General features: G+C 40.7%; 1 protein-coding gene across 1 annotated transcript; it reads right to left on the bottom strand.

The window, feature by feature from the left end:
• Window positions 1–15,414: 15,414 nt before the first annotated feature.
• LOC114659537 (chemerin-like receptor 2) lies at window positions 15,415–69,784 on the bottom strand. The gene is made up of 3 exons (XM_028812085.2): window positions 69,718–69,784; window positions 63,884–63,982; window positions 15,415–16,622 (listed from the first exon to the last, which is right to left on the bottom strand). Exon 3 carries the CDS (start codon window positions 16,620–16,622, stop codon window positions 15,540–15,542), a length of 1,083 nt encoding a protein of 360 aa, XP_028667918.1. The 5' UTR covers window positions 63,884–63,982; window positions 69,718–69,784; the 3' UTR covers window positions 15,415–15,539.
• Window positions 69,785–72,089: the final 2,305 nt, after the last annotated feature.

Genomic DNA, 72,089 nt, shown 5'->3' with positions numbered 1-72,089 from the left:
GACGGATCTGATTATTTCTTCACTCCAGACATCAGCTATACTCTTTGGCTGCTGTTAAACACTCCATTGGTTTGTTCAGAGTGAGACTTTCCTTCCGATTCTGAACCCCTCTAATTAAGTTTGCCCATTTTAATTGAATCAACATTATAGATCCACTACTACTTTCCACTATACTTTTTTTCTGTTCTTGTTTATTTTTAACGTTTTTTTTCTTCTAGGCATTTAAGTCCTCTTCATGATTTATGAAAACGGCACAGATTACATTTTAAAAAATAACTTTCATCACAGACACTCTAGCAATGGTGAATGGGGGCCACTTTGGGAAATTTCCGTCTGTCTCGTTGTAGAATGCGTATGCTATGTTTCATGGGATTTTCCCACGGAATTGTCTTTGTAATGCGTACCCATATAAATAGATGCCCTGAAGTGCTGACGGTTCACCTTGTGAGAGACAGCCATCGGTATCCTCCATTTGCAGTAAATCCAGTGCTCTCTTCCTGGAAGAGCTTCAAGGCAATCCCAGCAGCTCTCACCACAAACTCTCTCGAAAGAACTTGTCCAGGTTCCAAATATGCATGGGTGTGGTTGACAGATTGAGATGTTTGTCATAATAAGTGATCGCTGCAAAAAATGAAGCAAAAATATAAATTAATAACCACCAAACAACGGAATTAGAAAAAATTCCCAACTTCACAATAAGCAAGAAATAAAACCAATCCTTTGCACTTAAACCAGAAGTGCCAGTCCTGGTCCTGGAGGGTCACAATGGCTGAAGCTCCAACCAACGTCTTAATGGAATTATAGTTTCAGTATTGAATGAATGTGCAAGAGAGTTTATCATTAAATGGCTACTTGTAATGGTGTACTTGTCCTAGTTTGCCTAGAAACTTTTAGTTTGGTGTGGCAGACGACTGGGGAGCTTACCCCACCATGATGCCCCTGTGATAAAGGACTGGGGGAGGCGACATATTGGGGACAATACCTCTCCCGGAATATGAGAGGGTGATTCCCCCTGGAGCACATCGGGACAACGGGCTTCAGCCCTGTTGGGGCCTGTGGTTAACCCCAGGGGGTGCCTGGTGTGATAAGTGGCTGGCCGTTCATCCCGGCCAATACCCCCAGGCCGCCAGGTGGAACCCTTTCTGCAGCATGGAGGTGCCCCCAATGCCAGCAGGGAATTCTGGACAATGCAGTTTTTGTCCCCAACCCTGCTGGATGCTGTGGGGGCCGCTAGGGGATGCTGCAGGGAGGAATAAGGATTATTTGCACTACGCCCCGGAAGTACATTCAAGTCACATGGACAGGAGGAATGACGTGCTTCCGGGGTGAAGAAGAAAGGATTTTTATCTGACTCACGTGGACAGAGAGGGCAAAACACTTTCGGGTCAAGGACTATAAAAAGGACTGTGAAAGACCAGAACATTGAGCAGAGCTGGGTGGAAGGGTGGCAACACATCTGGGAGTGGAGGGTAGTATTGATTGTTTATTATTGATTATTGATTTATTATATGAGTATTGTGGAGTGTAGGTGCTTTGTGCACTTTATTATTGTCCAAATAAATAATAATTGGACTTTTACCTGGTGTCTGAAGAGGGAGGTGTGGAATGTCGGGCTGCTCCGCCGGGTCGAGAGCATCGCAGTTTCGGGCAGCGTCCTCTCTTCTCGCACTGTTTGTGACACTTCAAGTGCCCCGTCGGCTCGTGGGAGAGTGGAAATCTTTGCGAATGAGTGTAATCGGCGCCATTGAAGCAGGACTGTGTTTGTTAATTGCCCTGCATGACTACTTAGTGTCCCTTAAGGTGAGTTTGGGTCACTAAAACCCCACAACATTCAAGGTTGCTTTTGTGATGAATTATTTTAAGAAGTAAATCACACGCATGTAGTGCAAGGTTGTCAGGCAGAAATTTGGATGATCACATAGAAAATGTAATTTCTATACCACAGCGGTCGTGTAGCGCCTTTCACAAGGGATCTACTACCGAGAAATGATCCAGATACATTTTAGCTGATGTTAGTACTTGTGGTATAGCGGGTCCACAGCTCTCAGCAAAGGCCAGTTTTTAGATGAATAAATAATCGCGCTCACGGCTTAGCGAGGGGGCATGGTAATTGTGGCTGAAGCGGGTCTCAGGGCAACCTGCGGTGTGGGTGTTTCTCACCAAAGTGCACAGGTGAGAGACTGCCCACATCCATGATTGTTCCTGGGGCTGCTAATTTGTCGCAGCTGCAGAGCCCTCTCAACATATATAGAAGCACAAGGCGGCTAGAAGGGGAGAAAAAAAATGAAAAAAGAGAAGAACAACAAAGGAAAGAGACGGAGGTTGCTGGAGAGCATGGAGCAGGAGAGAGAGAGAGAGAGACAGTCGGTGCAGGTGAGCGAGTGAGCGAATGTTCGCAGGCAGCTGTATGGAAGCCTCGGTGTTAGGCCGACACCCATGAGTTGTAGTAGCGGTCGCTCCCGCTGAGTGATCGAGTAGCGACTTGATGACCAGTGAAGGGTGACTGGCCTCGTAAGGCCGGGAAGGCAGCGGGAGTCAAGAGGCTTGGTATGAAGTCCTTGATGTGAGCGTCCTGGTCATCGAAGAATCCGAGACTCAAATCTGGGATGAGTGCGCGGCCGAAGCCAGGATCGGGAGGCCTCCAGACCGTTTTGAAAAGACAGCTGCAGAGAGAGCATCTCACCTGCTGCGGGGCCCAAACGGGTGAAGCAGGAGAGACGCTAGGGTAAAGAAGCACCGGGCTCTTAATTGTATTTTAAAGGACTGCTTCCAGCGTTGTTTTAACCTCGGCTTTTAAAGGATTTTTTTTTTCTATTGATTTTTAAACCTCCACGTTTCTTTTATGGATTATTTATTTAATGAAGACTTTTGGGGAAGCACTGCACTTATTTATTTATGGACACTTTGTTTTTGTTTTGATTGTTTGTAAATACAAGCACTTTGCACTTTTTCATCATCCCCTTGCCGTGTTGTTGCCTCACTGTCTAGCTCATCCGTAACATTACCAACGGTGACGGGTTCAAGGGCTCCCGAATAGCAGATGGGAGCATGGAGCTGAACCCGCATCGTCACAGTACTACTTACCTGTTGTGTTAGAGCGCCTTTAAAATGTAGTTTACCCGAAACCACTCCAGTAGTGCTCAATGTATCTTTACTTCTTAAATGTTAATGTTTTACTGTTCAATAACTTACAGACTACATTTTATTTTTTTTTTCCCTTGCACTCAGTGAGCGAAGCCACTGGGTAATCAGCTAGTTAGACATAAAAAAAAACTCCCCCCAAAAAAATTTTGTAGGGGAAAAAAAATGAAAGCAATCTTAGAGAGGGTAATTCAGAGTGAGAGAGACCCCTTTCCTTGTAGGTTGGGCAAGCAATGGGTGTCAAAAATGTGGTAAATAAGATGCACAAAACATAACACAAGTAGTACTTTTCACAGAACTGGATCGCCAGTCTATCATGGCCACCTCAGAATTGCAATCCAACAGTATAAACTACTTTGTTTCTTGCACCTAGGTGCTCCTCACCAAGTGTAGGCATAGAGCGACGTGACAACTCTGAAAGCAAAATGCAAGAATAGATTATACCAGTCACTAAATACCTGTACTGAACTATAACATATGAGGATACAGATTTGTAAAATAAATCAAAAACAAAGAAGAAACTAATTAAGAATAAATGAAAAACAGCAATATTTGTCAATCAGCCAGAAGAACCGTGATCAGATTGTTGAAAAGGAGTCAGACAAGCCAGACACAGTCAGAGTCCTGGAGACCTCAGCTAACAAGCCATCTCCCCACTATTGACCACTCTACAGCTGAGTCAGGGCTGGTGTCGGCCAATCTGATGAATGGACCCTTCTACCTGATGATTCCAGTACTCCTTTATTATCTGAGATGAATTTTCCATTGATGGCAAACAGCTTGGCAGACGTGCAGTTGCACCGAGTACACATGAGGATACTGAGAGGAGAAACAGAACAGGGGAGGGTTAGTAACAGTTTATAAATATTGTATTACTTATATTTTAGTAGTAAGGACTAACAGCAGAGATGCATTATGTACAGCTAATCAGCAGCTCTAGTCAGGGTATGCTAAACTGAAGTAGTGAGACTTCAGCCGGGATTTAAAAGCTGCGACTAAAGGGGCATCTCTTATAGTAGCAGGCAGACTATTCCACAGCTCCGGGGACATTTAAGTAAAAGCTCGACCTCCTACTCTTATTTTGTTAATCCTTGGAAATGTAAGAAGTCTTGAATCTTAATGTGCATTCTGGTTGTAAGTAATGATAAGTTCAGATAAGTAAGCAGGGCCTTGGCCATTTAAAGCTTTGTATGTTAAAAGGAAGATTTTGAAGCCGGCCCTAAACTTAACTGGAAGCCAGTGTAAGGACTTAAAAACTGGAGATATGTGTTTGCATTTCCATGTTCTTGTTATAATTCTTGCAGCAGCATTTTGAATTAACTGAAAGCTGCATAAAGACTGCATTGAACAGCCAGGGAACATACCGTATTGTAGTAGTTAATCCAACTAGAAATAATTTGAAATAAATGAATTATGTGGCCACCAGAGGGCACACCCTCTTACCAAACCTAACACAGACAGAAACCAGGCACAAGTCCAGTTACACACACGTCTTTATTTCAGTGGGAAACGCTTTTCCTTTTGTTTCTCACCAGCACCAAGCACAATACAAAGCAGAGCAACAAAACAGCACTTCTTGCCTTTCTTCCTGTGTCTTTGTCTTTATTCCTTCTGCGCCTCCACTCCTCCTTCAGCAAGCTTCGTCCGTCTTCCTCCCGACTCTGGCTCTCCAAATGAAGTGCAGGCAGCTCCTTTTATGTTGCACCAGGGAGTACTCCAGGTGGCTCGTTTTCGTTATCTGGAAGTATTCCCAGGTGTGGTGGAACACAAAGTAGGGCTCACAGAAGCCAACAGGGCTGTGCCAAACTCCAACTCCCTCGGAGCCCTGTGGGAATCCGAGGAACCACTGCAGCCCAGAGGGGCTGCCATCTAGCGCTCCGGGGGAGGCAGTGCCCTGTCCACATTGGCTTCCCTAATCCTCCCTTTATGACAGCCTTCCTGCAACTAAAGGGCCTTGGCTGTCTGTCACAATTCAGTAAATTCTAATTCAGTAAAACTAATGACAAATTCAGCTGAATAAGTAACGTTTTTGTTTTGTCTGCGTTCAAAGACATACTGTATAGAGGGTAGGATTCAAAAGTAATGAGCCTCATTTTGTTCTGACGCGAACGTACCTTGCCGCCAGCGACGGCGACGGTGGGTGTTGGCTTCACAACGCAACGGAGCTCCTACCGCTCCGAGCTTTTGGAGCGGTAGGATCGGCCTTGACGGGAACCCCTGTGCGGTAGTGCGTTACACGGCAGAATGGAAAGTTTGTTAGAGCAACGGTACGCGTTGAAGACGAAGACCATGCTCATTGCCTTCTTCGGAGTGAAGGGGATCATCCACTACGAGTTTGTCCCGCAAGGACAGACTGTGAATGCTGCTTACTACTTGGAAGTCCTGAAAAGGCTGAAAAGAAGCGTCGCGCGCAAGCAAAGGGATATCAAGGACAGCTGGAAACTTCACCACGATAACGCGCCCAGCCACACCGCCTTCATCGTGAGCGCCTACCTGGCCCAGGTGAACGTTCCGGTGGTCCCCCAGCCTCCCTACAGTCCGGACGTGTCGCCTTCTGACTTTTTCTTGTTTCCGCGCTTAAAATCAGCGCTGAAAGGAAAACGCTTCGACTCGATCGAGGACATCCTAGCAAATGTCAAGGCAGCCCTTGCAGCCACCCCGGAACAGGCCTACATGGACGCTTTCGAGTTATGGAAAAGCCGCCTACAAAAGTGTATTGATGCAGGAGGTGCCTATGTTGAAGACTATTAATTAGTTGTACCGATTTGCTCAATAAATTTGTCTTTTTGAACAAAGGCTCATTACTTTTGAATCCTACCCTGTAGTTCTCAGTCATCCACTCCTTTAAACTCACTAACACATCTATTTAAGGACATTACAGAAACATCCTTTGGTCTAAAAGAAAGGTACAACTGGGTGTCATCTGCGTGTGAGTGAAAATTAAAATTACATTTTTCTAATGATAGATCCCAGTGGAAGCAAAGTGAAATGATGAGCTCTGCGGGACACCATATTGAACTTTTACATATAATGATGATGAAACCAGTCCACTGGAATGGTGAAAGATCCATGAAACAGTATTTCCTAAAGTGGGCCTCCTGGTTAGAAGTTATTTAGCTCAGGAGGTAACATGTAAGAAAGTGTCAACCAAACCAGAGACAGTGAATAGATTGGTTAATATAGCAAAAAAGAACTGAGTGTAATATGAAATGATGTGTGTTACTTGAAAACTCTTAGAGGATACAGCTAGAGATTTATGGAGACCAGTAATGCAACCTTTGCACTGTTATATTTGCACTATTACATACATTGTTAATTTGATCTACTGTAAGTAACTGCAGTTATTTATTTGAAAACATTTTAGTTTTAGTTAAGGAAATTTTGTATGTTGTGACAGGAGACCAGGAAACAGATGAGACAATGCGAAAGTTTGGGGTACCAGCCTGGTAAGCTGATTTATTTCTGAACTCAAAAAAAGGTGAAAAATAGGAACACAAAGAGTGTTGGCTTTAAACAAAACTCAAAAGTAATCAAAGAATATCGGCTCAGATGCACATAATCACTCATCTGAGCTCCTCTCTCTTCTGTGGTCCTCTCACGACAACACCATCTACCTGGGGTTCTGATTTTTATGTTCCTGGAATTAGAAGAGGATGGGACTTTCTTCTGACCCCACTGCTGGGTTTGGTTGACCTCACTGGGGGTGTCTTCTGGGCTGTGGAAAAAGGAGAGGAGACCGTTAACGACAGTGTCCCCTCTCGTCAGTGAGTGGAAACTATTTACCTCAGCTGAGCTGGTTGGGGAGCCCTCTGGCATGCATACGTGGCAACGTGTATAGCTTGCATGTGTTCTTTGTTTGATAATAATAAATTATATTTTAAACTATAATGAGCATCTTATTTATTCAGTCCACTGTTTTAAGATACATACTCTATAAACACAGAAACGGTAATATAAATTTCTATATCGTGATAAATAGAGATTGCTCAATACAGTAAACATTATAATGATAATATTTTTGGTTACATCGCCCAGCTCTATAGTCATAACACAACTTTTAGCAGCCACTTCCATAATTGAGGTCTTGAATATGGTCCATTTGGAGTCAATGTCCCCAAACTTCACTCTGCACATGGGGCACGTGGGAGAAGTTCCTTCAGCAGTAGATGTTGATCTCATCACAAATGTAAGCCACAGTCAGGAACATTCAGGAACTGCCCAAGAACATCTGGAATCTGTAGCTGGAGACAGAGAAGCCTGGGATGACCAGTTAGGCCTGCTGCCACAGCGAAGCGATTTGAGAAGATGACATGAGATCTAGCTTAGAGATAGCTTCAAAGTTCCAGGAATTTGCTTTGTAAAACATTGCTTCTTGTTTATAATATCTTTTATTTGTCAGCTTCCCTTGTTTGTATTTTTTTCCTTCTCAGTGTGACATGGGAAACTCCAGCCCCTGACGGTAAGCTGTGGATTCGGGGGTTCCTGTTTCATAAAGAACTTGCTGAATGCTAGATAATGGATTCTCCCATTGGGAAAAAAAAACTGTTGTTTGCCTCCTTCACTTTGATTTGGAAGTAGGCAGGATTCATTGTTCTTCCTTTTTTTAATAGTCCTTAATTTTAGCAGTAGATTTCCTCCCAATACATAAGTTTCCTTTCACACCCTAAAAACATTTTAGATGCTGTGCACAGACAGTAGTACATGCAGGGTTGATTCCTGCCTTGTATCCAAAGTCATCAGAAAAAGCTCTGGATCCACATGATCTTTAAATGGACACATGACACAATATCATTTACTGATTGGCATGAAAGGCACTTTATAAGATAGAAGGATAGAAGAGAAAGACACTATATAATATACTGATTGGCAAAAAAGGCACTAAATAAGATAGATAGGCAGATGTGAATAACACTATATAATATACTGATTGGCATGAAATGCACTATATAAGATAGACAGATGTGAATGATGTTATATAATATACTGATTAGCATGAAAGGCACTATATAAGATAGACAGATATGAATGATGTTATATAATATACTGATTAGCATGAAATGCACTATATAAGATAGATACATAGACAGATGTCAACAACACTGTATAATACACTGATTGGCATGAAAGGCACTATATAAGATAGACATATGTGAATGATGTTATATAATATACTGATTGGCATGAAAGGCACTATATAAGATAGACAGATGTGAATGATGTTATATAATATACTGATAGGCATGAAAGGCACTATATAAGATAGACATATGTGAATGATGTTATATAATATACTGATAGGCATGAAAGGCACTATATAAGATAGATAAACAGATAGATGTGAACAACACTGTATAATACACTGATTGGCATGAAAGGCACTATATAAGATAGACATATGTGAATGATGTTATATAATATACTGATTGGTATGAAAAGGACTATATAAGATAGATAAACAGATTGACGTGAACAACATTGTATAATATACTGATTGGCATGAAAGGCACCATATAAGATAGACAGATGTGAACGACGCTTTATAATATACCAATTGGCATGAAAAGCACTATATAAGATAGATAAATAGTTATCACTTTAAATAGATAGATAGCACTTTATTTTTCCCAGGTGGGAAACCTGAAATTATGATTGATGCTGTTCTTTAAATGACGTGCATTCCACTAAAATATACTCTAATTTTGTATTGTAGGATTGTGGCATCAGAGAGGTGAAACAATAGTGCAATAAATCTTTATTTTATGGAGTATTAGTATTTCAGCAAAATAAGACAAAGTATTTAACAAAGTAATTTTGAGTAACATCATATAAGGTATACTTTACAAAAAAGACTTCATTGAATACCATATAAAAATAAAATGTGGATTAAATATAGACATTACAATAAAATAAAACAGTAATTAAAATAAAAAAGCCCAAAGATAAATATTTTGCAGAGATTTTTCAGAAAAGAATGACAAAAATATTTCCCATGTATAAACATCCTAGAAATATGAAGAGTCGAGTCACTTAGAGTTTTGCTTTGCCAATGTGCTAAGTTACAGGCCTGTCAGCACTAATGTGCTGGAGACCCAAGGCCAAAGCAGATCCTAGGGGGTTGCCCTCTCAATATTTCAAAATAATACTGATAATTAATTTTTATTTATACAAATCCTTTCCTATGCATCATATAGGTGGTGGGATGGTAACTCCCCCAGAGTTAATTATGAAAATGTATGTCAGCCTGGTACTCTATGTGACATTGCAAAGATACTGCACCCTAAACAACTCTGATAAATTACTCATTGAATGAATCAACTTTCCATCCACGTGTCCGACCATGGTGATGCCATTAAGACTATTTGTGCACTGGCATTTTCTGATCACAGTATCAACCTCTTTTAAAAAGCCGTCTCATAAATCTGAACTTGAAATGATCACTTGCTTTCAGTTTGAATTTTGTGGATTTCTAAGTTCTCATCTGTCTAAATGTGTGTGAATTGTGTCTGTCACCCAAGTGTCATTACACACTACTACCAAACCACACCGTGAAGTTGGAAACCAAACAGTTTGGATCGATGTAGACTTCCGACTGAATCAGAGCTCCTCCAGGTGAAGTTCTCTTTATGTTTAGTTGGACTGCTCTTAAGTGAAAGAATTTACAGCACCCATACAAAGTACTCATCTACTTGGAAGTTTTCATCTTTTTTGTTGAGCAACGTTCACTCAAAGTGGATTTAATTTGGCTTTTGTGACACAGAGAAAGACTCATTAATGCCAAAGTGGCAACAGATCTTTGTTAAGTGGTCTAAATGAATTAAAAATATAAAACACAAATTAATTGACCACATACCATAAGTGTACTATACCAATTGGCTTTACAATTGCAGCCAATTGGCTTTACAAGTCACAGCATTAGTTCAAAGGCGACCATATGCATCATATAGGTGGTGGGATGGTAACTCCCACCACCGGGGGTATTAAGTTGATTGCAGTCGTAATGCTGGAAGGCCCAACTTGCGACAACAGATCTCTGCAAAGCAGGCTAAATCAATCACAGAATTAAAACATCAAAAAGTCGATTACATAAGCATTCACCCCCTTCAGTCAGTATTTAGCATTTTTGATAGCCTTGTGTACAACTGCACAGGTCTTGGTCAGCTTTACACATCTCCACACTGCCGTTTTTCTCCATTCTTCTTTGCACAATTGCTCAGGTTCTGTCAGGTGTCATGGTGGTCATAAAAGTGAACAGCCTTGTTCAAGTCCAGCCACATATTCTGAGTTGGATTGACCTCTGGATTTACTCCACGACATTCACATTGTTGTTTTGAAGCCATTTCTGTGTAGCTTTGGCTTTATGCTGGGGGTCATCGCCTTACTGGAAAGTTAATCTTCTCCCAAGGAACAGGATTCTTGCACTGTGGTAGGTTTTCCTCCAGGATTTTGCTGCCTCCATTTTACTCTCACAAGCCTTCCAGGGCCTGCAGAAGAGCATCTCCATAGCCTGATGCTGCATCCACAATGATTTAGGATGGTGTGGCTTTGATGACCTGCAAATGGTATTTAGTCTGATGGTCAGAAAGCTCAACTTTAATCTAATCAGACCACAGAACCTCCAGATGACTTCAAGGTCTCCCATAGGACTTCTGCCAAACACTAGGTGAGGTGCCCTGTGTGTTTTTTTTTCTCTTTGCCACTCTCCCATAAAGCTGTGACACATGAAGCACCTGGACAGCAGTTGTTGTCTGCATGGTCTCTCCAATCTATCCTACAGTAGCTTGTTACTCCTTCAGAGGTCTTGGATGTCTGTTGGTGGTCTCCCTCACTTGTCTTCTCCTTGCATGATCCCTCAGTTTTTGTCGATGGCCTACTCTCGGCAGATTTCCAGCTGCTCCACACTCTTATCATTTCTTCATGATTGATGTAACTAGACATTCAATGACTTGTACATTTTCTTGTCTCCTTTTCAGAGTTGCTTGGAGTGTTCTCTTGTCTTCATCGTGTAGATTAGACCACCATACTGACTGCCTACAAGTTGGGCCTTCGATTCACAGGAGCATTTAGACTACAATCAAGTGAAACCCCAGACAGTTGACCTCCATTGAACTAATTCTTTGCCTTCTAAAGCCAATCTGCTGCTTCAGTGATTATTTAGGGGTGTCATATTCAAGGGGGTGAACAATTATTTTGCGTTTTATATTTGTAAATAATTTAGCCCACTTTGCAGAGAGCTTTAGTCACTTTGACATTAAAGAGCCTTTTTCTCTTGGTCAGTGTCACAAAAGCCAAATTAAATCCACTGTGATATGATGTTGTATAACAAGAACATGTGAAAACGTCCAAGGGGTGAACAGTTTTTATACGCACTGCATTGCATGCCAGTAATTATTCATACTGCAATAGTGTTGCAGTATTGTTGTCCATATGTTACACCATCGAAGACACAGCACAGCTTGGGACAACATGATTGCCGTGTTTTTCCATACAGTTCTGTAATTACTTTAGCGAAGTCAATCAAACTACCGCCGCATAGCACCACAAGTTTTTAAATTATGTCAAAAATGTGTCTTAGTTTCTCAAACGTGGATAAAAAGGTTAAAAAATAGAAAGGCTTGTAATTAGCTTAAAATAATTTGGCTAGATATCTCTCTATTATATACAAAAATCCTTCGACACGACAAGACTTTTTGGAGACGTGACTTTTTGGAAGAGAGTCCCACGAGACGAGACTTTTGCCTTGAGATTTTTTCAAGCAAGACCACAGTCCTCTAGCACCGAGAAACGAGGAAGTCAAACGAATTAACGGCAAAAATGGCAATCGGTTAAACAGCAAATTGGTTAAATGCGTAGACTATGCTGAATCAGTTGGTGGTGAAGATAAAAACATCAACTTACAATATCCCGAAGGATATCTACAACCATTAACACTGTCCGGTCACCACACGAATTACTGTTGAATGAAAGATGTATCCAAAGAAGGTAATGCAGTACATCTTCCACGGATAACGTTAGACAACAAAGGAGATCTTGATATGCCATTCGTATTAAAACGTTAACAGTTTCCTATTAGAATAGCTTTTGCAAAGACAATTAACATATCTCAGAGCCAAACATTCGTAAAAGTCATTTTATTTAGTAGAGAGAAAGAAATGAAATTTAATCACGGACAGTTATAAGTTGCGTTGATGCATATGTAACAATTCCCATGAAAATAAAAATCTGTTTAAATTGTACATCCGCATCCCCATACGCAAGCAGCAGAACCGCAAAGAGGCCAGTGCATAGTGTAGGCCAAGGGGGTTGGCGAGCAAAGTGAGTAGGGGGCAAAGCCCCCTAGTATCTTTAAATAACTTGCTTTTTTAAAAATCAGTTACACAATGGATGCCCAACACAATTAGACTTCTTCACAAAATTCGAAGTGACGCATTGACGGGTAAATCTTCTTCCTATTAGTTTGCCAGCAACAGACGGCGTGTATTCCGCTTCTTTGCTTCCACTTCTTTTGCAAGATTAAAAAGCACTAAGTCACCTAAGAGTGAAAACTGGAGCAAGACGGTAACATTTCAGTGGAGAAATTATTTTCTAATGACTATGCTATGTCTGTTGACTTTCTTACGCCAGTATGCTAACAGTTTCAGGTGACCATTGTTTTTTTTTTTATATATATTTAACTTGTTTAGCTTGCTTTGTTTGTTCTGTGACCCTTGCAATCGTGTGCACTAACGAAGAGCCTGGCTGGGTCCTCTGTGAGTATGGAGACCACTGTGGATTTTGCTTGGGCAGAACTCCCATAATTCTTCTTGGCTGTCAGAAGAAAAGGGCAGAGCTTGTGATACTTTGAAAATGTAAAAAAATTGTACTGGGAAGTTGTCATAGAGGTTTTTAATACCTTGCAACTTCTAGTCCTGTATTCTGACATTCTCTGGTGACAAGAAGAGCAACTGCAGTCGTCAAGGTTGGAAATCACAATCATCTTGCAAATATGAGTCTGTGAACTCACCTGGCTATCATATATGGACTCTGTTAATTAGCCTCATACATATGCAGTTAGGGTGCTGCAGAACTTCAGGCAGAAGTCGTGTTATGTGACAATAATGTGTACCAACAACACAGACATTTCTCTACAAATGTACACTACATCGTTCCACAAATGGTCAAATCATATTTAAAATCGAAACATTCTTCCTTAAACTACAGAAATAAAGAAATTATTGTTAGACCACCACACACATCTGTGTAAATAAGAGAGAGGTCAATGGAATGGTGAGGATGGAAGGAATAGAGTTGATGAAGGTGGATGAGTTTAAATACTTGGGATCAACAGTACAGAGTAATGGGGAAGGTGAAGAAGAGAATGCAGGCAGAGTGGAATGGGTGTAGAAGAGTGTCAGGAGTGATTTGTGACAGACGAGTATCAGCAAGAGTGAAAGGGAAGGTCTGCAGGACGGTAGTGAGACCAGATATGTTACATGGGTTGGAGACTGTGGCACTGACCAGAAAGTAGGAGACAGAGCTGGAGGTGGCAGAGTTAAAGATGTTAAGATTTGCATTCGGTGTGACGAAGATGGACAGGATTAGAAATGAGGACATTAGAGGGTCAGCTCAAGTTGGATAGTTGGGAGACAAAGTCAGAGAGGCGAGATTGTGTTGGTTTGGACATGTAAAGAGGAGAGATGCTGGGTATATTGGGAGAAGGGTGCTAAGGATAGAGCTAACAGGGAAGAGGAAAAGAGGAAGGCCTAAGGTGAAGGTTTATGGATGTGGTGAGAGAAGACATGCAGGTGATGGGTGTAACAGAGCAAGATGACGAGGACAGGAAGATGTGGAAGAAGATGATCCTCTGTGGCGACCCCTATTGGGAGCAGCCGAAAGAAGAAGAAGATTGTTAGACCACCCTGAATCAACCATATATGGACTATGCTAATAAGCCTCATAAATATGCAATTAGGGTGCTGCAGAAGTTCATGCAGAAGTCGTGTTATGTGAGATTAATGTTGACTTTCAGTGGTCAGCTCGGTATGACTTTTAATGAGTTTTACCCGTCCACTGATAATTCTTGCTTTGCAGCCACTGCTGTCAAGACCCAAAATGCCAAAAGTGATTGAATTAAACAGATGAATAAATATTAGTGCTTTAAGAAACGAGTCCTTTAACTTTATACACATTTAATGATTAATGACATTATCTTTGCAGTGCTAGTATGTAATCAGTAATATAGCAGTTGTAGATTATTACGCAACTTTCTTTATAGTTTGCTCCCTCTCACAGGCAGCTCATGTCTATGGAGGTAAAAATTTAGAATTTACGTGGTACGCAAGATTTGAAATAAAAATTTAAAACCAACATCACAGCCACCGTAACAAGAGTCAATACTCATTAAAGTCTAATAAATGCAATAAACTGATGAGATGGTAACACTGCTGCGGTGGGCTGGCGCCCTGCCCGGTGTTTGTTTCCTGCCTTGCACCCTGTGTGAGGCTGGGATTGGCACCAGCAGTGCCCCGTGACCCTGTGTTCGGATTCAGCGGGTTGGAAAATGGATGGATGGATGGTATCACTGAGTGCAACTTGATAGTTTCTTCCATTGCAATAAAATAGATGAGAATTTAAACAAGAAGATTTTTAGGCAAATACTGTGAATGTTGCTATACCCAATGGTTTTCATTTCAAAAATTATTCTGTAGTGCTAGGGTGTTGTGCCATGTTACGCATTATGGATGTAGTGAGAAGTCAAGCAAAATTACACCTTTTATTATTATTTCTAGTTAGCCAATAAAAGTGTCATTTTGCTTAACTTCTTACTACAAACACTTTTCTGAAAAATGAAAGTGGTCTCATAGACCGCAAATGTTTTCCCTACCATAAAGATAAAATGTTTTGAAACAACCAAAAAAAATATATATTATTAATAAATATATATATATATATATATATATATATATATATATATATTTGCATACATTTTTTTGACCTATCAAACTGAATTTCAGTTGAAACTTACCAAGAGAAGTGAAGCGATAGTGTCACTCCAATTAAAAATAGTAGAAAAAGAAACCAAAAACAAATGGCAATCCAATTCAGTACAGCAGAATTCGCCACACAGCATGTATCTTTCAAACCAGTAAGTTTCTTCCTTTTTAGGATTTTAATACCAATGTTAAATTTGATTGTGATTGGAATAACGTGTACCAACGACACTGAGATTTCTCTACAAACGTTCACCACATCATTCCACAAGTGGTCAAATCATATTTAAAATTGAAACACTCTTCCTTAAATGACAGAAATAAAGAAATTATTGTTAAGGACACTGCATTTTTTTATATTTCCTTGTCCAGCTAATATAGTGAAAGAATGAAATCACGTCATCTGGTTTGAATATGTCACTGGCTCTTTGGTCACTCGGATGATTTGCTCTGAGTTCCTGAAGATTTCATTAAACTGATGGATTCTCTGATAATACCTTTAGCTTCCTTTCCAACGAGAAAATATAATATAGGACTAATGCAGCTGTTCAGATGTTTGAAACTAGCGACTAGTGGCATCGCCAGCACAGTGGAGCCATACAACTTACTGTTGAGAGTGTATATGGAAGCCATATAGACCATGGCATTTAAATACAAGGGCGACATGGTGATGAAAAACACCGCCACAGAAGACACAAGAATTCTGTAGATCCTTGAGGATTTTTTAGTAAGAGACTCTTTCATTGAGATAAATATCATCAGGTTGCTGATGATGGTCATAATCAGGGGAAGAATGAATGAGAACACCGAGATGGTGGTGTAGACGGTGTAGACACGACTTGCCGTAGAGTTAAACTCCTGCAGATTCGGTGGATGGAGCATCTCCATAACTCTGTATTGTGTCTCATTGTTTGCTTGTTGACATTTCTCATTGAAAATTTTCAAATTAGAATTAACGTTGAGGCCACAAAAGGACTCGTAGATGCCGGGTTCAGTCTTGGGAGAGATGCACATGAAGAAAATGGGAATGCCGGCTAGAATGAATAAAATCCAAAGAATGAAGCAGCAGATCTTGGAACAGTTCTTTGGTCTGTGTTTCTGGACCCAGAAAGGATTTGTCAATGAGATACCCCTGTCAATGTTGATACCTAACAATGTGAAAGAACTGACACAGATATTGATGGTTGATACATACAAGGTCAGCTTGCAGAATGATACACCAAACGGCCAGTATTTTAGGACATAACTAACCGCCTGGAAGGTCTGAAAGAACAAAATCAGAAAGTCTGAGATTGCCAGGTTCAGAAACCATATATTGACGTGGGACCTCTTCATCTTGAAGATGATCAACCAAATCACAGCTCCATTGCCTAGAATGCCAAAAACCACAGCTAGGAAAGTCACAGCAGCACTGCCATTAAGGATTTTCTTCCAAGAATTTTCAAAGTCTTGTCTGGTGACTTCTCTTTCAATTTCATTTAAAAATGTATTCACCCTTCCCTCCATAGTCTCCATCTGAAAGAAATAATAAAACAATTAAATCTACAAGACCTGAATTAAAGACAGCATTCATATAAAAACCTATTTAGCTATAAAAAGCACATTAGACTTCAGAAGTGTTGTACTTTTATAGAATGTCTTTTCTAAAGTTCAATAGAGCAGACAAGAAGGATGAGTGCTTTCGCTGGTGAAACAGAACAACATCAATACTAAAAAGACCCCAGAAGCAGTAAAGTCGCTGTCAGACACGTGTGAATAGGAGGAAGCTGGATGGACCAAGTGAAGGTAATTCCATGCCAGGCCAGGGGGTAGCAGGGTGCACTAAACCCTCTTCTGTTGTCTCTACAGACCAAACACGGAAATACCTGATTCAACCTTGAAGACATCACTTCTGGTTCCGGCGCCCAGAAGCACGTCACTTCTGGTTCTGGCCCTTAAAGCCACCATGTTTGGTTATATGGCACAATGTGTGAAGTACAAGAGCAAGGAGGTTCTGCTCAAGCTTTTTAATGCACTGGTGAGGCCTCATCTGGACTGCTGTGTGCAATTTTGGTCTCCAGGTTAGCAGCACTTGAAAAAGTCAAGAGAAAAGTGACTAGGCTGATGCCAGGGCTATAGGGGATGAATTATGAGGAAAGATTTAAAGAGCTGAGCCTTTTCCGTTTAAGCAAAAGAAGGTTAAGAAGAGACATGATTGATGTATTTAAAATTATGAAGGGAATTCGTCCAGTGGATCGAGGCTGTGACTTTAACACGAGTTCATCGAGAACACAGGGATGGAGGTGAAAACATGTTAAGGATACATTTTGCACAAACATTAGGAAGTTTTTCTTCCTAGGTACAGGGATTAAGTTACCAAGTAATGTGGTAGACAGTAGGACTTTGGAGACTTTTAAAGCTAAACTTGATGTCTTTGTAGAAGAATTAAGTGGATAAGACTGGCGAGCTTTGCTGGGCTGAATGGCCTGCTCTCATCAAGATTTCTCTAATGTTCTAACGTTTTGAACAGTAAATCAGTTCAGTTTGGAACTCGACCCGTGCACATAAGTGCTCTTTAAAATACCCATTGCAGCCAGGGACAATATATGGGTGGCTGCCCCAAACCGTTTTTGTGTGTTGAGGCTGATTATTTTCACAGTGGCATAGTCGGCAGGATGATGGCCTCCTTTTGGAACTGGAAGTGACGTCTTCAAGGTTGAATCAGGTATTTCTGTGTTTGGTCTGTAGAGACAACAGAAGTGGGTTTAATGCACCCCGCCACCCCCTGGCCTGGTGTGGAATTACCCTCACTTGGTCCATCCAGCTGCCTCCTATTCGCATGTGTGTGTCCCTATCTATTCATGCGCCGTTCTAATTTCTTTTCTTTTTATTTAAAGAACAAAACACAAATAAAGCATACTACATACAGTGTTATGTCCCAAAGACCATCCATAAAACACAACTTCAACAATTTTTGTCATGTATACATAGCTGTAGCCAACATTTACACTATGTCAGTATGATCTGTAAAGTTTATTTCATTGTAGCTGATTTTACTCATATGAGCAGAAACGAGAGAGAGCAGACACCAGACACATTTAGGTAGGCCAGCTGGCAGAAAAGACGTGAGAGACAAGCTGGTCAACGAGGGGTGGGAAATTCATGACACAGACATCTAGAAGATGGCATGGCAGGATGGTTGCCCTATTTGGTGCGTGGCCAAGAGAATTCCATGAGGAGGATTTTTATTGATTAAAGCAGGCCTGACCCATTGCCTTGTAGTTTATTTTAAAGCCATGCAATTCAGTGAACAGAGGGAAACCGCCAGAGAAGATGGACAGAGGCATGTGAAAGACACACAGGCTGGCTGACATAAATCATAAATGGTGAGAACAGGTGAACCTAGACAGCCCTGTGGCAGTTGCCCCATATCTGACAAGAATTCTTTGTATGCATTCTGTGCCGCCAAACACTCCCGTCTCAGCATTTCCTCACCTGAAAAATTGGCTGTGATGACTGTACTGTTCCTTGGCTTCTCTCCAGCCTGGATATGCATGTATAAATTAATTATACATTGTATTTTTACAAGAATGGGAGTTATCTTTTAAAGGAAGTTAAATACATATATCTCTTTTTGTACCATATCTCCCTCATCTGATTATTTCCGCCATGGTCACAAAAGAGAGCATTTGGCTCCAGTTGGTTCTGCATCAATAAAGAGCATAATCCCAGTGAGCGAGCGCCCCCTGCTGGACACAATAGCACGATGAAAAAATTCTTGCTTTCTTGCTCAGAAGAGTTGACATAAATACCAATAAAAGACACACACAAGAGAAGTCAGTCAGTCAGTCATTGTCCATCCCGCTATATCCTAACTCAGGGTCATGGGGGTCTGCTGGACCCAATCCCAGCCAGCATAGGGTGCAAGGCAGGAACAAATCCCGGGCAGGGTGCCAACCCATCGCAGGACACACACAAACACCAAGCACACACTAGGGCCAATTTAGAATCGCCAATCCACCTAACCTGCATGTCTTTGGACTGTGGGAGGAAACCCACGCAGACACGGGGAGAACATGCAAACTCCACGGAGGGAGGACCCGGGAAGCAAACCCAGGTCTCCGTACTGCGAGGCAGCAGCGCTACCCACTGCCCAACCGTGCCACCCCCCCCCCCCACTGCACCACCATGCTGCCCCACAAGAGAAGTATAAAAAGCAATATATAAAGTGGGTTCAGAAAGTATTCAGACCACTTCACTTTCTGTATACTTTAGTGAGTTGTACAACTGATTTCATTTTTAAAGTACAAATGTACCTTTTTTTTTTACTTATCAGTCAAAATTCAATATACATTGTCCGAAATATTTGCAAATGTATTAAAAATCAAAATCCGAAATCCCTCATTGCTATACGTATGCAGACACTTTGCTGTGGCTGGTCAGGTGCATTCTGTCTGCTTGAATTCTCCTTCAGATGTTTCTAGAACTTGGCTTACGTCTGCCTGTGGCAAATTAAATTTATTGGACAGTTTAGAAGGCAACATACCTGTCTATTTCAGGACCCATGATTCACACTGCATGTCAGGACTAAAAACAAATCACAAAATCTACAAAACTGTCTGTAGACGTCCTCATCGATCAAATTGTGGTGAGGCATTGACCAAGGTGAGGAAGTCAAACCATTTCTAAAGTTTTGAGTGTTCCCAGAAGCACAGTGGCCTCAATAATTGTGAAATGGAAGAAGTTTGAAACTACGAAGTCTCTTGCTTGATTAGACCATCTGATCAAACTGAGTAAGCGATCAAGAAGGGCTTTGGTCAAGGAGATGACCAAAAACTCAATGGTCCTTATAACAAGAGCTTCAAAAGTCCTCTGCTCAGATGGGAGAACCTGAAGTAAGGATGACTAGCACTCCATGAATCAGCCATTTATGGTAGAGTTGCTAGACTCACTTGGAGTTTTCCAAATGACATTTAAAGAAAGTGTGTAGAAAAAGATTCTGATGAGACAATAATTGAACAATTTCGGCAGAACTCTATACCCTACTATGTCTGTTGACGATGAGCTACTGCTCATCACCTGCTTAATGCCAATTCATACAGTGAGGCATGATGGTGTCAGACTGTACAGACACAACAAATGTTGCTCGGGTGCTTCACCAGTCACAGGTTTATGGGAGAATGGCAAAGCAAAAAAAAAAAAACACATACCTGACATTTTGGCTAGAGTTTGTAAAAAAGGCACATGGGAGGTTCTGAAGTTAGCTGGTAGAAGGTTCTGTAGTCTGACGAGATCAAAACTGGAGCTTTTTTGGCCATCAGACAAAGTAAAAAATAACATCTTGTTTGAAAACTGCACATTACCCAAACCAGACCATCCTCACTGTTAAATATGGTGGTGGCAGCATTATGTTATGGGGATTCTTCCACCCAGCAGGTCCTGATGCTGAAAAACAACCAAACGGCATGATGATGGCACCACCATGTTCAGGCCAAACAATTCAATCTTCATTTCAATTAGACCAAGAATGTTTCTCATAGTCTGAATATCTTTCAGGTTCCTTTATACAAACTCTAAGAAGGCTTTCATGTCTTGTCTGGCCATTAGTCCATTAAGCTCATATTAGTGGAGTGATGCAGTGGTGATTGTCCTTCTGGTTGTTTTGCCCACCTTCACTCAGCTTCTCTTGAGCTCAGTTCAAGTGGCCTTTGGGTTCTTGGTCACCTCTCTTTCAAGGGCCCATCTTATTGGATTGCACAGTTTAAGTAGTCAGTCAACTCTAGGAAGAGTCATGGTTGTTCCAAACGTATCTATTTAAGTATTACGAAGGCCACTATGATCTTGGGAATCTCCACTGGTGCAGGAATGTTTATTACCTTCCCCAGATCTGTGTTTTGATACAGTCCTGCATCGAAGCTCTGCAGGCCATCCCTTGATCCTTATTGATTGGTTTTTGCTCAACTGTGGGACCTTCCAAAGTTGCCCACTAGAGGGGGTAAATATCATCCAAAAACCCAAACTAGAAACCCAAAAGAGCAGATAGAGAGATCTTGATCTTTGAGAGACAGAGAGACGCTTTCACTTTCCGTGAGACGGAAAAGTCACGTCATGCTTACAAGCTTTGGAAGCAAGTCCCGTGATATATATGCAGAGCAAGTTAGAGATAATGGAAGTAGGAAAATTCGAAAGTCTCAAGAAAATGAGAGTACAGCTCATATTAGCACAAACAAATGTAAAATATAACTTGGTGAAATAACGGAACAGCAAAAAGAGATCAAATAGTGTTTGAGGATGTCTGGGGGAGAAGAGAGACAAGGCATTGACTTTAAAATGTTTAAAGTGCCGCATGAAATGCAGATCACACCACACAGGAGCAGCAGCAAGCCAGCAGCTGATTGAGCAAAGAGGAGGTAAAAAAAACAACTGTTGATTGCTTCCCATTGTATCACCTTGGCGAGTGAAGTGGAGATCACGCGGCATGGCAGAACCAGCAAGCCAGCAGCTGATCGAGCAAACAGGAGGTAAACAGGAGGTATTACCATTTAAGAGGGGTTTCTGAGGAGCGACCGCGTCTCCTTGGGGTGCGTTCGGCCTCCCTTTTCACAATGGCGCGTAGCGTTTGGCCATGGGGGGCAAAGCCCCCTAGTCTTTAAAAATTAAAAGTTTTAATCAAAAAGGCTCTGCAATACAAAGCTCCAAAGAGCACAAAGAATTGCGTAAAATGGCAAGGCAATCCACAGTGAACAAAGTCCCAATACAGAATCCAGAGCAGAGGTTCAAAAAGAGGTTCTCTACATCCTGCCTGAAGAAGGGGCTTGGGTTGCCATGAAAGCCTGCATATTGCAGTCTTCGTAGTTAGCCAATAAAAGGTGTCATTTTGCTTTGCTTGACTTCTCCTTACATCCATAATGGCTAACACCGCACAACACCCTAGTGCTATTACAAAGAAGGTAAAAAAACATCATCTCACCGAGATAAAAGCAAATCTTACATAATTAAACTCAGTGGTGGTCATAGATTATTATTATTATTATTAATTATGTTTCTGGACTTCTCTAGAGCCTTCAACACAATCCAACCTCTGCTCCTTAGGGACAAGCTGACAGAGATGGGAGTAGATTCATACCTGGTGGCATGGATCGTGGACTATCTTACAGACAGACCTCAATATGTGCGTCTCGGGAACTGCAGGTCTGACATTGTGGTCAGCAACACAGGAGCGCCACAGGGGACTGCACTTTCTCCGGTCCTGTTCAGCCTATATACATCAGACTTCCAATACAACTCGGAGTCCTGCCACGTGAAAAAGTTCGCTGACGACACTGCTATCGTGGGCTGCATCAGGAATGGGCTGGCTGAGAAAATTGTTCCTCCCCCAAACTATGCGATTCTTCAATTCCACCTGGGGGGGTAAACGTTAATATTATATAAAGTTATTGTCTGTTTTTTACCTGCATTATTATCAATCTTTAATTTAATATTGTTTTTTGTATCAGTAAGGTGCTGCTGGAGTATGTGAATTTCCCCTTGGGATTAATAAAGTATCTATCTATCTATCTATCTATCTATCTATCTATCTATCTATCTATCTATCTATCTATCTATCTATCTATCTATCTATCTATCTATCTATCTATCTATCTATCTATCTATCTATCTATCTATCTATCTATCTAGATGGCTTGAAAAAAAAAAGGTAAGTTAAAGAAACTTGGATTCAGTTTTGAATAAATTTCTATAGTTTGAACTTTCTGGTAATGTCTTCCTAAACTATCCATTCCCATTTTTTAGTTTTATTTCTCATACTTGTCGACAAAGAGACATTTGACTAAACAATTAAAAAATATTCAAAGCCGCTCACTGCAAGTGCAAATTTAAGAGGCAAGTTGAGGCAAAGACTTGCTGACATGGAGGTATAGGGACTGGAAGAGAGAGAAGGAGAGAGAAGGAGAGAGGCAAACAAATTGGGGTGGAGAGATTTAGGAGGAGGATGAGGGAGTGCATTTGGTGCACTTTCTTAGGTTGGAGTGACTTGTTTACTCACACACTTCCAGTGCGGTGCCAACAAAGCCACTGAAGGTAGAGGATTGTGACTGCAGAATTCTACTACCCATTTGCCATTTTACATTTTTTCAAGTTTGATCACTTCCTTGTGTTTTCTACCAATACAGCCTTATATTTTTGATTTAACTTCTTCATTATTCTGTATCTGAAAAACATCTAGGTGGCACTGCCAATTTTTTTATTTTTTGACTCAGAATACTGAAATTTGTGCTATTGTGGGAAGTAAAAACTATTTAGTGACCTTGCTGAAAGTTAAACAGACTGGCTAATCTTTCAGTTCAGACCCAAAACACACCAAAGCCCTTTGATTTGCTCATAAATGAAATACGGTGGCACAAGGCTAACATTTGATAGTGTGGTATGAAGCACCCAACGGCCACACTTAAGCAAAAGTGGAAACAGCTTTCTAGAAAAGCAAGTCAAGTTAAAGTAAAATCTGTCCATCCGCAAACTACTCCACTATAAGTTTTAAAATGATTCACGATTGTATCCTAATTCAGTTAGGTAGGCACTAATAAGAGAGGTGCACATTATCCCACCACAGTTTAAGTTCACATTTATGTGAATTTCCCCTTGGGATTAATAAAGTATCTATCTATCTATCTATCTATCTATCTATCTATCTATCTATCTATCTATCTATCTATCTATCTATCTATCTATCTATCTATCTATCTATCTATCTATCTAATCAATTTCTGAAATCCCCATTATAAAGACTAGCTGCCTCGCAAGGAACGTGCACCATTTCTGAAAGAATTTAAAATTTAAAAAATGCATTTTTTGTGACTTACAATTGTCAAAAAGCTTGACATTTTGTTCATCTGAAGGCTTTGTGATTTTTAGCAAAATGTCCTAAGGAGAACATGATGGGCCACATGGTATTCTGTCTAGTTGGTGACAGGTCTAAATCAGTCTTGAAATGGTTTAATATAATCATATATAAAACGTCTGCATGTGAAAGTGTGAGTATGTCTGGCATGGAAGTGAGAGGTGGAGTCGGGGTAAGGGCTCCACCTCCGACGAAACAGAAACTCACTTAGCCGCTAATAACACCAGCGGGGCAAGCTTGTTAGCAAAACAAAACCTCAGAAGAAAGACAAAGCCACTTAGCCGCTAATACAGAAGCGAAACGAGCACACTGGCAAAAGGAAACCTCCAAAGAAAGACAGTCGCTTAGCTGCTATTACGAAGCGTGGCGAGCACATCAGCAAAATGGTATCCCTTTTACTATTCCTCCCGCTGCTAATACACAAGCGAGGCAAGCATGTCGGAAAAACGAATCCTCCAAAGAAAGACAAAGTCGCTTAGCCACTAATACAGAAGCGAGGCCAGCACGTCGGCAAAACGAAACCTCTGAAGAGAGAGTCACTCGCTTAGTGGCTAATACAGAAGTGAAGCAAGCACATCGGCAAAACGGTATCCCTTTTACTTTTCCTCCCACCACTAATACACAAGCGAGGTGAGCACCCCCGAGGAAACAGAAACTTGCTTATCCGCTACTAACATCAGCGGGGCAAGCATGTCAGTAAAGCGAAACCACCAAAGAAAGACAGTCACTTAGCTACTAATACACAAGTGATGTGAGCACGTCGGCAAAATGAAACCTCCTAGGAGAGAGATGCCCAGAGTTGTTCCTTTCAAGTACCTGACATCTCTACATTTCAGCTTTTTTTCTGATGATTTCCATAGTTTCTAGGACCCCAGGCTTTTTATAGCATGGGCTTACACAGCTAATATAATATAATATAATATAATATAATATAATATAATATAATATAATATAATATAATATAATATGGGCCATACAGTGGCACAGTGGTAGCACTGCTGTGTTGCAGTAAAGAGACCAAGGTTCACTCCTGCGTGGAGTTTGCATGTTCTCTCCATGTCTTTATGGATCTCCTCTCTCAGTCCAAAGATATGCAGGTTAGGTGAACTGGTGCTGCTAAACTGGACTGAGTAAACGTGTGTGTGTGTGTGTGCATGTGTGTGTCTGTGTCTTTGTGCGTTGCATGTTCACCCTATAACGGTCTGGCTCCCTGCCCAGCCAGGTGTTGACCCTGCCTTGCGCCCAATGATTGCTGGGATACGCTCCATCTGCCCTGTGACCCTGCACATGGGTGGAGTCTAACATTTAGGCTTGGGGGAGCTAAGCGAACCTTAAAAAAATTGCATTTATTTTGGAATCACAACTGTAATTCTATATATTTACATCATATCCCAAGTCACTTATCACAAATAGTTCATAATATAAAGTTACAGTATAACCCAAATCTCTCTTAAATTAACAACTTTAAAACTTTGAAATTCTCAAAAGTGGACAAGTTCCAGTACCGGTATTGAAATGACAGAAGACTTTTATTTTGTCTGCTTTTTATACATACTTGATTTTAATCAAGTTAGAAAATGCATGTATGGCACTGAGTGTTCAGAGATTAGGTTAAATATTTTGAAAATCATTCAGTTTAGGTGGGCTGTCAGATCAGGTCGGGTTGGAGAGCATCCAATGATACAGCGCGTTGCCACACCCACCACACAACAAAACAGCTTGAGATCCCGGTTGGCAACCCCCCCTGGCAGACAAGTGGTCCAGTCCTTCCCTTCAGAAATGACTCTATCTGCCGCAGCCAGGTGTTGCGTGGGCGTCCCCTTGGCCTGGTCCAGCCGCTCAGGTCCTCAACAATGAGGATCCTGCGAGCCGCATCACCCTCCGGGAATCGCACCACATGGTAACCGACGCTCCCTCTCAATGCAGGTCATGTGCCTCATTCGGGACTCCATGAGCAACATAAAGTCAAAGCAGCGGTACCCAAGGATTTTCTGGAGAGACACAGTACCAAAGGAGTCCAGACTTCATGTCAGGTCACTGAATAACATCCATGTCTTGCAACCATATAGCAAAACAGGGAGCACCAGGACTCTAAAGACTTGGACCTTCATCCTTTTGTTGAGATATCGGGAGCACCACATACCCCTTTCCAGTGACCTCATGACCCTCATGTTATCCCAATCCATCTACTGACTTCATAGGAAGAGTCACCAGAGACATGAACGTAAGTAAACATCTTTTAGGTGGACTGGCAATGTTAATTATGCTCTTGATGTGTGTGTGAGTGTTCATGCTGTGATGGGCTGTTGTCCCGCCCAGGAATTGTTCCTTCCCGATGAGCTTCCCTCCTTGCTCTGGAAAAGTGCATTTAGAAAATGGATGGATTGATGCAAAGTTGAAGCCCTTTCAATATTCTTTTACTTCATCAAAGAAACATTTTGGTTTATTAAATATTTTGTCAAGGTGGTTTGTTCAGATCGCCGCCCCGCTGTTTGCAGAGGCAGAACATTCAAACATAAGATGGAGACACACAGACACATGGCATGCACATTATTTTGCAGCCATTTAAATAGCAGCTTGAGGGTCTGTTTTGCTGACAGGAGCGGCTATGTGACAAGTAAAAGAGGAAATCTCTGAATACCAAATATACCAGTTGAAGAGACCTTTCTCAAGGTGAATTTGAAACAGCAAAGTAATCCTTAATTTATGTTAAGAACGCTGATTGGTTTGGCGAAGTGCAAGTGAAAATTAATTAGGTAGGATTGATTTATTTGTCATATTTGTTGATTATCAACATATTACATTACCTGTAATCCATCAAGGAAAAAAATCACTTCTTTATTGGAGATTTATTGTAGTAATTTAGTGCATCTGTTGTGGGGTTTTGGGGTATGCCCACCTATCTCTCCAGTTCAGTTCAATTAGATGGCTGCCGAGCATGGACAGCCTGCTTCAAATCATTCCATAGATTTTTGATGATAATCAAGTCAGGGGACTGTGACGGTCATTCCAGAACATTGTACTTCTCCCTCTGCATGAATGCCTTTGTAGATTTCGAACTGTGTTTTGGGTCATTGTCTTGTTGGAATATCCAACCCCTGCGTAATTTCAACTTTGTGACTGATGCTTGAACATTCTCCTAAAGAATTTGTTGATATTGGGTTAAATTCATCTGATGCTCAACTTTAACAAGGGCCCCAGTCCCTGAACTAGCCATACAGTCCCACAGCATGATGGAACCTCCACCAAATTTGACAGTAGGTAGCAGGTGTTTTTCTTGGAATGCGGTGTTCTTCTTCCGCCATGCAAAGCGGTTTTTGTTATGACCAAATAACTCAATTTGTGTTTCATCAGTCCAAAGCACTTTGTTCCATAATGAATCTGGCTTGTCTAAATGAGCATTTGCATACAACAAGCGACTCTGTTTGTGGCCTGAGTGCAGAAAGGGCTTCTTTCTCATCACCTTGCCAAACAAATGTCCTTTGTGCAAATTCTGCTGAATTGTAGAACGATGTACGGATACACCATCTGCAGTAAGATGTTCTTGCAGGTCTTTGGAGGTGATCTGTGGGTTGTCTGTAACCATTCTCACAATCCTGCGCATATGCCATTCCTGTATTTTTCTTGGCCTGCCAGACCTGCTGGGTTTAACAGCAACTGTGCCTGTGGCCTTCCATTTCCTGATTCCATTCCTTACAGTTGAAACTGACAGTTTAAACCTCTGAGAAAGCTTTTTGTAGCCTTCCACTAAACCAGGAGACTCAACAATCTTTGTTTTCAGATCTTTTGACAGTTGCTTTGAGGATCCCATGCTGTCACTCTTCAGAGGAGAGTCAAAGTGAAGGAAGCACAACTTGCAATTGACCACCTTAAATACCTTTATATCTCATGATTGGACACAACTGTCTATGAAGTTCAAGGCTTAACGAGCTCATCCAACCAATTTGGTGTTACAAGTAATCAGCATTGAGCAGTGACAGGCATTCAAATCAGCAAAATTACAAGGGGGCCCACATTTTTGCACAGCCAGTTTTTCACATTTGATTTAATTTCATACAACTAAATACTGCTTCACTAAAAATCTTTGTTTGGAAAACACCGCAGTACTCAGATGTTCCTAGGAAATGAAAGACATACCACTGTTATCTTTTTTGTTGAAAGGAGAGTAAATTATTATGCAGGCTGAGAGGGCTTCCCAAACTTTTTCATATGACTGTAAGAGGTTAGGAAGATGGATACATCATTAGTTAGTGGTAGAATTCAGTAGTTCTAAGCCAGGAGTCTCCAACTTCAGTCCTGGAGAGCTACTGTGGCTGCAGGTTTTCATTCTAACCTTTTTCTTAATTAGTGAGCAGATTTTGCTGCTAATTAACTCTTTGCCTTAATTTTAATTGATGCACAATTTAAGATTCAGACCCCTTAATTATTTCTTTTTTTCCTTAATTTAGCAACCAAACAAAATTAAGACACAAAAAGAACCAAGACATAAACAACAATCTGTGTCCATCACACAATAACTGAAAATAAAGAAAGGTGAAGGCCTCCTCAGTAATGTTGATCTGCTCAGGTCCACGAAACATGTTGACAGCGCTCTTAAAAAAGAAAATCAACAGTTTCGGAAATGTCTGCCGTGTCAGAATGAGCGCCATGGAATTAAATAACGGGTTTAATTAGCAAAGAGAATTGGCTTCAAATTAAGAAACTGAATGAAGGTTGGAGTTTGAGGCTCCCAACTTAGTTGCTCATCTGTTGGCTCACTTCACATTAAATTTATGTTTAGGTGCTGTTTAAGTAAAAAAAAGAATCAATTCATTGGTCAGAGTCTCAAGAAAAGTCTAGCGTAGTAGGCAGCACAGCATGACGTCTATTGACTCGCCTTCATCAGTTTCTGTGTTACGCAATTCAAGCCCACAAACACAAAATAGGCCCGAAAAATAAAAGTAGGCCTGACCCTGAAACTCAAAAGCAGGCTTGTAGCCTGCACACTCGTCCACCCATTCATTTTCTAAAACTGCAGTCTTATGGAGAGCCTACTCCAGCAAGCATCAGGTGTCAGGCAGGTTGCCAAACGTAACGAGCATTGAAATTGGAAAACAGTGAAATTCTCACTTAGAGGATCTGTTCAAAACTTTTTTAAAACCTGGCAGAATCGAATCAATAACATTTTAGAATAAGCATTTATATTGGGGAAAAAGATTCTCTTCCCTCTTTTATACTCTTAAAGTTGGCTGTCGGTCTTCTTCTCTTTCTCATGGGTGAGGCTTGAGTTGAATGTAGTTTTGTTAAATTTGACTTGTTTTCATAGGATCTTACTTGCTTTTAATAAATTTAATAAAATAAAAAAAAAAAAACATAGCGAGCAGAAGTGTCTCAGTCTAACAAATCACTCTGACGTATCACCACTTGCCAGTGAAATTTTCCAGATTTGAAGGTGCACTGAAATGCTGCTTATTAAACAGAAGAAATTTCATGTCCATCAGCAGACGGGGCCACTCATGATCTGTTAAGTGCCATCCTTGCCAGCCTTACACAGAGCCTGTCCCTGCCAGCCTAGGGCACAAACCCTGGACAGGGTGCAAGTCAATCGCAGGGCAAACACACACACACACAGAGGGACCTATTTAGCAGCCCCGGTTTACCTAACCTGCATGTGTTTTGACAGCGGGGGGAAACGGGAGCACCGGGAGAAATCTGACACAGACACAGGGAGAACATTCTAACTCCATGCAGGAAGGACTCGGGATACAAACCCTCGTCTTCTTATTGCAAAGCAGCAGCAACTACCACTGCACCCCTGTGCCTCTCATTTTTGATTTTATTTTTGATTTTCTTATTTTGTGGGCGGCACGGTGGCACAGTGGGTAGCACTGCTGCCTCGCAGTTAGGAGACCTGGGGACCTGGGTTTGCTTCCCGGGTCCTCCCTGCGTGGAGTTTGCATTTGCATGTTCTCCCCGTGTCTGCGTGGGTTTCCTCCCACAGTCCAAAGACATGCAGGTTAGGTGAATTGGCGATTCTAAATTGGCCCTCGTGTGTGCTTGGTGTGTGGGTGTGTTTGTGTGTGTCCTGCGGTGGGTTGGCACCCTGCCCGGGATTGGTTCCTGCCTTGTGCCCTGTGTTGGCTGGGATTGGCTCCAGCAGACCCCCGTGACCCTGTGTTTGGATTCAGCGGGTTGGAAAATGGATGGATGGATTTTCTTATTTTGTTTTAGTTTTCCTCGTACACCAAAATTCCACAATAGGTGTAACCATGGCCTAAATCCTTCACCCAAAATCCACAACAAACTGCCATTACAACAGTCTGGGAGTGAAGGATGGCCATTCTGTTATTTCCAGGGCCAACTCCCTGTAGTAGCACTTGGTGTCACCACATGTCTAAGCCTTCCGTCAGCCGTAAAGAACACCAAATGTCTGAGTATTGATCCTAATATATGCCCTTATGGGACGGCGCACCCTTGTGCTACTAGCATGTGTTGCAACTTCTATCATTTCCTCTATCACTCTACAGTAGACATTTGGATATCCCTGTTAGTACCTGGCTTGCTTGCCCTTTCATAAACACATTCTGTGGGATCCACTATGTACTTCCCTAAGGGCTGCCTCTCTATGGTTGTACCGCTGCCATTGGCCAGTTTATGATTGTGCACCAGGTCACACCATCTACTAACGGATTCGGTGTTGACACACTGGCACATGCAGAAGCTTCTCTGTCACCAGTGTGTCTATCGCTCTTTCTCTTCTGGCAACCCTGGGCACCTGACAACCTCATATCAGCGGTACATTTCCTCACCCACTTAAACTGTGTATGTTTCAAAGATATATGCCCATGGTCTTCAGTCTGCCCAGTGATTGAGCATGTCTGAAGGAGAGCTGAATCGGTAACAAGATGTGGTGTTTATTTCAAAATATGTCAAAATGACTTCACCAGGTTTGTCCACAGATAAACAGTTTCCTTGTTTAGCTTAGCCATGAACTGCGTGATTCTCATCTGACAGCCTCATTTCACACTCAGTGAATTCTCAGTCATGCATGGCAGATCTCCAGACAGCCAACAAATACTGCCAAGAAAACTTTCAGTTATAAAATTATTTACACAGACTGCAGCCCAAAAAAACACACCCTACGCAAACATGACATGAGGGAGGAGAAGAAAAAGGTACCTGACACTCAAAAGAGACAATCGACAATAGAGGGGAACTTGTGTGACCTTGCCCGGCTGGGATGCCTCCATGCTGGAAGGACCAGGGGAGGGAGCGTGTCCAGTATATTACCTTGCGTGGAATGCTAGATGGCAGGCCCCCTGGGTTGCAGTGGTGCCTCAGACTTCTGCAGGGTTCCATGAGAGCTGGAGTTTGGTGCAGCCCTGTTGGATTCTGCGGGCGCCGCCAGGGCAGTGCTGTAGCTGCTGCTGAGCCCCTGAGTTGCAGGTCTTCCACCACACCTGGAAGTGCTGCTGAAACTGGAGAGTGGAAGCAGAAGGGCTGGCAGCAAAACGGACTGTGTTGGTGCTTTACTGTGTGTGCGCTGGATTATTGTAAATAAACCGTTTGCTGTGTGCAAAGTCGTGTCCTGCCTGTCAGTGTCGGGAATAGGGCGGCTTGTATGTGCCCTGGGCTTCACACTTGCCATATACTGTATGGTAACTCTCCTACAAGGTGCCCAGAGTTACTGAATTATGATACCAAGGTGCTTTGTTGTGGAATCACATCACAAATTCATCCTAGGTGGCACATTTTGCACTGAGGCCAACTGCAAACCAGTAATGTTTGGATTAGAAAGGCCCTCAGAAGCAGCCTCTTATAGCGTGAGCCATGCCCTTTGGTGTAGGGACTCTTTCTAAGCTTTCTGGTGACATCAGCTGCGCCTGGTCTGTCGTGTTGCCCCCACATTCTGTGCAGTATCCCCACCACACAAATGACTGCTGGCAATTAATTGGCTCATTAGGGACTCTTCCTTTGTTTTAAACTTTTAGCAAGGCGTTTGTGCATCGACTGCTAACTTTAATTTTGATTTTGTCACTGTTTATTCTTTTTTGCCGTTCTGGTAATCAACTCCCGCTTGCTTTGTTTTGAACTTCTCTTTTGGCTTGCCCAGTATATTTACATCCCCTGGTCATTTTGACTTTTGTCCTTTTTAGGATGAGTCTTTTCTTTTTCTTCCAAAAGGCAAAATTGTGAAAGGATAAGTTAATTATTTTTCAAGTCAAATGTATTTTTTCACAAATGTGTCATATATGCATTTGCCACATGAAATTGTGTTCTAACGTTAAGTATTATTCTTTTGGCTGCTCGCGTTAGGGGTCGCCGCGGCGGATCATCTTCCATATCTTCCTGTTCTCTGCATCTTGCTCTTTCACACCCATCATCTGGATGTCCTCTCTCACCACATCCATAAACCTTCTCTTAGGCCTTTCTCTGTTCCTCATCCCTGGCAGCACTATCCTTAGCACCCTTCTCTCATTATACCCAGCATCTCTCCTCTGCACATGTCCAAACCAACGCAATCTCGCCTCTCTGACTTTGTCTCCCAACCGTCCAACCTGAGCTGACTCTCTACTGTATTCATTTCTTCTTCTTCTTCTTTCAGGTGCTCCCATTAGGGGTTGCCACAGCAGATCATCTTCATCCATACCTTTCTGTCCTCTGTTTCTTGCTCTGTTACACTCATCATTTGCATGTCTTCTCTCACCACATCCATAAACCTTCTCTTAGGCCTTCCTCTTTTCTGGCAGCTCTATCCTTAGCACCCTTCTCTCAATATACCCAACATCTCTCTGCTGCACATGTCCAAACCAACGCAATCTTGCCTCTCTGACTTTGTCTCCTAACCGTCCAACTTGAGCTGACCCTCTAATGTACTAATTTCTGATCCTGCAATATTAATATACAAAAAATATCTTGCCCACCCCTGGCATTTTACAATGGAGGCAATGGGGCATGGACATCAATCGGAAAATAAAAGCTTAAAATCTTACTGAATATGTTTATTTCTCAAGCTAAGAAAGTTATCAAGCATTTATCCGCATCTAGAGATTACATACACATTGCAAAACAGCTTATACACTCCGACCGGCCCTCAGTGCAAATCCCACCCTTGTCTTCATAGAAAATTACTGTGGACTCACACACAAAGGATCTCAGGTCACAAATTTGCAGTGTGGTGGCTGCCAGTGATCAGCCACAAACCCACAACTTCTGGCCCAGAAGCAGCCTCCTTACAGCTAATAGAAGAGCTTGTTGTGCTAGCCACAGAGAGACCATTTCTGGACATTTGAGAGTTGACTGCATCCTAGTGATGTCAGCTGAGCTCTTTCTCTATCTCTCTCTCAGCCCAAACCTTTCTCTGGACAAGTGCTAAAAGGTGGAGCCACCATGATGTCACACCATCCATCCATCCATCCATTTTCTAACCCGCTGAATCCGAATACAGGGTCACGGGGGTCTGCTGGAGCCAATCCCAGCCAACACAGGGCACAAGGCAGGAAACAATCCTGGGCAGGGTGCCAACCCACCGCAGTGATGTCACACCAACGCCTTTATATTTCAGGGTGGGAAGTGAGTCTCTCAGAGGTTGAGGTTAGAAAGGGTTCAGTTGTAGTTAAAATGTGGGACACTGGTAGTAATTGGAGGCATCTTTATAGACAGAAAGAGTTGGGTTAATATGGAGAGTGCAGAAACAAGAAGGGAAGAAATTATATTAATATTTCTTGGGATTGGGCATACTATGTAAAGTTACTCCCTGTTCGTGACAGGACAGCATCTCTCTGGAATATGTAGATCTTGTAAACGATATGAGAGAGTTTAACATATTCTGTTAAGACGTGAGACGTATAAAATACAACAACTTCAATTACAGGAAAATTTCTGAGAGGCAGCAACAGTTAGCAAGACATGGAGGAGAGCCCAAAGTTTTCATGGAGTCGACTTCTTTTATTTAAAATATAGATAGATAGATAGATAGATAGATAGATAGATAGATAGATAGATAGATAGATAGATAGATAGATAGATAGATAGATAGATAGATAGATAGATAGATACTTTATTAATCTCAAAGGGAGATTCACATAATTAATATTCACTATAAGGCTATTAGAGATTTAGATGGAGGATATAAATTATGGTGATGAGGTATTTCTGATCATAGTATTTGTTTTTCTCCCATTTTCTGCATCAAACTCCAGACCAGTGGGTGGTAGTAATGCACCATGAGCTAGTTTGCCACTGCCATTAAAGGAATGTTTCATCCAAAAATGTTACTCTGTTATATGTTGTTCCATTTAGCATATAGTGGTCAATGGTGACCAACGCATCAGACTGGATGACTTCACTTTTGGGTTATGCAACACGACTGATGTGAGATTTTTTCACAGCGCCCTTTTCCAGTGTTGTTCAATCAGGTCCTTATAACTCATCTCTTAAAGAAGCCCACTCTCGAGCCATCTGAAGTAGGTAATTACAGACTAGTATCTCTCCTCTCCTTTCTATCCAAAACCCTGGAAAGTGATGTCTGCAACAATGTCTCTTCATTTTTTCTATGGATATCTCCATCCTAATCTGTCAGAATTCAAAAACACTTGGACCTGAACAGTCCCCTGGACTGATATTTACTCGATTACGTTGACCTCTTTCATAATTGGCTTTGGATAAAAATGCCTGCTAAGCAAAAAAAAATGTAAATGTAAAATGGCATTGTTTACCTTTGTTCAACATTGGCCACCAAAGACTTTTATTATAACAGAAATGATTTTATTTTTTTTTCTGTCCATCATTACAAACTAATGAGGTAACACATAAAAATATGATTTTTGGGTGGATAAATTCCATAAAAAAGCAGAAGAAAAAGAGGAAGAGTTCCTCACTGGCTCATTGTTCTTGGTGGAGAAAGGTTCATAATAGTGAGTATTGTTGTTGCAGTTTCTGTTTTGTTGTGGATTTGTGGTTCTTATTCTGTACATTTACTTATAGAGTTTGGATTTAGACTTGTTTGCTTTGGTTTGCGTGTTAGGAAAATTCTTTAGCCTTTCTTTTGCCTTTTTTCATTTATTATTGTCTTTTTGATTCGATATAAAACAATTGTTCATTATTTATGAAGATTTGGTCTTGTCCTTCCAAGCCTGAGGTTTTACAGTTTTCCCTTCCCTTTAAATGGCATTCTTGTATTTTTAGTAACATTTATGGAAATGTTGAACTTTTACAGCAGTGCCCCATTTTGTGCATAAGCAGTTCTGAGTTTGGGGTCTGGTTGCCTGAGGTGAGATCTGTTACTGGGACTGACCAATGATATCTCAGTCAAATGTTTGTTTATTTTCAGACCTGTTCTGTTCTGCTCACGAGCAGAGTAAATTTTAATAAAGCTAATCAGGAGAAAAGATGTGGTCAAAATGTACCAAAAATAATAAAGAAAAAACTGGAGATTGTTAGCACAGACTGCAATACCAAGAAATTACACAAAAATCAAAGTCAAAGGATTGTACCGAAAGATAACCAACAAGAAAAAGTGATAAAGCACAAAGGCACGTAAGAATTTATTTCTGAATTCGGATAGTGAAGCGACACATCAAGCAACCTTTTAACCTGGGAAAAGTTAGTTTTCAGGTTGCAGCCTCTGTAATCCTGTCCCCCCCAAACTGTAAAGTGTCTGGGGGACAGGAAGACAGTGACACATGTGATAACCAAAATAGCAGCAGAAGTGGTTCAAAATAAAATAACAAAGCACAGAAAATTCTAGTACAAAAGATGGATTCTCTGACCTCAAAAACCTACATAAAGAGTGTCTTATTATAGAAATTTACCTTAGAAAGGGAACAAAAATTATCAAAATAATCCTTTACATAACATGTTCAAACCCTTTTCCTGATTTTGTGCTGTTGCATTACAACAAAAATGTGCCATGGTTGATAAGTAGTGTGGCCACCAGGGGCACTCCAGCTCCCCAAACACCCAACACACACAGGCTCTGGACACAAGATGCCAATACAAAGAGGATTTTTACTGTGGGAAACCCTTCCTTTCTAAGCATTTCCCATGCTACAAGAACAATAAACAGCACACAGCAACTCTTTGTCTTCTTCTTTCTCTCTCTCTGCCTCCTTTCTTTCAACTCTGACTCCCGGACTTGAGGCAGTCTGCTCCTTTAATGCCCCTGAGAACTTCCAGTGTACCATAATCAGTCCCTCAGCACTTATAACTGAGGTGGGTGCTCAACAAAGTAGGGCTCACCAGTCCCTGCAGCACCCCCTGGTGGCACCCACAGAACTGAGCTGAAGAAAGAAAGAATCTGGGGCGTTGCTGCAACCACATTTTTATCTAGCGATCCGAGAGAGACAATGCCCTGGGAACGTTCCTTCCAATCTACGGGCATTGTCGCTGATTAAAGATCCTGGCTGTCTGTCACAGTGGATTGCTGGTTATTTCAGCAACTGAAGCTGGTGAGGAAATAACTGACCACATAACCAAAGAATAACACAACGCAGACCCTCTGCACTTGTTTTCTGTAGGATAAAACCTGTGATACGCCGGCTTGAGAAGTCACAATAGAATGCTAGTTGAAAACAAGATACTTCACTAATCAATTTTACATTTACATTTACAATGATTTGCTTAGAAATTGCTTTCATCGAAAGTGACTTACAAAGGAGGTCAATATAATTGAGTAACATCAGTCAGGGACTGTTTTGAACAAATTATAGCAGGACAGGTTACAAAAGTTAATTACCACAACTGAAGAGCTATAAATAAAGAAGAAAATATCAATTTCACAATGTGAGAGATATCCAGAGAGCAAAAAACATTCATTAACAATTTGAAAGCTATTCACAGAACACTAGGGTTTACAATCGCTTCTTAAAAACGCAATGAGGGAGTCAACAATTCGGACGGCGGTAGACAGCTCATTTCATCATCTGGGAGAAAAACATGAAAGGAGTCTGGACTGAGATTTGATACCACACAGAGGTGGCATCACCAGACACGTGAAGGCCAGAAGGTGCAGAGCACCTCACCACTGCCTCCATATACACATGTGCTGGCCCTTCGACTACTCTGTAGGTAAGCTTCACTCAGTTCATAATCCATTTAAACTACCAGTTTATATATAAAATGTGATATACAGTACAATAGGTACAGGAGGGTGTGGACCCCTGAGCTAGTGGGATATTTGGGGTTCTACTTACACAAAAATGAGTGCTACACACATCAACTTAAAGAGTCACACGAACTGAAGTAACTGACAATTACAGAATCATATATGGCTTTAAAGTGAATGACAGAAATCCAATGGAAAGAAAAAAAAATGGTCTTATTTTCTGAAATGATAAAGAGACAAATTATTCTGTTTCAAAGCTTGTGTCTTTAATTAGCCAATTACTGCATTGATGACAAGAAATCGAAAAACCATCACAGACAAAACTTTGAAGAGTCAACTAGAAAGCTTTATTAAAAATGTCTACAAAAGCAGGAATATGAAATGCTGCGGAGGTATTCTGTATATTAATATAGACAAACGCTTGATTTTCAAACTTGGACTTTACTGGATTTCTTTGGAGTTCAGTTTCTGAACCAGATGACTCTCCGTTCACCTCAGAGTCAAATGATTCAGTCTTTCATGTTCCATTGAAGATCTGAGCCCATTCTTCACTAGTCTTAGCTTGCAGAAATATCACTCAGCACTTGCAGTTGTGACACGCAATGGCATGTGAAGCCTGAAGGCAATGTTTACATTTGGGAAGATGTCCTACAAGTTTTGTTTTGTTTTTTTCTCTAAGATATTGTAAAAGCTCGGGAGTGGATAAAATGCCTTTAGTGCTTATGAATTCTCTGAACTGGATAAACTGCTAACCACTGCACTACCAAGCCTCAAACAATGAAAGATATAGTCGGAACAATAACTACAAATTAAATACAATATAGGTTTTAATAATATATATATATATATATTGTGATGGACGACCGGCTATGGACTCCGGTCGCCACCCCCAGGCCGCTAGGAGGAGCCCTCCGGACAGCATGATGGTGCCCCGACTTCCAGCAGGGCCTCATGGACTCTGTAGTTTATACACCCAGCCCTGCTGGATACCTTGGGGGCCACCGGGAGTCGCTGTAGGGGGGCTAGTGGGCTCTTGCGTGCCCTATAACCCGGCAGTGCGTCACAGTCACGTGACTGGAGGAAGCGACGTGCTCCCGGGATGAAGAAGAGGACTGTTTGCCCTGACCCGGAAGGAAAACGGACTTGTGGGTTTGGCCAGGAACCACTTCCGGGTCAGGGGCTATAAAAGGATTGTGGGAAGCCCAGAACACTGTGCTGAGCTGGGAGGTAGGGTGGCGACGTGTCTGGGTGAGGAGGATTGGTTTATTGAATAGTTTATTGATTTATGAATAGTGTGGTGGAAAGGGTGCTTGGTGCACTGTATAATAATAATAAAAATATTAGCTATACTTTTACCTCGTGTTCAGAGTGGTACCTGAGGGTTCAAGCGGTGGACAAAAGCCTTAACTGCTACAATATATATATATACATACACAATCATATGAAAAAGTTCTGGAACCCCTCTCAGCCTGCATAATAATTTACACTACAAAACAGATTACAGTGGTATGTCTTTCATTTCCTAGGAACATCTGAGTACTGGGGTGTTTTCCCGAATAAAGATTTTCAGTGAAGCAGTATTTAGTTGTATGAAATTAAATCAAATGTGAAAAACTGGTTGTGCAAAAATGTGGGTCCCCTTGTAATTTTGGTGATTTGAATGCCTGTCACTGCTCAAAGCTGATTACTTGTAACACCAAATTGGTTGGATTAGCTCATTAAGCCTTGAACTTCATAGACAGGTGTGTCCAATCAGGAGTTATAAAGGTATTTAAGGTGGTCAATTGCAAGTTGTGCTTCCCTTTGACTCTCCTCTGAAGAGTGACAGCATGGGATCCTCAAAGCAACTCTCAAAAGATCTGAAAACAAAGATTGTTCAGTCTCATGGTTTAGGGGAAGGCTACAAAAGCTATCTCAGAGGTTTAAACTGTCAGTTTCAACTTTAAGGAATGGAATCAGGAAATGGAAGGCCACAGGCACAGTTGCTGTTAAACCCAGCAGGTCTGGCAGGCCAAGAAAAATACAGGAGCGGCATATGTGCAGGATTGTGGGAATGGTTACAGACAAGCCACAGATCACCTCCAAAGATCTGCAAGAACATCTTGCTGCAGATGGTGTCTCTGTACATTGTTCTACAATTCAGCACAATTTGCACAAAGAACATCTGTATGGCAGGGTGATGAGAAAGAAGCCCTTTCTGCACTCACACCACAAACAGAGTCGCTTGTTGTATGCAAATGCTCATTTAGACAAGCCAGATTCATTTTGGAACAAAGTGCTTTGGACTGATGAGACAAAAATTGAGTTATTTGGTCAAAACAAAAAGCGCTTTGCATGGTGGAAGAACAACACCGCATTCCAAGAAAAACACCTGCTACCTGCTGTCAAATTTGGTGGAGGTTCCATCATGCTGTGGGGCTGTGTGGCTAGTTCAGGGACTGGGGCTCTTGTTAAATTCGAGGGTCAAATGAATTCAACCCAATATCAACAAATTCTTCAGGATAATGTTCAAGCATCAGTCACAAAGATGAAGTTACGCAGGGGTTGGATATTCCAACAAGACAATGACCCAAAACACAGTTCGAAATCTACAAAGACATTCATGTAGAGGGAGAAGTACAATGTTCTGGAATGGCCGTCACAGTCACCTGACTTGAATATCATCGAAAATCTATGGGATGATTTGAAGCACACTGTCCATGCTCGGCAGCCATCAAATTTAACTGAACTGGAGAGATTTTGTATGAAGAATGGTCAAAAATACCTCCATCCAAAATTCAGGCACTCATCAAAGGCTATAGGAGGCGTCTAGAAGCTGTTATATTTACAAAGGAGGCTCAACTAAGTATTGATGTCATATCTCTGTTGGGGTGCCCAAATTTATGCACCTGTCTAATTTTGTTATGATGCATATTTTCTGTTAATCCAACTTAATGTCACTGCTGAAATACTACTGTTTCCATAACGCATGTCATATATTAAAAGGAAGTTGCTACTTTGAAAGCTCAGCCAACGAGAAACAAAAATCCAAAGAATTAAGAGGGGTTCCCAAACTTTTTCATATGACTGTATAGATATATATACATCACATAAAATAGTTGCACTTTAAGGCTTAGGATTTTATATATATTGTATAGAGTAGATTACCCCATTACACAATTACTTTATTGTGTTTTCGCATGAGCTTTGGGGGATCAGAGTGCTGGGTCAACCATTGAACAGCACCACTGGAGCAGTTTTCAGGTTAAAGGCCTTGCTCGAGTGCCCAGTGGAGTAGGATTCCTTCCTGGCAGTAACTGGATTTGAACTGGCAAACTTCCAGATAGTTAGAATGAACATTAGAACACTCTAGATGAGAACAGGCCACTCAGCCCAACAAAGATCACCTGTCCTATCCACTTATTTCTTCCAAAAATACATCAAGTCGAGTTTTGGAAGTCCCTAAAGTCTTACTGTCTACCACACTACTTGGTAGATTAATCCAATTGTCTATCGTTCTCTGTGTAAAGAAAAACAGTTTAACAAGTTTCCAACTGTGTCCCTGTGATCTTGATGAACTCATTTTAAAATCACCGTCTTGATCCACTGGACTAATTCCCTTCATAATGTTAAACACTTCAGTCAGGTCTCCTCTTCATCTTCTTTTGCTTAAACTGTAAAGACTTAGCTCTTTTAATCTTTCCTCATAATTCAACCCCTGTAGCCCTGGAGTCAGCCTAGTCGCTCTTCTCTGGGCCTGGTTGCTCTTCTCTGGAAGAGCCTTGATTTGATTTGACCCTTTCTAATTTGTCTTTAATTGATTTATTAGAGTAAGTAATAAATAAACCAATTAAGCATCAGATCTCATCATTGTGGGGCTTAGTTTTTCTCACTGACCTACAATCTCTAAATCATAACACATCCATATTCACTTTCATAAGGTCAATTTAGAATCACTAATCAATGTAGCTTTCCAGAAAACTGAGATTAACGTAATCTTAAAGCATTAAAGCTAAAATATTCAATTCTTTGCTTGATGGGCTAGCACCATAGCCAGGATCAGTTACTCTGAGAGTTCAACCCTGAAATAAATTGAGGTGGTTTGATTAGATATTTAGTTCTTGCCTTTCATGTCTTTGTTCTACTCCATCATATTTTTGTTATGGTTTGACTTTTTTATTTAATAAAAACATAAAATGCTAGTCTATTTTAATCTATCATGACACACTTTGTTGAACACTAATTGCCAAATATCCATCCATCCATCCATTTTCCAACCCGCTGAATCCGAACACAGGGTCACGGGGGTCTGCTGGAGCCAATCCCAGCCAACACAGGGCACAAGGCAGGAACCAATCCTGGGCAGGGTGCCAACCCACCGCAGGACACACACCCACACACCAAGCACACACTGGGGCCAATTTAGAATCTCCAATCCACCTAACCTGCATGTGTTTGGACTGTGGGAGGAAACCGGAGGAAACCCACGCAGACACGGGGAGAACATGCAAACTCCACGCAGGGAGGACCCGGGAAGCGAACCTGGGTCTCCTAACTGCGAGGCAGCAGCGCTACCACTGCGCAACCGTGCCGCCCGCCAAATATCCCCCTGGGGACAAATAAACTTGTATCTGTCTAAGAAAACACCAAGGGTAAGGTTCACAGAAATTAACAGACAATTTTCTTTACTAATGCTAAAGATGCTTTCATGTTTACTTCAAACTTTCTCTTACAGTAAAAGCTGCTCTACATATGGACCTCTGAACAATATGTCTTCATTCACAAGGTCCCAAACCAGCTGTAAAGTGTCATCATGACTAATTATGATGTCAGAAGTGTACACACAATGCCCAAGGGAGAGCTGAGAACATATTAAGTTTACAGTTTATTCCTAAAGGAATCTAGCTGGAGGTTTTTACCATAATGGATGATTAATTTCCCCATCTACAACACCCAAGACTTTATGGAAATGATTTTATGGAGCTGTCATTTTAAGGGGCAGTTGCTGCCTTGTTGCTAAGGGAAACACTTTGTGGATGCATGTCATGTGACATCAGCATTGTGATGCCTTATTCATGTTATCTTTCACAAAGAGAGTGAATACTGCAAGCGTGTTTTGCTTTTGACTTCTTGTTAATAAAGAATCATTGGCTTTGATCGCCAACTGTGATCTAGGTTCTGACCTTAGCTCAGTCATTGATTCTTCTCCTGGGGCCTCATATATACACGGTGCGTATGCACAAAAATGTTGCGTAAACCCGTTTCCATGCTCAAATCGCGATGTATAAAATCTAAACTTGCGGTAAAGCCATGCACATTTTCACGGTAGCTTCAACCCTGGCGTACTCAAGTTCTCCGCTCAGTTTTGCAAACTGGCGGCACCCAGCGTCAAAGTAGTGTTACTGTTCCACTGTGGTTTCCCTTTCTTTTTTAGATCCACATCCCTGACGCGGCTTTATAAATATACTGAAATTAACAGCATATTGTTTGTTAGTTTAATGCATCTGATTGTAATTAACCTGTAACAATATAATGGTCCACGGAATAGTCAAACTATTCTAAATACCATAGCTGCTTTAGCATTGTTACTCTCACTGCACCTTCTTCTTCTTTCAGCTGCTCCCATTAGGGGTTACCACAGCGGATCATCTTTGTCCATATTACTCTCATTGCACCACTCAGAATATTTATATCACTGTATCTGAGTGGGCAATCACAGCTGTACAGCAGATGATTGGAAAGAGATTATCGGTGTACAGCATCAAGAACACGCTGCCTCAGCCATGCTGCCTATTTGAACTGCTCTCATACGGCAAACGCTTCAGAGCCTTTTCTGTACGGACCTCGCAGTTCAGAAACAGTTTCATCCCAAGAACTATAAACTCACTCAATCAGTCCATCAAGTGCTCCTTGTAGAACTGTTAGTACTTATAAGTACAATTACCTCACTGTAAACTTGCACTACAGTTATAATATTGCACAACCTGAGCCACTTTATAAAGCGCGTATTTACATATGATGACGATATCGTTTTTAAGATGAAATGCAGGAAGATATGTTTATTATAGTATACAGATAAAATGTTAACATCATTTAAATAATCTATAGTGTTAATAAATAAACATGTGAGGACACGGTGTCGCGGAGCTGGTGCTCCGTTCACGGATTGTTCCTGCCTTGTGCTGTATTCTTGCTGGGGCTGGTGTGATGTTGAAGGATAGACGGACAGAATAATTAAACATTACGAAGATATTTCAATGTTCCTTAAAAGTTTTGAAGAATCAGAGTTCTAAGCTTACAGATGGCTTAACGTCTATTACAGAGCTGACTGTGTGGCGATTGGGTATTTGATGAAAGAAAAGTAAGGACAGGAATTGGAGGTTAGTACGTTTGAAAGAGACAGTACTGCTGTAATAAATTATTTCATCAACAGTTGCGCATGGCGCAGCAAGCATCTTACGTGAGACATGAACAATCACTGCACCACCGTGTTCCCATGTTTAATAACATGCTTTAACTCCTATCATCATGAAAATGACATCAAGTATAGATCTAAGTATTTAAATTATTCAGAGAGCTGTAATATTACGAATGTAATGGATTCTGTGTCCTGTTGGAGGAAGAGAAAGTCCGTTTAAGAAGCACGTAGTGATTCACACACATAGAGCACATAGAAAATCAAATACAAAACAAAATTGCAATGGGATTTGAGAAACTAGTAAATAAAACAATTTTAAGATGAAGTTTATGATGTTCTACTTTAATGACAAAATAAACTACGTGATTGAAGTGGAAATTTCGTGATTAAAGTTGACATTTCGTGCTTTTTTCCCATTGTGTGCTTATTTTTTTTCTCTGTACCCTAATAAGCTTTTATATGACACTCAGATGGTGGGCTATGAGTCGCCCTTTCATGGCGACTTTGATATCTGACAACTTCTTTTTTTATTTCGGGCACTGTGCGACTTTGTGAACTTGAGCTTTCGAGTTTCTCCGATACCAACAAATAGTATGTTTTTCTTTGCCCCCACTTGGTATTCTCTGAAATTCTTCTATTTTCCCCTGTGCTTTTGCCATTGTCTTTTCACAGAAGGCTGAGCTTAAGGGATATTTATATTGATTAGCATATTCAAAGAGGCGTAATTCTGGGAGGAGTTGGGGTGGGACAGCAGGCGCGTCCACGTGCGTTACTTTTTACGCTGACTGGGATTTATGTAGCGGAATAACATGGAAGTTGGCGAACGCACAGATTTATGCATCTGGATTTTTTTGTGCATACGAACATTTCCGCTTTTGTCCGAACGCCATGCTATAGTGTGAATTCTACGCACGGTGTTATACATGAGTCCCCTGGTTCTTATTTTAAATCCTGTCTGCCTTGCAGAACACAGACACCATTTTGGAAACACGTATGAAAAATTTTTCAACTTCAAATTAGTGGTCAATCCAGAAATTGAGATTGGAACTTTTTTCTACACAATATGAAATTGAAAATGATATCTGTTATTGATGAACCAGGCTGAATATCACTTCAGTCCATTTTCACTCCATAACACCACATTGTAGTAATTTTAAATGTTTATCTGACATTTATATGCAGTTTTACTGATTTGAACTGGTTGTTCCTTTTGTTAGTATTTTTGCATGACGGTGACAACTTTGACCTCGATGTTTTGTTGTGGTTGTCCCCATGAGGTTGATAGCAACGATATTCTGATGCAAGTGATTCAGTCAGCAACATCCAATAGAGTCTGCATGCAGACCTTCCAGTGGCAGACACCTCTGTGACTGCTTCAGCCACAGGACCCCGTGACGTCACTCAGGGTCCTGTAGCTGGAGCTGTTAAGTGTGGATCTGGATGCTGAGTCTAAATAGACAAATCAAGGTAGCTACACTATTTTGTTAAAAAAAGCCTACTATAATAACATGAATGCGAGTACAACTCCAATAACAAAGATAATTTATTATTTCAGAATTTTTATCGTGGCAGAAATCAATGTAGAAACTAGTTACATTGCATGTGTACTTAAACAGATAATATCAAAAAATACAATATTACAATTTGATACATATACTATAGTATTTCTGTCACACAATTATGATGTTTACAACTTGCATTTACTTTGGCAACAAATATTTTTGAAACACGTGCTTATAAAATGATAAGCAAAAACGAAAATCAACACTGGCTGCATACTTACAGCTGTAGATCACTCTATGAATACTGAAGCCCACTGGACTCTTGAATCATCTCTCGTGGAACTAATCAGAGTATATTTAATATGAGAGCATTTTTATATATTAAATTGTATTGTAACAAGGGACTAGTTTTAAGGAGATTTCTGCTATGGTCAAAATTCATAAATAATAAATTATCTTTTGTTATTAAAGTTGTACACACAATTTACCATATTAGGCTTTTTCTAACGAAATCCAGTCACATTTTATTTATTTATTTATTGATTTTATATTCAGCATCCACATCCACCTTTACATACACACATTGCTCCGTACCAAAACTCTCCGCTACGTACCTCCAGCCACAAACCGCTGAGTAACATCGCAGAGTCCTGTGACTGGTGCAACCACAGAGAGGTCTGTCATTGGAGGTCTTCCATCAGACCCTCCTAAGCACCATTTTGATGTGTGACATCATTGCAATTATTTTTAAAAAGTTGTTTATCTTTCATCCGTGTGTTTGGTTAAAGTATTTCTTACAGTAGGATTGAGTGACGGATACAGAGTCAGGACTGAATATTGTGACTTTGATTTTTTCCATACTGTTTAGTGGTTTTGGTGCTTGGTTTTTCCGTATATCTTTTTGTGATTTTGACCCCACCTGTCCTTTGACAATTCTTTGTCTGTTCCATTCACACAATCTCACCAGTCCATCTAATTTAACTGCCTTCTGGTTCTTCTTTTCACCGACACTCACAACACAAGTGAATTTAGATTCACTAAACAGCCTTGCACTTTGACAGTTGAAGGAAACTCAGGTGAACTTATACTCCACATGGAACCAAACCAAGGCCCAAGCTTGGGGAAATGCTTGATAATCATTAATCATTTCAAAATCAAAAACACAGACCAACTAAGGTTTATCCGTTTTTCCCCTGTAGTCTCAGACTTTATATGAAGCTTTCTACTTTTGTTTTGCATATGGCGCTTCTACAAGCTCAAGAACAACCAACTAAGAACACACACATTTCTACTCTTCTACGTCTTCTGTTTCACAGGGACAAGATAGATACAAATTAAATTTCTGGGTGATTGTTCTGTTTCTAGGTTTTAGCAGTCAACATTGTGCTATCAGGCAAAAGGTGACAAAATCACGACAAATGCATAACTCGGGGGCATAACAGAATCTGTTTTAAGTTTTTTCAAATTATCTAAGTAGGCATTAAAATAAGGCTTATCTTTTTGATGATATATTATGAATCATAAACTGTATAAAACCAGCTTTACCTGATTCTACAGTACACCATATTCAATAGTTCAGTACTGCCTTCTTCCCAGACTATTAGAATACTTCTTCATTTGATATAATTCATTAAAATACTAATTACAAAATACAATAATTTAAGTCCTGCTTAATGTCTGAAAATAAAACATTTTAGGAATAATTCTAAATTCAAGAGCTTAATTTTAAAATTCTTGATGCAAACGTCTTCTTTCAGTTGCTTCCGTTAGAGGTTGCCACAGTGGATCATCTTCTTCCATATCTTTCTGTCCTCTGTATCTTGTTCTGTCACACCAATCACCTGCATGTCCACTCTCACCACATCCATAAACCTCCTCTTAGGCCTTCCTCCTTTCCTCTAGTATGGTAGCTCTATCCTTAGTACCCTTCTCTCATTATACCCAGCATCTCTCCTCTGCACATGTCCAAACCAATGCAATCTCATCTTTCTGGATTTGTCACCAATCAATCCAACCTGAGCTGACCCTCTAATGTACTCATTCCTTATCTTGCCCATCCTCATCACACCCAAGGCATTATCTTAGTATCTTTAACTCTGCCACCTCCATCTCTGAGTTCTGTTTTTTTTTACTGCCACTATCTCCAACCCATATAACATAGCTGTTCTCACTACCATCTTTAGCATCATCCTCCTAATATACCCAGCTTCTGTTCCCCATATCTGAAGCCAAATGAGAACATCTGGGATGTTGTATATCGGTTCATCCGACGCCACCAAGGAGCTCATTGATACCCTGATCCAGGTCTGAGAGGAGATTCCTCAGGACCCCATCCACCCTCTCATCAGGAGCATCCCCAGACATTGTAGGAAGTGCATCCAGGCATTTGGGGGGCATACACAATATTGAGTCACATCATGAGATGAAATTCATGCAGTTTGGATCAGCCTGTGGTTTTCACTTTGATTTTTGGCGTGATGTTGAATCAGCCTTCAATGAGCTGGTGATTTTGGCTTCCTTTACATTATTTTGTTCTCAATGAATAACACAGTAAAGATTTTCCATTTGAAAATTTTCTTCATTGAGATCTCATGTTATGATTTAAGTGTTTCCTTCATTTTTCTGAGCAGTGTGGCAAGCGGCTGGGGGTGGCACCCAGCCGGGATGCCCGGACGAACCGGAGGAGGGATTACACCTTCTCCAGACCATGAGAGGGTGACTGCCCTGGTGGCTTTGGGGACCACGGGAACTGAGCTTGGAAGCTCAACCCTATAGGGGACCGTGGTCACCACCAGGGGGCGCCCCAATGCTTGGAGAGCCCTGGCCCTCAGCACTTCCGCGGGGAAGATGACCAGGGACACCCAGAGTGCTTCTGGGTGTGCAGCCGGTACTTCCATCACACTGGAGAGTGCCGGTGGAAGATTATCGGGAGGCACCTGGAGCACGTCCGGGTAGGGATAATAGGGGGCCGCCTCCCTCCGTTCAGTGGCTGCAGCAAGGAGGACGAGAGACAAAGTCTTGGAGGAGAGGAGTGGAGGCGGACCAGAGAGAGGAAGAGGCATTGTGAGGCCTGAACTTTGAGAGAGTTTTGGGGTTGTGTGTCACTTATTTGTAAATAGAATGTACAATAAATGTGTGTTGGGTGAACCATCGGTATCCGCCTGTCTGTGTCCGGGCCGAGCTCAACAGCAGTTAACAGAGTGTCCCAAAATTCACGCAAGAAGTAATTTTGCTAGAGAACACAGGTTTTTAATTAAAAATTGTACATTTTTAATTGATTCATAAAGTATACAGTATAGGGTTATGTATGGAATAGCATATCGGGTAAATGGCCTCCACGGCTTTGTGGGCACATACGCACTCTTTTGTTGAAATTTTCCATGACTGTTTTGCATAAATGTGGCTGAATTTCGTCGATACATCGCTCAATTTCCTCCTTCAAGGCGTGGGTGGTCGTGGGCTTCATGGCATAAACCTTAGACTACAAACAATCACTCGTGGATTTTCTGAACCCCAAATGCAAAAACTTTTACGATTAACGAAGCCATCAAGATGAAAATGAGCCTCATCGCTGAAGATGATTTTGTTCGAAAAATCGTGATTCACTTGTTGTTGTTCCAAAATTCATTCAACGAACTCTCTTCACTGTGTGTGGTCAGTAGGCTTCAGTTCTTGACTCAATTGAACTTTGTAAGCATGAAGATGCAAATCTTTCGTGAGAATACGCTGTAGAGAGCTTCTGGAAATGTTCAATTCTTGACCACGGTGCCGAATTGATGTTCCTGGACTCTCAGCAACACTCTCACGAACTGCTTCGATGTTTTGTGTTGAACGACTTGTTGAAGGACAGTCAGAGTGTCTAAGATCACTAATTGATCCAGTCTCCCTGATTTTTTTAATTAATCTCTTCACAGCTGATGAAGTTAAATCACTATTCCGACCATATTTTGTACGAAAATTGCGAACTGTAGCTGCCAAACTTTCATTATTTTTAAAATATTGCTCAACAATGAAAACGCGTTGTTCTTTCGTGTAGCGCTCCATTTTTAATAACCTTGAACTGTGAGCTGTCACGCTGTCTTTTTTTTTCGTTGGCAACACTTTACCGCACAAATGGTGCCAAATTCAAATCTTGCGTGAATTTTGGGACACCCTCCTAGTTTGTCATGGCAGCGTTCAGTTACCATGGACAACTGATTTGCAACTAAATCCATGTCAGAGGTGCAAAGAAGATTTTGCTTTAAGTTTAATGTGCCTCAGCATAGAAGAGTTCCTTCTTTAAAGTGATTTGATTAATGTCTGCCAATCACTTGAGACCCCTGCTGAGGTGTCACCCGTTGCATGGCTGCACTCGGGTCCTAACCTGGGGTCCTGAGTTGGTTTGTTATGTTGTGGGTGCAGCAATGTGCTGTATCAGCGTGTGCTCCTAACCTCCTCCTCCTATCACAAATATAAAATACATAGTATATATTCTTCTTTAGTAATAATATCACTTTTTTTGTTTGTTTTTAACTTGGTTAATTGAATTGTTAAATAGAAACTTGGGTATGTTAATCTATTTGCGAACTCATTTAGAAAAATGTAGTATTGACGGTGGAGCTCATTTGGATAAGGTAAGTAAACTGCATTGATCAATTCATTTTTGAACTATTTCATTTCTTAACTGGCACCAGGAGTTCAAGTGGCTAACTTAAGTGACCTTTCATGCTGTTCTTTCAAAAATAATCACATCCTTGCACCGCATCCTAAGAATTTCTTTCTTTAAGTTTTACTAAATGCTTACATTAAGCATTTCCACTGGAATCCATTTCTGTTGTGAATGAAAGTTCTAATTTTCGGTTCAAGTCGGAGGTTCTCCCTGCTCAGAGTTTGCATGTTCTCTCCATATCCGTGTCAGTTTCCCCCCAAAGTCCAAACACATGCAGGTGAGGTGGCACTGCACTGCTAATTTGACTCCTGGTGGGTGTGTGTGTGTTTACCCAGTGACGGACTGGCATCAGGGCTGTCTGAACAGGATTATAGGCCCCCTGGGCAAAGCAGTGCACTGGGGCCCCTACCTACACAACCACTCAGCAAGTCACAATATATATAGATTAGCATGAGGCCCCTGGGCAACTGCCCAGCATGCCTATTCATTAAGACAGCCCTGACTGGCATCCTGTGCATGTGTTGGTCCTGCCTTCTTGGCTGTCTTCTCTTGCATACGATCAGCAAAGAATTAGATATCATTTTTCAGTTTATACTCATGGAACCTAATAGAGAAGAACTTACGCCTCTTAAGGGCTATCATTATAAAGGGGGTACTTGTTGTCTTATTAGAGGGACTTGAAACTATTTTAATTTATTTGTAGTGCCCATGCAATCTAGATTGTCTTATCACAAATAATGGATCTACTCACTATGTTAGTCGAAGATGCCAGTTGAAATTCTTGTCTCGCCAGTGTGCCAGAAATTAAACTTTCACCAGCATGAGCCTGCCTTTACATCTAGGGTGTCTGTCTACCAGTTTCAATTTCTCTTGTATGAAGCGACTAGATGCATGTGGTCTTTCAGACAAAAAATAACCCAAAGACTCCCTAGTAGTTTATTATATTTGTGAACTTGGAGAGGTGTCAGCTAACTTTTAAGAATTACCCAGTGCAGACGACGAGGACCATCCTGTGCTTGCTGCCCCACTGGCTTTTGTAAGAAGACACTGCTGATACCATATCTTAGCCGTATTACTGACATATGCATCCTATTAACCTTTGTCTTGAGAAAAAAACCCCAGATAGACAAGGTTAGTAGTGAAAACTTCATGCTTTGCCCACCGTTGCTGAGGTGTTTCACTTGCATGTTGCTGAGCCACAGCAATTGCTTCATTTTGACGTTGTGTCTCTACATCTGTGTCATTAGCACGACATCGTTGTTGTGCGGTGGCATTTGCTGCACACAGGTCTTTTGTAGTGAAAAGCGAGGAGTATGCAAGCACTGAAAAAATTTAAAAGTGAATGCGTGTGCCATCTAGTGGCTGTGATTGAGCGTGCGCACATGCACACACACACACACACACACAGGTCTTTCATTTATTCACGGTATATCTAATTCTGAATACTCCACATGCTTCATTGTTAAACGTTTGGGAAGGGATATCATTTTCTTTGCTAGCTGATGCACAGAAGAACATAAGGAGTGTAACAAATGACTAGAAGACTATTCAGTCCATCAAGCTCATTTGGTTAAGGCCTTCTGACATTAGATGACTTTTCAAGTTATTTTCAGTTGCGGCCTTCATCTGGCAGTCGGTGGTACACTCCTATGCAGATCGGTTTTCTAGTCTGACATACCCAGCAAATCACTCCAACTAATCTGTGACTCACCCTGACAAATTCAAACAAGTTTTAATCTTTAGTCATAGCGACAGGCTTTGTGTACATGAGAGATGACAACCAATTACTGTAATAGTAATCTGGAGATAAAATACATAGAATGAAGCAACGAAAAATGAGGAACACAGTTGTTATGGACCTTTCAAACAGATCATGTCAAATCGTAAATTATAGAGTTTCGGATTCATTATGTAGTAGCACTACATGAAAAGGACTTCAATTCCCAGTAGCCTCGGGATCATCTGTTCACTCTGGGGCTGCTTGGAGAAAGATGAGCAGATGATTTAAAAAGGCATCCTTAGGAAGCCAGGAGGATCATTCTGTTTCTGTTTTATATCGTTTTCACATCTGCCGAAAATGAGTTAATCTGGTTTACAAGCACTATGACCCTAAAACAAAAGAGGCTTCTCTGGATTTGTGTTCTGTGTCCTGTGCCTGGCTATTGTTAGAAGTCGTCATGTAAGGTCTGAGGAACCATTGTTAACTCATCAACTACTATCCACAAATGCTTGAATCTGCAAATAAAAATCCCTCAATACAGAATCGACTGTATGCATTATTTTTAGAGGCCAAGGAAACGCTAAAAATTCTAAACATAAAGTCCAAATCATGATATTAAGTAGCTGATTCACTACTTAATCACATTCATTTTGAAAGTTTGAAAATTTTAAGTACCTGAAATAGTTACCCTCACCTGAATTAGTGATAACATCATGTGTCAGAACAACGGTCATCATGTGGGTGGCAGCGCACATCATTGTTATAGATAATATGGTAGCAGTCATGAAAAATGTGTGCAGCATGACAGCAGCTGAGATGGAAACCTGTTCCAAAGTCGCACAACAAAGAAGTCACTGTCACAGCGATAAAAATAAGCAAAAAAAGAATAGTTATAATAACCAAAAAATGTGTAAAACAGAATCCTGAAAAGCCAAAAAACTAAACTCACAACACAGAACTATTGTGCCTTTTTTGTAGCAATGTGACTAGAACTGCACACAGTCCTCCAGCTGTCATTTTATAAGTGCATTATGATCAGCCCATAGAACTTCTCTAGATTTGTACTCAATAGTGTTTACAATTTAAACTAAAATGTAATTTCCCTTTTTATTTTGTGAGAATGTCTGGTCAATGTAAACCGCTAAATCTTTTCCATATTCCCATAGGACAGCCATCTTGCATTGTGAGGGACGACCCGCGTTCTTATCTAGCTGGGACACACTTGAGCTGTAAGGACAGGGAGAGACAACTTACACAAGACACTAGATGGCAGCGAACCCCGGCTCAGATTCCCACATGGATGCCCACAAGGCGTGCTGGATAATGTAGACCCGGGTGACAGCCTTGTTGGGCGCCAAGAGGAGCAGCAGGATTTGGGAGTCCCTGTTCTGTAGGGCTCCAACCTCACCTAGAAGTGCTTCATGTCACCGGAAGCCCTCTCAGTGCTGCTTTCCTCACATGGATGAGCCAGAGTCGGGTGGAAGGTGAACAAAACTTACTGGAGGAGTGGAGGAGGCATTGACCAATTAAAGACAGAGATAGATAGATAGATAGATAGATAGATAGATAGATAGATAGATAGATAGATAGATAGATAGATAGATAGATAGATAGATAGATAGATAGATAGATAGATAGATAGATAGATACTTTATTAATCCCAATGGGAAATTCCTAGAAAGGAAGACATAGAGTGTGCTTAATTGTACTTATGGCTGTGGTGGTGGGAAACGCTTGCTTGAGAGTTTCCCACAATAAAAGACTCTTTGTGTTTTTTAAACTTGTGTCTGTGCTTGTTTGTGTTGGGTGTTTGGGGAGCTGGATTGCCCCCTGGTATTCTGAGAATTCTAGTAAGAAAAGCTACCCCATCTGTTATTATTAGATGCTTTTATTCCATTTTTGCATGTTTGTTTCTAATCTTTTTTCAAGATCTACCATTCATTTTGAGCTTTTCTTGAGCACTGAATCTCAAATTTAACACTAGTTTTTGGATTTAAAGCTTACTTTTGTTTTGTTAAATATTGTGTGCCATTTTGTTTATTTATAATTGCTGCTATTTTGTCTTCCCATTGTTAGAGCAGCTTCTGGAAGTGTTAGGGACATGTCCTTAGAGGTTGTGACCGTTCATCAACGAAATGACGATTAAAGGTTGTCCTTGCGAGCTCTGCCCCATCCGAGTTTGCGGATTCACAACCCCTTTTGCCATACATCCTGTCTTTAAGAATATATCTCATCACTAAAGTCCTTTAAGATTTTTGACTTGTGCCTGTATTTTTGACCTTGACTCTGTTTTTTCGATATTTAGAGTTACCAGTCTCCCACTTTCACCTTTATTTTGTTTTCAACTATGCGTTTTCTTTTGGTTCACCAGTAAAATCCTCCTTGCTAGTTTGCTAGCATAACACCATCCAATTGTATCCAAAGAAATGGCCATGATGTGATTTCTCAAGATGGAAATGCCACTATTAAATCCACCCAAACACAGTCACAAATACATTTATTTTAATTTGTTAAACAGTGATTAATTAGCCATAACAATGGGAACAACAACCAGGCCAGGAGAAAAGGGATCTAAAAACCAAACAAATAATTTACAAATTCAGAGAGGGGTACCAAACAGCATAAAGAAGGGACTGAACCAAAAATCCTTTAAGTGAAAAACGAATTAAATTGCAAATTCCAAAAAAATCACCAAAAGCCTAAACACAAATTCAAACAAAACGTGATTCATTTAAAAAGCAAGATTTGTTAAGCCAAAAAAGCAAAACCTACAAATAAGTTTCAAAAAAGTTATAATATATCTAAAGCAGGCAGAGGTGACCTCATGACCAGTGCATCAGAGGGTCTTGTGGTACCGCATACCTACTGTCAACCTTGCAAAGGTTTAATTTTGGGGCATCTAGTAGTCATACCAAGAACCAACTGGGGTGAATGAGAGAGACACAGACAAGATGATACAAAAAAACACAAGGTGATATAACAAATATCCAATCATTAAAAGTTAAAGTACATGAAAAGAATTAATAATAATAATTATTATTATTATTTGAAAATAATTCCACTCCATCAAATCACAGATCTGAAGTGAATTAATGAAGAATAAAAAGCAGACAAAACAGAATGGTGCTTGTCCTTTTCCATTCCCTCTTGTCTGGGCTGTTCAAAGGGTCACCAAGGACATTCCAAGTCAAAATCAAAATCACAAAAATAGCCAGCTCTTATCTCTTCCTTTTCTCAGGTACCTCAAAGAATGTGAGGACTTCTCAAAAAAGAAACACGAACCAAATGAAATCAGTGTCCCAGCTCAGCACATACTGCCCACTTCTCAGTGTTCTAGGGGATAATCAAGAGTAGGTACACCTCATCCCGTCCAGCTCTGATGTAATGTGATGCATCCTCCATTAAGACGGACTCAATACCGATAACGAAGATGATCTCTGGTGTCCATCTTTCCAATTTTATACACCCCCGGCATCTCTTCCTCCAGACCCAACAGACGTCTTACACAGCCCCTTCCAATTACCTAGCGTTCCTTCACTTAGTCTGCTCTATGCGCCATAAAGCTGAAGGAAGCCTTCAAATCCGTGACACCTATGGTGATGTGTGCATGCACGTTCATGAAAATTCCAACTTCGATTACCCTCTAGTAAGTAAACTGTCCCTTCTCTGGCCCTTTAACTCACTTGGAAATGGCTTTCCTAACTTGCATTCACTCCCTTGGGGCTCAGTACCTCATGCTAAAATGTCTTCTCATGTCCAAGCTCAGTCGACACAAGTAGCAATCCATGAGCTCCCACCCGAAAAACCTCAGATGCTTTCACACCCACGCCGTTGTCCTGCTGTTTCTCACACCGGATATCTCATCAGCAACACCTTACAGCGCTCAAGGTAAGGTCTCCTGTATAGCTTTTTAAACCAAAATGAAAATCTATAAATAGTTACACACACTAAACACGACTGTCACCATAGCGCGACTCTCCACAAGTCTTCATTCATAATCAGGTACCACCATTGCAAATACAGAACATAACCGATCCTAAGAGACCAGAAAAAAGTGTAAAACACAATAAAATGTGTAAAGACAACAGTAAATGATCGGGGAAACTGATCCAAACAGGTCACCCTAGATGAAGGCATCAGTAGAGCTACACTCCCACCTAAGACAATGGATTCCAAGGCAGTTTGTTTGTTTCTCATGAAATACTAATGGATAGCTTTTTCAGTAATCCAGTAATAACTGGGATGATCCAAAAGTGAAGGTCATTGTTGTCACACACATTTATGTTCTGCTGCTACAAGGCAAATATTCAAATGCAAATGGCCCGCGGATTATAAATAAAGGATGCACCTCTGGCCTCACAATGTTCCCAATTTTATTTATAGGTTCACGAGTTATGAATTAATTAAACAAAATTTGTCTGCTGGTGTAATGTCAAGAGGAACTATTCAAGGAAAACGTGAGAAAAAAGGGAATACGTTTTATTTATTTATTTTGTTATTTCTTAGGGGAAAATCCAAAAAAGAAACTAAACAGGCTAAGTCAACTTCTCACAAGAATAATAAACAAAACCAAAAGGGGTTTATTGATACCTCACCTAACAGGACATTTTAGTTCTAACTATTGACACTGGGTCTTTAATTTGAAAAACCTTAAGAGATGCCAAACGATCCACAAGCTGATCACAAATCACACAGTCATCTTTTGTTGCACCGGTGATCACATCACCGACAAGAAGGTAAAATATTAAAAAACGAGACGGAATTATGAGATGCGACAAAAAAAAACAAACGGAACAAGATCACTTACACCTTAAAAGGTGGCAATGCATTACTTAAAAATCGACCATTTTTAATTGTTATATTTCATCCAGGGTTTCTCCCTGGTTTAAGGTTGAAATGTCCCCTTTGTTCTTTTTTTATTTTAATATTGTTAATTATTTCATTTCTTTATGATTAGGCATCCTTTACTATGTGCCAGAGATGAGGCTACCAGCCCATCGCCGAAATGGGATCTGCCCTCTGCCCAGGGCCAGCACCACCATTAATGTGAACTAGGCATTCGCTTAGGGCACAGATCAATGGGTAAGCTACCAAACACTCGGTTGGCACACTAATAAGTTTGGCATAGGGCATAAAATTACCTAGCACCAGCACTGCTTCTACCCTTCCTCTGGGGAAAACTCCAGAGTCCCTTGCGGTTCATTGCATGCACTGGTACAGGGGAGTTCTCTTTGCTTTTTCTTGTCTTTTTTTTTTGGAATTTCTGGATATCCATCCATCCATTATCCAACCCGCTATATCCTAAAAACAGGGTCATGGAGGTCTGCTGGAGCCAGTCCCAGCCAACACAGGGCACAAGGCAGGAAACAAACCCCGGGCAGGGTGCCAGCAGATCGCGCACACACACAAACACACATGCACACCCATACACCAAGCACACACTAGGGACATTTAAGAATTGCCAGTGCACCAAACCTGCATGTCTTTGGACTGTGGGAGGAAACCCACGCAGACACGGGGAGGACATGCAAACTCCATGCAGGGAGGACCCGGGAAGCGAACCTGGGTCTCCTAACTGCGAGGCAGCAACGCTAACACTGTGCCACTGTGCCGCCCAATTTCTGGATATTTTCAGATAAATAAACTTCTGTTTATTGACGTCACTTTAGTACTTGTTTATACTGGATTGCCTTGCTGTTTCACTTGAGCTCATCTAAGTTAGTTTTTTTTAATAGAGTTTCTTGTAAAAACATATAAAAATGAAGGGGGGACCCAAAAATAACAAGAATTTTTTTTTAATCATATATTTCTCAAAGCATTTCCCAAATGTAATCACCCTCAAAATGCTCTCCCTAAGACGCAATACACTTGTCCCACCGCTTTTTCCATTGTTTCAAACTGTTCCGAAATTCTTGCAAAGTGATAGCCTTCAGTGCCTCCATCGTTTGCTTCTTGACCTCCTCTACATCCTGAAAACGCTTACCTTTAAAGTCCCTCTTTATTCTTGGAAGTAAGAAAAAATTGCAGGGTGCAAGGTCCGGGGAGTGGGAAACCATTGTCATCCCGTTTTTCATGAGAAACTGACGCATGCTCAATGGAGAAGCCACTCACCTGATCGCCACAATTCAGGTTGTTTTCTCTGCAATGCATCACACAATCACTTGAGTACCGCTTGGCCAAATCATGCAGTGGGCAGTCGAGTACACGTACCTAGTGGCAAATGTCAGAAGTAACACCACTTCACCCTCCAGAAAAAAATTCTCGTTATTTTTGGGTCCCCCCTCGTGTATTTTTTTTAAATTAAGATTCAATGTTTGCCATTTTCCTGTCTAGCTGGGAGTTGACAGTACTTCCCTCTCTAGTGGGCATTTTTGGCATTTTATGGGACTTTTATGTTTACAAACTCTTTAACTCAACACACTAATAAAGTTAAATGTAATTTTAAATTGTACTGAAAGGGAGAAATTTACTGAAAAAAATGATAGAATTAGACATATCAAGTAAAGGTGAAGACCCCAGCATAGGGGATGAAAAAGATTTGGGAGTCTTAATTGGATCCATCACTGTTCATAACCAGATTGTCAATGTGAATAAATACAAAGGCTAATGGACCCGTTTAGTATGGTGTACAAATACAAAAAATGGCTTTGTTTAAGTTGTATATCACATTGTACACCTGGAGTGGAGGCTTGTCCATGTCACAAGAAAGCATAAGAGACCTTGAGAAAGTCTGGAGAAGTGTAATGAGACTGAGCCCAGGACTAACAGCTTGGAGCTACAAAGAAAGCTTGAAAGAGTTTTAATCTTTCCAGTTGAATCTTGTGCACTGGTCAACAAGCATTTTGCTACTGGGATTCTTTCATCTGTACTTTAACAAACTTCACTTGCTGACTCCAAATCTGAAAACCGTTTTCGTCCAGCACATCCCGTTTTTTAGTTATGATGTTCCAGGTCTTGGACAACTAGGGTGACTGGACAGTAAAGGCGATGCGTTTCAGCATTTAAGAAATAAATCTGGTCTTGAGAAAAGTGAAGCCAAAATTAAGGAAGGTGTTTTTGTTGGCCCTGAAATACGTGGACTGATGTTTGATGAGGAGTTCAAAAGGAAACTGAAGACAACTGAATCAGCACCCTCATTCGTGCAGGTTGTCCAGAATTTTCTTGACAATCACAGAGCAGAGAATTATACTGAGCTTGTGGAGAATATGCTGAAAGTATATTAGCTTATGGGAGCCAGAATGTCACTGAAGACGCATTTTTTACATTCTCATCTCGACTTTCTTCCACCAAATCTAAGCGATGTCAAAGATGAGCATGGGGAAAGATTCATCAATACTAATAAAAGGCAAAGCCCTCACTGACTCACTGACTCACTCACTGACTCACTCATCACTAATTCTCCAACTTCCCGTGTAGGTGGAAGGCTGAAATTTGGCAGGCTCATTCCTTACAGCTTACTTACAAAAGTTAGGCAGATTTCATTTCGAAATTCAAAGCGTAACGGTCATAACTGGAACCTCTTTTTTGTCCATATACTGTAATGGACTGCAGCTCGATGGCCGTGGGAGGCAGGGTTGCGTATCGCGTCATCACGCCTCCCACGTAATCACGTGAACTGACTGTGAGCGCAGTACGTAGAAAACAAGGAAGTGCCCCAAAGAGCACTGAAGAAAACATTCATTACACAATTGAGAAGGCACCGAAACAATAAGAAGCGAGCGAGTGACACATACAAGCATATTCATAAGTGCAGCTAAGGCGGAAACAGAGCACGGTGTAAACCGTAAGTTTAAATTAAGTTTGGCAAGATTGCTTTTCTCCTGTACAACTATACGTTGCATTCTCAACAGTAAGCTTGCACGACTTGGTCATATTACAACCGGAGTGCTGAACTGACAACGTGGTACACAAAGAGAACTATAACAATCGTAATAAACGAACAATAAAACAATACAGAACCGCTAAGCAAGGAGAAAGGACGGCCTTATATGGCAATCGTTTATAAAACAGCGGACAGGCTGTGTAAAGGCAGCTTCACAAAAAAACAGATCCTTAACAAATTGTTATTGGTATATTTTCCCTCAATTTAAAAAGGTTTACTTTTCTTCTTAATTAAAATTTAAAAGCAATACTTCACCGCTGCGAAGCCCCTCTAGCGCTGACATCCAAGGTTCGATTCTCGTAAGAGAGTGCAGTGAGTGTGTACGCCTGATGAGCCAAGAATTTGGGTGAAACACGTGTCGCGTACTCTTTGCATTATTTGACAGTAAACTATTTTCAACCATTCTATGATCTGCTTCTCACAACTGAAGGCACCGTGGCTGATGTTAGCTGACTTGCTGGCCAACCACAAGCGTTACCTGGTAGGTAACCACCCATACAATCAGATTGTGATTCAGACTACGAATGCCGTGAATATATTATATATATATATATATATATATGTGTGAATGCATGTATGTATGTATATATGTATGTCTTTATTTATATGTATATATATGTACATATGTATATATATATGTAGATGTGTAAATTTCTATATGTATATATATGTATATGTGGATGTGTATATGTATGTATATATATGTATATGTAGATATGTATATATATGTATATGTATATATATGTTTACATAACCTCTTTAACACACTACTTCTCCACTGCGAAGCGCAGGTATTTTGCTAGTCAAGATATAAAGTTGAAGGAAAACTGATATCGGGGAAAATTCACTCCGAGCATGATGGGTGACTACTGCTGGTTCTTGCAAAGAGAGACGGATGTGCAGTACAAGAGCAAAAGCGATTGACTCCAACATTTTTGGGCACGTTGACCTCACTTTTATATTGAGGTAAATTGACATAAATATGCTTTAACGTGTCTCTGGTATCATCTTCTGGTTTGTTTTCAGAATAAACATATCAAAGCAATTTTGGTGGGACAGAGTCCAAACTCCAGATATCGTGTTGATATATTATAATGATATTCAAAAGTGTATTGTGATGTGTATTGAAAAAACCTGACGTGCTAGCTTAATTCTGATTTCATATATGAAATCAGTGTAAAAAATGTAATAAAGATCTGCTCTGAAGTTCCCAGTAGCAAACAATAAATTTTTTTTTGTAGACCAGTGTTATTAAGGGAATAACTAAAGTTGTTACCAGCTGGTTAGAATAAGCAGCTCTGTGTATGCAGTGGATTCACAAAGTATTCAGTAATCAGACCTCTTCATTACTCTTCTTCTCCGAGCTTATCTTCGGATTGGTAAATCAGAGCACCTGGTCTAGCGTGTGCCTTCTCAGATGTTATTTGACGTCTAAGTTTAGATTCATGATGTCCAGAGCTCTATCTTTTAATCTGGGTGAACAGCTCAAGTTCTATATAGGTAATCTTAACCCTTAAACTGCCACATACTTGGGGGGTTAATGTACCCCCGGAAGCCAAATATGTTTTTGCTGCACTTTTTAAGGAAACGTCACAATTCACCAAGAAAAAGTGAAATTTTAATTGAACAAATATTTTTTTCCATGCAAAGAGCATCATCATTGCTGCAACGCTGATCATTTTATAAACTGCCAATGTACTGTAAAAACTATTTTAGAACTACTGCAATAATCTATTATTATATGTACAAAGTACAACTGACGCCATTGATGAAATTCAGTAGCCAGCTGCTCTTGAATGTGCACGCCGAGGCCAACGCTGATGCTGTCAGGCTAGTCTAGTGCAGCGGCTGAATCCCAGGGACAGTGAGGCTTCAGTGCTGCAGGGGGCGCCAGTGGTCATGAGCTGGCTGCTCAATGAATGTACGGCACGGACTGATCAGCTCCGGCATGCTGGCAAATTACACTGGGAACCGACAACAGCCGATTGTGGTGATTTAAGGGTTAATAGATGCCAGTTAACCATTTCACAAATGATGAGGAATTTAATTTGCAATTTTGAATTTGCACTTTTGCATTATTTTTAGTTTTTGCATCACTTTGCTTTTTTATATTGTTTGGCCAATTTTACATTTTAGACTTTAGTATTGCTCTGTCTATTAAATATATATTGGCTTGTGCCTTTTCTTTATTATTGCGTTTTTATTATTTTGCATTTCTATTATTTTGAAATTTTTATATTATAGTTTTTGTATTTTGTTTGTTTTGTTTTGATTGGTTTTTGCATTATTATTCTTTTTTTGTTTAGTTATTTGGATTTTGTAGTTCATGATCTTTTCTTCATTATAATATTTAGATTTTTGTGTAGCTTGGTTTTTATTTCCTTGAATTTACATTTGTAATAATGAGACAAAGAGACATTATAAATCTATGGGGCACTATGAGGGCCAACCTCGTATATTCAAAATAAAATTCATGGTATAGCGTGCTTAGAAAGAATAAGAAAAAAAAAACTCAAAGTGATGCGAGTCTCCATAAGACTGATCAAGATGGTGTTGCTTTTTGTGATAAAGGTCCTGGGCAGGAAGAGGCGGGTCCAGGTGGGCGGAACCCAGAAGTGATGTCAGAGGTGTCATAGTTGTCAATCGTCCAGTCTGCAGAGAGGGGAAGAGAAAAGCCATTAGTGAACAGCGCCCTCTGGCTTTCCGGAGGAATATCACAGCCTTAAACTGTCCCCTGTCTGCGCGTGTATCACAGCATATTTCTTTAATTACTTTGAATGGCCTTGAATAGGTTGAGTTTGCTTATCTAGTCAATATACCAATTAAGCTATTACTTTGTCATTTCAAAAGCTCAAAAGCTGGTTGTTTTAGATCTATAAACCTATAATCATAACAAAACCAAAACATATGGGGAAAAAGAACAAAGCCAAAAGTCACAACTAACACTAAACCTCGATCCTTACTTTAGCTCTAACCGAAGCATAAATTGTTAATTTATTTAACCCAAAAATTTGGACATTGTGTACTATGTGACGCCATCTTTCATATCATCAGTGTTATAACGTCAGGTGTCACATTAATGGAAATCATGTCACTGACAACTGACCTTGTCAATAGTAAGTAATTGTTAAAGTTGACCCCGAAATGCAACCAAAGTTAATGAGTTGTAAAACAAGCAAGGAATTATAACCAGAAGACTATTAGAAAGTTTATCAAACTCAAAAATCATACTAGAAAATGTAAAAAAAAATCAAAAACTAAGGGATCTTTAGAATGTATGCTTTAAGAAAGAAAATGACGAATCCATCAAACCTGGGTAGTTAAGGTGCCATCATGGCGATCTTTAAACTGTCACTCTGATGTTGTTATTAGCAAAACTTAGGGGACAAATGCGAGACAGCTACCAATAATGGCAAATACAAGTGAAGAAAATTAATGAAGAAACACTTAAAATATATATATATATGTCACATGTGGGTGCATAGGGGACAGCTTAAGAGCTCTAGTGACTGTAATTCCCCACCACACCAGGGGTTGGCGCTGTGTCCTAATGCCCGTCTCTTTCTCCCTCTGCAGACCAGAAGATTGACAGCAATACCTCCAGTGACATCACTTCCTGTGTCTGCCGAAACAGACCCGCCTCTTCCTGCTGGAAGGACTTAAAAGCAGAAGATCCACCATCTTGAAACAGTTCATGTTTGAACTTGCATCTAAGAAGACGTTCACAGAATTATTTTGAATTTCTGTTTGTTCTTTTGCCAACAATTATAAGGGGTTTGTCATTTGGTGCCCCAACTCTTTATGATCTCTTTTGTCTTAGTAGAATATGCAAATGAAAAAAAAAAGTTAACACATGGAAAAGATAAGAAAAACACAAGCCAGGGAAGGAATTGTGATAGGAGTTTGGTGTCATCCAGGGAATTGCAATGATCCTGTTAAACAAAATCCATCCATCCATTGTGCAACCCGCTATACCCTAACTAGAGGGTCATGGGGGTCTGCTAGAGCCAATCCCAGCCAACACAGGGTGCAAGGCAGGAAACAAACTCCGGGCAGGGCGCCAGCCCACCGCAGGGCAAACACATCAAGCACACACCAGGGACAATTTAGGATCGCCAATGCGCCTAACCTGCATGTCTTTGGACTGTGGGAGGAAACCGGAGCACCCGGAGGAAACCCACGCAGACACGGGGAGTTAAACAAAATGCCAGTTCTAAATTAAACATAAAAATCATTACAAAATGAAAAAGTAACAAAAATAACATACTCCAGAAGTCTACAAGGGGTCTATGACAGTCACATGAAGACAGTACACATGCCTCACCAGGCCGTTGCCATTATTGCTGTATTAGTTCTCTAGCAATTGCAACAAATGTCCAAATATCGCAGGAAAATGAACAAAAGCAGAGTTACACAAATACAAAATGATCCACACATTGCCGGGTCTTGACGTTTATCATGAATGCTATTCCCTCATTAAAGCTCATGCTTTTGTACTCTCATTAATGAAACAATTGAATTTAACAAAGGATTACATATCACACGCCATACCGGACACACACTCGCACTTGTTATGAACACGCTCTCCTTCATTAGCCTCGGCCTAGCACCGTGTCGTCACTTTGTAACTCGCCAACTTCCCTTCCATAAAAGAAGACGACCACATACCGAAACTCAAGGCTGAAGGCTGATGCTCTTTATAACCAAGTCGTTATTATAAAAGACTACTTGACTTCAGACGAGAATTCCACAAGGATCTCTGCAACCCTGAAATGAAATGAAAGAGCATTTTAGTGCTTGTAGAAAACCGAGATCTGTCCATTTTGATGATTTGTTTGGCTTTTATAAAACATTCAGACAAGCCAGAAGGACGTCTTTCCCATCAAACATCTGCCTCTTTTTATATTAACATCTGAATGATTTGTGGGTTTTTATATGGAAAAAGATGATCTGCTGTGGCAACCCCTAATGGGAGCAGGCGAGAGAAGAAGGAGAAGAAGAATTTTCAGTTTCTTGTGTGGCTATTCTGTGAACACGCTCAACGAATCACTTCAGGGTGGTCTTAATTCTGAACTGTATTCTTTGTTTGCTTTCTTAGGTTGTGCTTACATACAATTTGACGTCTATTGCCAGCATAATTTGACATTTGTAAACAGCTAATGTGGCAGACGGCCGGGATGCCCCTTCGCTGTATGTTCAGGGGGAGCAGCCATGGACTGTGCAATACCTCCCCCTGGACACTAGATGGCAGCCCTGCTGGATTGGAGCGGTGCCTCGGTTTCCCACAGGGCTCCATGGGAATTGGAGTTGGGTGCAGTCCTGTTGGGTCCCACAGGCGCCGCCAGGGGGTGCACGGGCTGGGACTCTTGAGCCCGTATGGGCAGTGTATTCACCACACCCGGAAGTGCAGCCGGAACTCGGCAGTCAACCACCTGGAGCAGTTCCGGGTGGACTATAAAAGGGGCCAGCAGCCACCACTCAATAGCCAGAGTCGGGAGGAGGAGGACGATGTTACTTGGTAAGAGTGGTGGAGAAGAGTTGTGGTGTGCTTTGCTTTATTGGTCTACTTTTGTGTATTTGGGACTGTGTTGTGCCTGTGGGACACGGGGAAGATGTGCCCCACAGGTGAAGAAAAATAAAAGTTCTTTGGTTTTTATACAAGTCTGTGTCGGGTCAGGCGCCAATATAGCGCCTTTGTTACACTAGTTTAGCAAAAGTCAGCTTTGTAATTCTATAAACCTGGATGTGACTGTAGCGAGCTGGCACAGTGCTTTTTATGATCCCTGTAAAATGAATTGTACAAATTCTATCAGAGTTTTTGCCCAATTATATATTGAACATTGGGCTTTGCCACATAGAGATTTCAAATCTGAGGTTTGTTTAAGTGTTTTGCGCACCTTAATAAAATTTAAAATATATTCACAGTGTACCACAATGCCATTTTGTCTTTTCACTCAAGTGCCACCATTTTGTGGATCCTGTTCCCATGATGCATCCTTCAGTTGTTGGGGGGGCGTGTTCACAAAGGTTGTGACCCTGACCTCGTATGATCAGGAGTATAAAGGCTGGCTGGAGTGTGTTATGTTGAGTTATTTACAGTGCATCCGGAAAGTATTCACAGCGCATCACTTTTTCCACATTTTGTTATGTTACGCCTTATTCCAAAATGGATTAAATTCATTTTTTACCTCAGAATTCTACACACAACACCCCATAATGACAACATGAAAAAAGTTTACTTGAGGTTTCTGCAAGTTTATTAAAAATAAAAAAATTGAGAAAGCACATGTACATAAGTATTCACAGCCTTTGCCATGAAGCTCAAAATTGAGCTCAGGTGCATCCTGTTTCCCCTGATCATCCTTGAGATGTTTCTGCAGCTTCATTGGAGTCCACCTGTGGTAAATTTTGTTGATTGGACATGATTTGGAAAGGCACACACCTGTCTATATAAGGTCCCACAGTTAACAGTTCATGTCAGAACACAAACCAAGCATGAAGTCAAAGGAATTGTCTGTAGACCTCCAAGACAGGATTGTCTCGAGGCACAAATCTGGGGAAGGTTACAGAAAAATTTTTGCTGCTTTGAAGGAACCAATGAGCACAGTGGCCTCCATCATCCGTAAGTGGAAGAAGTTTGAAACCACCAGGACTCTTCCTAGAGCTGGCCAGCCATCTAAACTGAGCGATCGGGGGAGAAGGGCCTTAGTCAGGGAGGTGACCAAGAACCCGATGGTCACTCTGTCAGAGCTCCAGAGGTCCTCTGTGGAGAGAGGAGAACCTTCCAGAAGGACAACCATCTCTGCAGCAACCCACCAATCAGGCCTGTATGATAGAGTGGCCAGACGGAAGCCAGTCCTTAGTAAAAGGCACATGGCAGCCCACCTGGAGTTTGCCAAAAGGCACCTGAAGGACTCTCAGACCATGAGAAAGAAAATTCTCTGGTCTGATGAGACAAAGATTGAACTCTTTGATGTGAATACCAGGCATCACGTTTGGAGGAAACCAGTCACTGCTCATCACCAGGCCAATACCATCCCTACAGTGAAGCATGGTGGTGGCAGCATCATGCTGTGGGGATGTTTTTCAGCGGCAGGGACTGGGAGACTAGTCAGGATAAAGGGAAAGATGACTGCAGCAATGTACAGAGACATCCTGGATGAAAACCTGCTCCAGAGCGCTCTTGACCTCAGACTGGGGCGACGGTTCATCTTTCAGCAGGACAACGACCCTAAGCACACAGCCAAGATATCAAAGGAGTGGCTTCAGGACAACTCTGTGAATGTCCTTGAGTGGCCCAGCCAGAGTCCAGACTTGAATCAGATTGAACATCTCTGGAGAGATCTTAAAATGGCTGTGCACCGACGCTTCCCATCCAACCTGATGGAGCTTGAGAGGTGCTGCAAAGAGGAATGGGCGAAACTGGCCAAGGATAGGTGTGCCAAGCTTGTGGCATCATATTCAACAAGACTTGAGGCTGTAATTGCTGCCAAAGGTGCATCGACAAAGTATTGAGCAAAGGCTGTGAATACTTATGTACATGTGCGTTCTCAATTTTTTTATTTTTAATGAATTTGCAAAAACCTCAAGTAAACTTTTTTCACATTGTCATTATGGGGTGTTGTGTGTAGAATTCTGAGGAAAAAAAATGAATTTAATCCATTTTGGAATAAGGCCGTAACATAACAAAATGTGGAAAAAGTGATGCGCTGTGAATACTTTCTGGATGCACTGTAGATAGATAGATAGATAGATAGATAGATAGATAGATAGATAGATAGATAGAGTTTATAATAGTTATTAAATGCACTATATAATACGTAAATGGATATGAAGTGCAGTACAAGATAGATAGATAGATAGATAGATAGATAGATAGATAGATAGATAGATAGATAGATAGATAGAAAGGCACCACAGGTGTATTAACATTTGCTGATCTATGCAAAGGGGACTGGTGATGTAATGGAACTAAGAAATTTTCCTTATTCTGTTTGTGTATGACAATATTACTAAGTTGAACGAGATGTTAGATAGAAACTCTAGAAAAGACTTCCCTCACGGTGGCGCAGTAGTTAACCTCACGATTGTTAGGCTGTGCACTCGTGTGTTTTCGTCATCGCGCTTGCTGTTGCCTGCCGGCTCCACACTGGCCCCGTGTTCGTGACTGGGATCAATCGTGGACTGGCGACCCTTTCAGGTTGTCTCCTCGCTCCCACCACATGCTTCAGTAGAGCCGAAAGTGAATGAAACGGGTTCTGTAATGGCTGGCTGGGATAGAAGTGAACATCTAAATTTAAGCGGCCATAACTTGGCGATAGTAGCCTATTGGCCTGAGGGCCCGTCAGTAACACATCCTAGACAGGACGCCACTTCACCGCGGGGCAAAAATCTCCGAGCCGATTCGAATCTCAGACGATGCTAACAGACCAGCATTTTGTGGTTTCAGGGGAGTTTGAATAAAAGGAGACGTGGGGTTCTCTGGGCGTGTGAGGCACCAACGCTATAAGTCGAAGGCTGTGATGTTTTCTGTGGCGCAGCCAAATGAGCAGTTCAAATAAGGAAGTGGAGGATTTGACTGCCCGCAGACTGGACACTTAACCAATGAACGCAACCCGTTTAATCAGATAGTAAAATTTGACAGAGTTGTCTTTGTAAACCGCGGGCCGATCGGGCGAGTTTGACAGCCGGTTAGTGTGGAGCAGCTAATGAAAACAAACTGGAGGTCGAGGCGGCGTTCCAGGGTTGTCTAAACACGCGCATATTCACCAGCATGTTCTTACAAGTCGGAGTGCTCGTGATTCACAATCTAAGTAGTTAATAATTCACATCTAATTTACAAAGTGACACTGTTAAATCTATTGGCAGAGAGCTATTAAACACTGCGAAGAGATTGACAGCGCCTCAGTTGTTAGCGCTGGACAATCGTCCTTGTCGATTCGTTCTCCCCATGTGTTGACGGATTATGCCCCCATCACATACCCAGGGTAGCACACTTTAATGTACAGTAGGAGACTATAAATGAATCTATTGGCGATATTATGTACTGACATCGTGCCCAAGGCTGACTCCTTGCGCCTTATATTAAATGGATACGTGAGCGCAGGTTAACCGGCAGCTCTCACCCGACTTGTCAGAGGGGCCGTGTGTGTTAGTGAGCCTGGCTTGAATTAGAGTTCAAGATGGTTCGTTCCTGTCCTTCCATATTAGACTACGGGCTGTCGAGACGCTGCAGATGACATAATTCAGAAAACAGGTGGATAGTAATACATTTTTCAAATGATCTAAATCCAATATAGGAGTGAGCTGGGCCAGGCAATACGTCGGATGGATAGGAGTCTCAAACAAAAATACACATGATGTTAAAATTAAATTTCTGGAATATACATTATACAGTTATAATAAGCACCATCGGTGATAGTATGACTATTACAGGTATTGTGGCGAAGCGGTTAAGGCTTTAACCCCAAGGCTGTGAACAGGAGCAAGTCACTTCACTTGTCCGTGCTTCGATTGGTAAAACGAAAGAAACGTAGCCAACTGTATCTCAAATTCTGCAAGACGCCTTCGATAAGGGCCTCAGCCAAATAATCATTATCATGTTGAAAAAATTATAAATAAAAACAAAACTCCATCCCCTCCAGAGGAAAACCACGCTTCAACTGTCACGTTTCAAAAGGCAAAAAGGTGTCAAATGTCAGTATCTGTGATTATCTGATACTGTTAGTGCCAAGTATGGGAGTCAGCACAGTAATCATAATCACTCCTATAAAATACATTTCAAATTACTGACGTCAAACGTATTTTGTACAAGTGTTTGCCTTCTACGTACATCCACTATAATAAAGCCTAACTGTAATAATAAACGATCCCTAACTGGATTGAGCGATCACAGGATTACATTTACGTTTAACCCAATATGAAAACGATCAAAGATCGGGAATAGAAGCACTGACGAACAAGTAAAATGTTTTTAATCATTGCATACCGACAATAATACAGCTAAATACCACTACTCCTCCTAGACTTTACCTAGTGACTTTCATCTCAATCGGGATTTTAAGGCAACTTACAAAGTAGACAACCCACATGAAACAATAAATGGGATCGAACATTGTCAGAAGGAACATTCAAATACAAGATTAACTTCCAACAGGGTTTGTGGGAATCTGGGCAGATCTTAAATGTCCAGTCGCCAACTGTAATTTTTAAAGTACTCATGCATACAAATTCCCTCCAAACATGGAACTATATAAAACGATAAAATAAATAAAGAAACACGTACATACATACATACATACATACATACATACATACATACATACATAGTGCAAAAAGAAGTTGAAGGACTGCTGACGCCGCCCTTCCCCTAATCAAATACATTTTCCTTTAGTTGAAAAAATTAACGTCTGAAATATAGCTGTCTAATCACAAGACTAAAAATTAAGAGCAACATGAAAAATAAAATCGATGTAAAGGCAGCGAAGTTGTAAGCAACTTACCAAGAAGAGAAACCGCTGCGTCTGCTTTAAAGAGAACCTCTTGTTATTTAAATATGCGCGGGTACGCGCCATCTCGAGAGCGAGCGCTACAAGACAGTCAGGACTACACGTAGCGGGTATGCGATCGTTTTGGAATTCTGGCAAGACTGTCAATGACTGTATATATTATATATAAATATGTGTGTGTATGTATATATATATATATGTGTGTGTGTGTGTGTGTAATATAATATATCCATCCATCCACTCATTTTCCAACCCGTGAATCCGAACACAGGGTCACGGGGGTCTGCTGGAGCCAATCCCAGCCAACACAGGGCACAAGGCAGGAACCAATCCCGGGCAGGGTGCCAACCAATATAATATATATATATATTACAATGATTTTTGGAATATCAGCGTCGGAATATATAAAGTCAGCGTCAGAATATATAAAGTCAGAGTTAGAGTGTATAAAGTCCTTCCCGAATATATAAAATCAGCGTTGCAATATATAAAGTCATTCCTGATTATACAGTATAAAGTCAGCGTCGGAATATATAAACTCATTCCTGAATATATACATTTAAAGTCAATTATGATTGATATTGATTGAAACGACTAAGGCACATTTTTTTAGTAAACTCAATGAGTTCCTAATACAACGTACTGAAATAAGTTAACAAAAAATTCTTCAGAAAAATATATAAAAAAAAAAAACAACACCGTTCAGTTAATGTATTCAAAATGATGTATGTGACTGGCATTTTGAACACTATATTTATTTATTCTTTTTGTATGGACGCATTTTTGGACGAACGTCACAAGCCCGGTTGACTCTGAGTGGCTTCTGTGGAAGAAATCTTTCACTAGAATACGAGTGAAATGACAAGCACGGAAATTAGAGAACAATTGATGGAACTAGACCATTTTATTTGTAGCACTGCTGCCTCGCAGTTAGGCGAGCCGGTTTCGCTTCCCGGGTCCGCGCTGGGTGTGTGTGTGTGTGTGTGTGTGTCCTGCGGTGGGTTGGCGCCCTGCTCGGGGTTTGTTTCCTGCCTGGCGCCCTATGTTGGGTGGGATTGGCTCCAGCAGACCCCCGTGACCCTGTAGTTAGGATGTAGCGGGTTGGATAATGGATGGATTTTATATATTCCAATGCTGACTATATATATTCAAATTTTGACTGTATATATTCGGGAATGATTTTATATAATCCAGCGCTGACTTTATACAGTATATTCAAAAATGACTTTATATATTCCGACACTGACTTTATATAACCAGGCTTTGACGTTATATATAATCAGGAATGACTTTATATATTCTGACGCTGACTTTATATATTCAGAATACTGACTTTATATATTCCGAAAATCATTATATTTGCCTGTTTGGCACCCCATACTGCATAATATATATATATATATATATATATGGTTGAAATAGTTTACTGTCAAATAATGCAAAGAGTACGTGACACGTGTTTTGCCCTAATTCTGGGCTCATCAGGCGTACACACTCTACTGCACTCCCTCTCGGGAATCGAACCTCGGACGTAAGTGACAGAGGCGATGCCCCTAACATTGCGCCACGGCGTGTGGTTCGTTTATATATATATAAATATATATAAATATATATATATATATATAAATATATATAAATATATATATATATATATATATATAAAAATATATATATATATAAATATATATATATATATATATATATATATATATATATATATATATAAATATATATATATATATATATATATATATATATATATATATATATATATATATATATATATATATATATAAATATATATATATATATATATATATATATATAAATATATATATATATATATATATATATAAATATATATATATATATATATATATAAATATATATATATATATATATATATATAAATATATATATATATATATATATATATAAATATATATATATATATATATATATATATATATATATATATATATATATATATATATAAATATATATATATATATATATATATATAAATATATATATATATATATATATATATATATATATAATATATATATATATATATATATAAATATATATATATATATATATATATATATATATATATATATATATATATATATATATATATATATATATATATATATATAAAATACTGTATATATACTGCCTTGGGCTGGCGCCCTGCCCGGGGTTTGTTTCCTGCCTTGCCCCCTGTGTTGGCTGGGATTGGCTCCAGCAGACCCCCGTGACCCTGTGTTCGGATTCAGCGGGTTGGAAAATGGATGGATGGATGGATATACACACACACACACACACACACACACACACACACATACACACCTACCGAGTTG

The sequence above is a fragment of the Erpetoichthys calabaricus genome, chromosome 10, assembly GCF_900747795.2.
Source record: "Erpetoichthys calabaricus chromosome 10, fErpCal1.3, whole genome shotgun sequence".
Taxonomy (NCBI): Eukaryota; Metazoa; Chordata; class Cladistia; order Polypteriformes; family Polypteridae; genus Erpetoichthys; species Erpetoichthys calabaricus.
Note: the sequence above shows the minus strand (reverse complement) of the source record. Positions and strands in the feature narration are given on the sequence as shown.

Excerpts from the sequence above, each read along its gene's own strand:
- LOC114659537 (XM_028812085.2), bottom strand. The coding sequence starts at position 16,622 with ATGGAGACTATGGAGGGAAGGGTGAATACATTTTTAAATGAAATTGAA.